Consider the following 72,089-nt stretch of genomic DNA (forward strand, 5'->3'; position numbering starts at 1 on the left):
ATACTTTTAAAACATAGAATTAATAAAATTTTAAAAATTTTGTTTCTTTTTAAGACGAGGTCGTTTCGGGACGATGCCCTAGTCCGTCCCTCGACAAAATTTTAAAATTTTGTCATTTTCAAGCGATTGTTTTAAAAGCTTAGATTTTTGGATTTTTTCAATGTTTTTGGCATACTTTAAATCAATAAGATTAAAAATAATGATAATAAAAGTTCTCGTCCCTCCCTCGGGTAAAGCAATTTCGGTTCAAAGACCTAGTCTTCAACTTACGACGAATTTTAAAAATCATATTTTTAACTTAATGAGATAAAGTAAATTTTTGTTTTTAAATTCACACAACTTAAATATAAAATTCAAAATTAAAAATTAAAAATTCACACCAAACTTAAAATTTGAAATGCATAAAATTAAAATTTCATATTTTTTAAAAATTAAAAATTCACACCAAACTTAATTTAAAAATTTATAAATCATATCAAACTTATATTAATTTTTTCAAATATTTACAATTTTAAATATATTGTTTTTATAAAGTTTACAATATTAATTTAAGGTTTAAATATTAATTTTAAAAACGTGGTAAAAATAAAATTGAAAATCTTTTTGTCTTTTTATCCCACTTTAATCAATCAAATATTATCAAAAATATGCGCCCCTCTTTTCGGTAAAGTAATTTCGGTTCCAAGACCTAATTTAACTCATGACGAATTTTTGAAATATTTTGGGTTGATTGTTTAAAGATATTTATACCTTAAGAATAAACGTTAAATTTCGCAGTGATGTAATAAATTTTTGAACGATATCAATAATTTCGGTCGCCAAACCTAATTTTATTCAATACCAATTTAATACTTTTTAGCGAACAAATTAGCGTTTATTATCAAAAGGTTAAAAATAAAAATAAAAACTAAAAACTGTACAGACATACCTGTGAAATAGATTTCTTAGTTATATGATCTATTATATTCATAAGATAGTCGGTTTAATTGGTTTTCCATGGCTGCATAGGCGTAACCTCGAGCATTCATTGTCTTTTCTTCTAAACATATGAACGGTCCGTCTCTGCATAAAGTAACAAATTCGGTATTTGAATAGGTTTGATTATTTGAACATTTACCTCCATGTGACCATTTTCCGCATTTGTGACATCGTTCTAGGTGTCGTGCTCTTCTTTTCGCTGCGGATTTTGATTTTTCTTTACCAAATTGTAACTTATTATCTTCGCATCTGGATCCTTTTCTAACTCCGTCCATTCTTTCTCTGATTACTGATACTATTTCACTCGGTAGTATGTCATTATTTCTTTTAGTGATCAAAGCGTGTAGCATTAGACCATGGTTTAATTCACAGGCAGTCTTCATTTCGTAAAAACCTAAAAAAAATAAAAATTCAGAATGGGGGGAGAAGACTAGTTCTTTAGGGTCTGCTAGGGAAAGACCATACGTGTTCCATTTTCGAGAACTACACGAAAACAGACAATCTAACTCTAACAGAAATACATATTATCCTTTAAAGACTTGATTCTCCCCACACTTAGTTAGCTGTGGTGTCGAAATTGTGAGTAACTTCGTTTTCGACTTCCATCGGACCATGTATGTAATGTTTAACTCTGTGACCATTAACTTTAAATTCAATTCCATTTGAATTTATTAATTCTATCGTTCCGTATGGGAAAACTCTTTTGACTATGAATGGTCCAGACCATCTTGATTTCAATTTTCCAGGAAATAGTTTGAATCGTGAATTGAAAAGAAGAACTCTGTCTCCTTCTTTAAATTCTTTTGAACTTCTGATTCTTTTATCATGCCATTTCTTCGTTCTTTCTTTATAGATTAACGAATTTTCGTATGCTTCATGTCTTAATTCTTCTAATTCGTTTAGTTGACTTAATCGTAGACGTCCGGCTTCATGTAAATCAAGATTACATGTCTTCAAAGCCCAAAATGCTTTGTGTTCAATTTCTACTGGAAGATGACATGCTTTTCCATACACAAGTCTAAAAGGTGTGGTTCCAATTGGAGTTTTGTAGGCTGTTCTAAAAGCCTAGAGTGCATCCTCCAATTTAATGGACCATTCCTTTGGATTTGATCCTACGGTTTTCTCTAGAATACGTTTTAAAGCTCGGTTGGTATTTTCAACTTGTCCACTTGTTTGTGGATGATATGCGGTGGAGATTTTATGAGTTACTCCATATCTTTTAAGAACTTTCTCAAGTTGATTATTACAGAAATGAGTACCCCGATCACTTATTAAAGCTTTCGGTGTTCCAAACCTTGCAAAAAGACGTTTTAAAAAGTTGACTACAACTCGTGCATCGTTAGTTGGGAGAGCTTGTGCTTCCGCCCATTTAGATACATAATCAATGGCTACGAGTATATATAGATTATTATGAGATTTTGGAAATGGACCCATAAAGTCAATACCCCAAATGTCAAATACTTCACATACTTGGATGACATTTTGTGGCATTTCATCACGTTGACTTATTTTTCCGGCCCTTTGACAAGCATCACAGGATTTGCAAAGAAGGTGTGCGTCTTTGTAAATTGTAGGCCAATAGAATCCAGCTTCATAAACTTTTCTTGCTGTTAGTTGAGGCCCATAATGCCCTCCTGTTGGTCCTGTGTGACAATGGTTTAAAATTTTACTAGCTTCATCTCCAAATACACATCGGCGTATTATTCCATCGGGACAACTTTTAAACAGATGTGGATCTTCCCAGAAATAGTGTTTTATATCACTGAAGAATTTCTTTCGTCTTTGGTACGATAATCCTTTTTCAAGGAATCCACAAACTAAGTAGTTTGCATAGTCTGCAAACCATGGGATTTCTTTATAATCTATCTTCAATAGATATTCATCAGGAAAGTTGTCTTGTATGGCTGATTCATTCAGAACTTCTAATTCGGGATTTTCAAGACGAGAAAGATGATCAGCGGCGAGATTTTCTGCTCCTTTTTTATCTCGGATTTCAATATCAAACTCTTGTAAGAGTAAGATCCAACGGATTAATCTTGGTTTAGCATCTTGTTTTGAAAATAGGTATTTAAGAGCAGAATGGTCGGTATAGACCACCGTTTTTGCTAGAACGAGATATGATCGAAATTTGTCAAAAGCAAAGACAATAGCAAGGAGTTCTTTTTCAGTAGTTGTATAGTTCGTTTGTGCTCCTTGTAATGTCTTACTAGCATAATATATAGGTTGAAATCGTTTTTCAATCCTTTGTCCTAAAACGGCTCCCATTGCAAAATCACTTGCATCGCACATTAGTTCAAATGGTAGATTCCAATTTGGTGTTATCATGATCGGTGCATTAGTGAGTTTTTCTTTAAGAATATTAAAAGATTTGATACACTCATCTGAAAAGATGAATGGCGCATCCTTTTCTAGGAGTTTATTCATAGGAGTGGCAATTTTAGAAAAATCTTTTATAAAACGTCGGTAAAAACCGGCATGCCCTAGAAAACTCCTAACTCCTCTAACATTGGTGGGATGTGGAAGTTTAGCAATTACATCTACTTTAGCTCTGTCCACTTCAATTCCTTCTTTTGAAATTTTATGTCCCAGAACGATGCCTTCTTTAACCATGAAATGGCATTTCTCCCAATTAAGTACTAGATTTGATTTTTCGCATCTAATTAGCATTCGTTCCAGATTAACTAGACATGATTTAAATGTATCACCGAAGACTGAAAAGTCATCCATGAATACTTCCATGCATTCTTCTATCATGTCGTGAAAAATCGCCATCATACACCTTTGAAAGGTTGCAGGGGCGTTACAAAGTCCAAATGGCATGCGTTTGTAAGCAAAAGTACCATAAGGGCACGTGAATGTGGTTTTCTCTTGGTCCTCGGGTGCTATTGGAATTTGAAAATATCCGGAAAATCCATCTAGAAAACAATAGTAACTATTTCCGGCTAATCTTTCCAACATTTGATCAATGAAAGGTAAGGGAAAGTGATCTTTTCTGGTGGCTTCATTTAATTTTCTATAATCAATACATACACGCCATCCTGTTACAGTCCTAGTAGGAATAAGCTCATTTTTCTCATTTGTGATGACAGTCATGCCACCCTTCTTAGGTACGCATTGAACTGGGCTTACCCATGGACTATCAGAAATTGGATATATCAAACCTGCATCTAGCAGTTTAATAATCTCTTTCTTAACTACATCTTGCATATTAGGATTTAGTCTTCGTTGGCGTTGCACATACGTTTTATGACCTTCTTCCATAAGGATTTTATGTGTGCAATACGAAGGACTTATTCCTTTAATATCATGAATCTTCCATGCAATGGCTGGTTTATGAGCTTTCAACACAGAAATGAGTTGTGATTTCTCATTTTCAGTAAGAGAAGACGATATTATTACAGGTAATTCAGATTCACCATGTAAATAAGCGTATTCCAAATGGTTTGGAAGTGGCTTTAACTCTAATTTCGGAGGTTCTTCTATCGATGATTTATATCGATATCTGTCTTCTTCTTTTAGCATTTGAATTTCTTCTGTTGTTGGTTCATATCCATTAGCTATAAGTGTAGCTAACATTTCAGCTTCATCAATTGGTTCATTTCCTTCTCCTAAAGAACATTCTCCTGTTCCTTGTAATTCTGGAAATTCTTCTAATAATTCTGCATGTGCATCTATAGTTTGAATATAATAACATGTATCATCTGCAGATTGTGGTTGTTGCATTGCTCTATCAACTGAAAAGGTAACACTCTCATCCTCTATACTTAGGGTCAGTTTCTTACCGAACACGTCTATCATTGCTTTAGCCGTGTTTAAGAATGGTCTTCCTAATATGAGAGGAACTTGAGAATCTTCTTCCATGTCTAAAACAACAAAATCTACTGGAAATACTAAAGTACCAACTTTAACTAGCATGTTCTCCATTATCCCTCTAGGATATTTTATTGATCTATCGGCTAGTTGTATGCTTATTCTGGTTGGTTTTAATTCTCCAAGGTCTAGTTTAGCGTATAGTGAATACGGCATTAGATTTATACTAGCACCTAAGTCTGCCAATGCTTCTATTGAACTAAGACTACCCAGAAAACATGGAATTGTGAAACTTCCTGGATCAGATAGTTTTTCTGGTATCTTATTCAACAGCACTGCTGAACAATTGGCATTCATAGTAACAGCCGAGAGTTCTTCCATTTTCTTTCTATTCGTGATTAGATCTTTCAAGAATTTAGCATATCTTGGCATTCCTGAAATCACATCAATGAAAGGAAGATTTACATTTATCTGTTTAAACATATCCAAGAATTTGGATTGCTCGGCTTCAAGTTTTTCTTTCTTCATTTTACTCGGGTAAGGAAGTGGTGGTTGATATGGTTTAACATAAGGTTTATCCTTAACTGTGTTATCTTCATTAACCTTTTCAACTACCGGTTCTTTTTCCTTATCCTGATCAGGTTGTGGTTCTTGTGGAGTAGGAATAGTTTCATCAGAAGTTACAGGTATTTCAGGTGGTTTAAGTGTTGTACCACTTCTTGTGGTAATAGCTTTAGCTGTTTCATTCCGGGGGTTAGCATTTGTATCACTAGGTAAACTTCCCGGTTTTCTTTCACCTATTAACCTTGCTAGGTTACTCACTTCTTGTTCCAGATTTTGAATAGAAGCTTGTTGATTTCTAAATGCTTGAGCATTTTGTTCATTGGTTTGTTTTTGAGATGTGAAAAACTGCGTTTGAGTTTCAACTAGCTTCGTCATCATATCTTCTAAATTTGGCTTTTTATCATCGGTTTGTTGTGGTGGTTTGTTTTGAAAATTCGGTCTTTGCTGATTATAAGTATTATTGGATACTTGTTGATTGCTAGGACCTTGTTGGTTGTTGTATGGAATATTTCGGTTATAATTCTGGTTTTGATTGTAAATCGGTCTTGGCGGTTGATAATTATTCTGATAATTATTTCCAGGCCTTTGGTTTATGTATGAAATATTCTCTCTTTGTTCCATTGTTAATTCAATACTGAGACAATCTTTTGTCAAATGTGGTCCTCCACACTGCTCACAACTAATTCGTATTGAGTGAATATCCTTAGTCATCTTTTCCATTCGTCTCTCGAAAGCATCTATCTTTGCCGAAATAGAATCTAAGTCATGGCTAGAATCGGCTCTAGCTGCTTTAGATGATCTAATGATATGTTTTTCTTGGTGCCACTCATGTGAATGGGAAGCAGTATTATCAATAATTTTGTAAGCATCAGTTTCGGTTTTCTTCATAATAGAACCACCAGCTGCTATATCTATGTCTTTTCTTGTAGTGATGTCGCATCCTCGGTAGAATATTTGTACTATTTGACAGGTGTCTAAACCATGTTGCGGACATCCTCTTAACAACTTTCCATATCTTGTCCACGCCTCATATAGAGTTTCATTTGGCTTCTGTGTGAACGTAACAATTTCTGCTTGAAGTCTTACGGCTTTAGATGCAGGAAAAAATTGTTTAAGAAATTTGTCAACTAAAACGTCCCATGTATCAATCGCCCCTTCAGGTAACGATTCCAACCAATCTTTGGCTTCTCCCTTTAAAGTCCAGGGAAATAACATGAGATATATTTGTTCATCCTCCACTTCTCGGATTTTAAATAGTGTGCAGATCCTATTAAAGGTACGTAGATGTTCATTTGGATCTTCCTTCGGCGCACCACTAAATTGGCATTGATTAGTCACCATGTGTAGAATTTGTCCTTTGATTTCATAATCTGGCGCATTAATGTCTGGATGAGTAATTGCGTGACCTTGGCCAGTGCGTTTAGCTCTCATTCGGTCTTCCATACTTAAAGGTTCCAGATTCTCCATAATTGAATTTGTTGACTCGGTATCACTAGATGGTTCTGATTTAATAGTTCGTTCCTCAACAATCTCTGTTTGAATGATTGGTGGTTCCGGAGGAAAGTTTAATGGTTCAGGATCTACGAACCGTCCCTGAATATTTTCTGGATTCTCAATTGTGAGGTTGGTTTCAAAAAATGGATTATCGGAAATTTGAACTGAAGTACTTGGTCGACTGGATGACGAATCTAAAGAAAAATCAACGGCGGTTATATTTGTTAAACGATGTCTTGATCGAGTTACAGGTGGTGAACGTACAAAAGGTGATGAACGTCTTGCTCGGTGCATTCACTGAATATCCTATTAGTTTTTTAAAAAAGGAAAGAAAAATTATAATAAGTTATCCAATCAATAGACTTTTCTGATTTTGCCCACGTTTCGAATAGCCAAAAGATGCAGCAGAGGGGCAGGATTCGTTTGGTCTCAATATAATTGAGGACTGTTTGGCTCCAATAACCCGGTCCACGTACAAATCCAACTATTACTACGAACCAGAAAATTTTGATGTCTATTAATTTAACCACTTAAAATAAATTTTCGTAATTTTAAGAAATTTAGATAAGAAGTAGAAAAAATTCTAAGTCCTAAAAACTAGAATGGCGAGAAATAAGAAAGAAAAAGAGTTCGTCGAAAAAGGTTGAAAAAGAAAAAATGGTTGAAAAATAAAAGGTGACGGAAAAATAAAAGAAACTTAAAAATACTTAAAAATACTTAACTAACCTAACCTTATTACTACAACTAACTTAAAATTATAATCGCAAATTGAAATTACTAATTGGAATGATAATTGATACATAGTAAACGGTCTAAAAATATTAAAGCTTACAGGAAAAACTAAATCCCAAATGGAAATAACTTAAAAAGAAACTAAAACTTAAAAAGGCGTCGCAAAATTCTAAAGCACCTAAATCTTAGTCTAAAGAAAAAGCACTTAAGGAATTCTACGGCAAAGCCTAAAAATATAGGAGTAAAAATAACTATAGCAAAAACTAAGTTTAAAATTAAATTTGAGCTAAAAATATAAATATTACGCTACAACGATTAAAAAGGGACAAAATATTAAAAGAAATAAAAAGTGATAAAAAAAAATACAATTTTTATTAAAATATTATTTTTATATTAATTATATTAAAGTATTAAGTTTTAAATATAATAAAAGTAATTAAAAGTAGTTAAAATTAATTAAACTAAAAACTTAATTAATAATAATCAAATTAGGGTTTAATTATAATAATAATATATTATACTCCGTAATAAATGCGTTTTTAGGGTTTGGTTGTGGCCCTGTCAGACCCCTCATGCGAGTCGCATGATTTAAGAGGGTGGGTCATGCGAGTCGCATGACTGAACTGGACCGGTTCAATTGACAGGTTCAATTTGACAGGTCACGTAATATTTAATATTTATTTTCTTTTTTTTTCTGTTTTATATTTAAAATATAAATATATATATAATTAAAATAAAACTTAATTTTAAAAACTAAAAATAAACTTAAAATACTTTATAATTTTGTAAAAATAAAAGAAAAACTTAAAAAAAATATATTTAAAATACTTTTTTTTTTTTTCGATTTTAAAAGCTTTTCTTTTTTTTTTATATATTTTTTTTATTTTTTTAAAAATATAAATTTTACCAAAACTAATTATAACTTAAAAATTAAAAATATGGCGTTTCGTTTCGGCGTTCCCCGGCAGCGGCGCCAAAAATACTTGATGTCAAAGCAGAGGGGTATAAAATACTATTAAATTTTAGCAGAAAATACTATTAAATACGATACAATTTTACACAAGATATTTATTTATTTATAGAATGGATATACTTAAACCTTGCTACAACACTTATAGGCAGTGTACCTAATCGTACAGTAGTGTAGTTTTTAGTAAGTCCGGTTCGTTCCACAGGGAAATCTTTAAACAAAGCTCAACGCTATATTAGTTTATTTTTATAAAAATACAAATATATATATAGGTAATATTATTATTATAAAGGGGGGTTTTTACCGTTTAATGACCGGCTTGTCGATTTTAAAACTTTAGTCGCAGTTAAAACCTAATGTAAAATATAAAACAAATACAAGACTTAAATTAAAGCGTAAAGTAAATAACGATAATGAAATTGCGAATAATAAAAATGCGATAAAATAAAATTGCGATAATTAAAAGTACGATAATTAAAAGTGCGATAAAATAAAATAAATAAAAGTGCGATAATTAGAAGTGCAATTAAATATAAAATAAAGGAAATTAAATATGATATAAAAGAATTATGCTTATTTAAACTTCCGTAATCATGATGTTTGACGTGTTGATTTTAGTTTTATGCCCATGGGTTAATTGTCCTTTGTCCTGGATTATTCAATATGTCCGTCTGGTTTTTGTCCATAACAGTCCATCAGTCATAAATATAAATTGCAAGTGTCCTTGTCAAATTATTATTATACCCGAAGTTAAATATTCCAACTAATTGGGGATTCGAATTGTAACAAGGTTTTAATACTTTGTTTAATGAATACACCAGGTTATCGACTGCGTGTAAACCAAGGTTTTACTACTTTGTTAACAATTACACCAATTACCCTTGAATGTAATTTCACCCCTGTTTTAATTATTCTAGTGGCTATTAATCCATTCCCGTGTCCGGTTAAATGAACGATTATTCGTACATATAAATACCCCGCCCATCGTGTCCGATTGAGTGTATATGGTAGTTTATAGGGACGCCCAATTGTAAATCTTTATATTAACATTAACAAACTTTCATTTAGTTAAACAAATATAAAGCCCATCAATAGCCCATAGTCTAGTTTCCACAAGTGTCGTTCTTTTGTCCAAACCCCAATTATGGTACAAAGCCCAATTACCCAATTTTAGTAATTAGCCCAACATCATGATTACTTCGTTTTAAATAAGCATAATAATAACTTAGCTACGAGACATTAATGTAAAAAGGTTGAACATAACTTACAATGATTAAAAATAGCGTAGCGTTACACGGACAGAATTTCGACTTACACCCTTACAACATTCGCTAACATACCCTTATTATTAGAATTATAATTAAAATTAAAATATAAATTATAAATATAAATATATTTACGTATGAAGAGGAAGAAAAAAAAGATGATTAAAACTCGGCACAAAACTGGCTTTATATAGGACCTGACCAGCAATCTCACTCCATGCGACTCGCATGGATTTGTGCTTCTGGCCATGCGAGTCGCATGGCCACCCTGGATCCAGCCAAATGGATTTGTTTTCTTCTTGCCGACGTAATATAATAATAATAATATATATAATATATAATTATATATAATTATATATATATTATATTATATTCTTGTGCATAGTAGACTAGATATTTTTGGTCCGTTGCGTCGGGCGTTTCTTCTTGGCTCAGGTCCCGGTTCCGGATTTTCGGACGTCTTCGCGTATTATTTTATATCGCGTACTTTGCGTCTTGTAACTTGTACTCTTGTCATTTTGAGACGTTCCTCATCAATATTTTGAACCTTTTTAGTTGTATCTTGTACTTTTTAGCTCTTTGGACCTTTTTGTCTTCAATTTGTCGAATCTGCCTTTTGTCTTCACTTTTTAATATTTAAACGAATATTGCTTGTAAATCGAACAATTGCAACTAAAAGCTTGTCTTTCTTGAGGAATAATGCTATGAAATATATGTTCGTTTTTAGCATTATCATCCCACTTGCTCTAGATAGGTATTCCACCATGATAACACAGAACCTGTGAAGGTATGCGTAGCGTACTTCACTTTGTCCTCTTCAGTACACTTACTTATGGCAAACACCGATTCGACCTTCTCGGTCCACCGTTTCAATCCGATCGGTCCTTCGGTTCCATCAAATTCCAAAGGTTTGCAGGCAGTGAATTCTTTGTAGGTGCATCCTACACGATTTTATGTACTGCTAGATCCAAGGTTATTGTTGGTATGTAGCGCAGCCTGTACTGCGGCTATGTTTGAAGCTAGAAAAGTACGGAATTCCTCTTCATTCATATTCACGGTGTGTCGAGTAGTCGGTGCCATTTGTTTCAAAATAGTCAAATGGAACAAGTTAATCATACAGAATATTAAGAGTAGTTAATAGTATTTCGTAGCATAATATGAACTCATTTATAAAAGCTTTTTCTTCATATTAGCGTTTTATAAGTTTAAATTCGGGTAGTACCTACCCGTTAAGTTCATACTTAGTAGCTAATATACAATTCAACTACTACAATTCTATATGAAAAACTGATTATAATAAAATTTCGCGTTCAAACTTTTATACAATATTTTACAAACTTACAATACCTCTTATTTTACATAAAGCATGAAATATAGCACACAATAACTTTGATACAAGATAGTTGTGAAGATAATTCTAGCTAGTACACAAGTCGTTCAGCAAAGGCAATAAAGACACGTAATTCATACGTCCAGAAACAAGTCATGCATTCTGGTTTTACTGGGATTACTTCCCATCCTTGGTCTTGTGGAACATAACCGTTATGGCCGTTGATAAGACAGCGTGTTGTAACGTCGTCAAAGGGACGAGGGTTACGTAATGTCCAACAGTCCCGTAACAATCTAAAAACCTCATTTCTTACCCCAATTACCGACTCCGTCACTTGTGGAAACGTTTTGTTTAATAGTTGTAGCCCGATGTTCTTGTTCTCACTTTGGTGAGAAGCGAACATTACTAATCCGTAAGCATAACATGCTTCTTTATGTTGCATGTTAGCCGCTTTTTCTAAATCACGAAGTCCAATATTCGGATATATTGAGTCAAAATAATTTCTTAACCCGTTGCGTAAAATAGCATTTGGGTTCCCCGCAATATATGCGTCAAAGTAAACACATCGTAACTTATGGGTTTCCCAATGTGATATCCCCCATCTTTCAAACGAAAGTCTCTTATAAACCAAGACATTCTTGGAACGTTCTTCGAATGTCTTACAAACTGATCTCGCCTTAAATAGTTGTGCCGAGGAATTCTGGCCGACTCTAGACAAGATTTCATCAATCATGTCTCCGGGTAGGTCTCTTAAAATATTGGGTTGTCTATCCATTTTGTGTTTTTAAACTGTAAAATAGACAAGAGTTAGATTCATAAAAAAAAATACTTATTAATACAAGCAATTTTTACATATATCATAAAGCCTAAGCACACTATATTACATATATTACACCACACGAATACAACTATCTTATTCCGACTCGCTCGTTTCTTCTTCTTCGGTTTTGGTTCGTTTTGCCAGGTTTCTAGGGATATATGATGTTCCCCTAATACGAGCCGTAATTTTCCACATTGGTTTAGAAAAACCTGGTGGTTTAGAGGTTCCCGGGTCATTGTTACAACTTAAGGACTTCGGGGGTTGACGATACATATAAAGTTCATCGGGGTTGGAATTAGATTTCTCTATTTTTATGCCCTTTCCCTTATTATTTTCTTTTGCCTTTTTAAATTCAGTTGGGGTAATTTCTATAACATCATCGGAATTCTCGTCGAAATCCGATTCATCGGAGAATTGGTAATCCTCCCAATATTTTGCTTCCTTGGCGGAAACACCATTGACCATAATTAACCTTGGTCGGTTGGTTGAGGATTTTCTTTTACTTAACCGTTTTATTATTTCCCCCACCAGTTCTATTTCTTCATCCGGTTCCTCCTCTTCCGGTTCTGATTCTTCTTCCGGTTCCGACTCTTCTTCCGGTTCCTCTTCGGGAACTTGTGAATCAGTCCACGAATCATTCCAATTTACATTTGACTCTTCATTATTATTAGGTGAGTCAATGGGACTTGTTCTAGAGGTAGACATCTATCACATAATATCAAACGCGTTAAGAGATTAATATATCACATAATATTTACATGTTAAAAATATATAGTTTCCAACAAAATTTGTTAAGCAATCATTTTTCAAGTAAACACGGTCGAAGTCCAGACTCACTAATGCATCCTAACAAACTCGATAAGACACACTAATGCAAAATTCTGGTTCTCTAAGACCAACGCTCGGATACCAACTGAAATGTCCCGTTCTTATTGATTAAAAACGTTCCATATTAATTGATTTCGTTGCGAGGTTTTGACCTCTATATGAGACGTTTTTCAAAGACTGCATTCATTTTTAAAACAAACCATAACCTTTATTTCATCAATAAAGGTTTAAAAAGCTTTACGTAGATTATCAAATAATGATAATCTAAAATATCCTGTTTACACACAACCATTACATAATGGTTTACAATACAAATATATTACAACAAAATAAGTTTCTTGAATGCAGTTTTTACACAATATCATACAAGCATGGACTCCAAATCTCGTCCTTATTTAAGTATGCGACAGCGGAAGCTCTTAATAATCACCTGAGAATAAACATGCTTAAAACGTCAACAAAAATGTTGGTGAGTTATAGGTTTAACCTATATATATCAAATCGTAACAATAGACCACAAGATTTCATATTTCAATACACATCCCATACATAGAGATAAAAATCATTCATATGGTGAACACCTGGTAACCGACATTAACAAGATGCATATATAAGAATATCCCCATCATTCCGGGACACCCTTCGGATATGATATAAATTTCGAAGTACTAAAGCATCCGGTACTTTGGATGGGGTTTGTTAAGCCCAATAGATCTATCTTTAGGATTCGCGTCAATTAGGGTGTCTGTTCCCTAATTCTTAGATTACCAGACTTAATAAAAAGGGGCATATTCGATTTTGATAATTCAACCATAGAATGTAGTTTCACGTACTTGTGTCTATTTTGTAAATCATTTATAAAACCTGCATGTATTCTCATCCCAAAAATATTAGATTTTAAAAGTGGGACTATAACTCACTTTCACAGATTTTTACTTCGTCGGGAAGTAAGACTTGGCCACTGGTTGATTCACGAACCTATAACAATATATACATATATATCAAAGTATGTTTAAAATATATTTACAACACTTTTAATATATTTTGATGTTTTAAGTTTATTAAGTTAGCTGTCCTCGTTAGTAACCTACAACTAGTTGTCCACAGTTAGATGTACAGAAATAAATCGATAAATATTATCTTGAATCAATCCACGACCCAGTGTATACGTATCTCAGTATTGATCACAACTCAAACTATATATATTTTGGAATCAACCTCAACCCTGTATAGCTAACTCCAACATTCACATATAGAGTGTCTATGGTTGTTCCGAAATATATATATAGATGTGTCGACATGATAGGTCGAAACATTGTATATGTGTCTATGGTATCTCAAGATTACATAATATACAATACAAGTTGATTAAGTTATGGTTGGAATAGATTTGTTACCAATTTTCACGTAGCTAAAATGAGAAAAATTATCCAATCTTGTTTTACCCATAACATCTTCATTTTAAATCCGTTTTGAGTGAATTAAATTGCTATGGTTTCATATTGAACTCTATTTTATGAATCTTAACAGAAAAGTATAGGTTTATATTCGGAAAAATAAGTTACAAGTCGTTTTTGTAAAGGTAGTCATTTCAGTCGAAAGAACGACGTCTAGATGACCATTTTAGAAAACATACTTCCACTTTGAGTTTAACCATAATTTTTGGATATAGTTTCATGTTCATAATAAAAATCATCTTCTCAGAATAACAACTTTTAAATCAAAGTTTATCATAGTTTTTAATTAACTAACCCAAAACAGCCCGCGGTGTTACTACGACGGCGTAAATCCGGTTTTACGGTGTTTTTCGTGTTTCCAGGTTTTAAATCATTAAGTTAGCATATCATATAGATATAGAACATGTGTTTAGTGATTTTAAAAGTCAAGTTAGAAGGATTAACTTTTGTTTGCGAACAAGTTTAGAATTAACTAAACTATGTCTAGTGATTACAAGTTTAAACCTTCGAATAAGATAGCTTTATATGTATGAATCGAATGATGTTATGAACATCATTACTACCTTAAGTTCCTTGGATAAACCTACTGGAAAAGAGAAAAATGGATCTAGCTTCAACGGATCCTTGGATGGCTCGAAGTTCTTGAAGCAGAATCATGACACGAAAATAAGTTCAAGTAAGATCATCACTTGAAATAAGATTGTTATAGTTATAGAAATTGAACCAAAGTTTGAATATGATTATTACCTTGTATTAGAATGATAACCTACTGTAAGAAACAAAGATTTCTTGAGGTTGGATGATGTAGTGACCCGAACTTTTCCATGTTTATATATATTAATTGAGATTGATATTTACATGATTAAACGTTTCCAACATGTTAAGCAATCAAACTTGTTAAGACTTGATTAATTGAAATAGGTTTCATATAGACAATTGACTACCCAAGTTGACCGGTGATTCACGAACGTTAAAACTTGTAAAAACTATATGATGACATATATATGGTTATATATATAGTTAACATGATATTATGATAAGTAAACATATCATTAAGTATATTAACAATGAACTACATATGTAAAAACAAGACTACTAACTTAATGATTTTTAAACGAGACATATATGTAACGATTATCGTTGTAACGACATTTAAATGTATATATATCATATTAAGATATATTAATATATCATAATATCATGATAATATAATAATTTAACATCTCATTAGATATAATAAACAATGGGTTAACAACATTAATTGAGATCGTTAACTTAAAGGTTTCAAAACAACACTTACATGTAACGACTAACGATGACTTAACGACTCCGTTAAAATGTATATACATGTAGTGTATTTAGATGTATTAAAATACTTTTGGAAGACTTCAAGACATATATCGAAACACTCATACTTAACGAAAATGGTTACAGTTACTTTCCCATTCTTTTCTTTCATCAAGAATTCTAGTCGTATTCTTACCCGTATTATACACAGCTTCAAAACGTACTTACTATGGGTATATACCAATAGGAACTAGCATGGGATTCCACTCTTGATTATGTCATGTATGACTAATCAATTTTAACTTCTACCATGAGCTAGTCAACTAACTAGAGCTCCTTTTAACCCCACTCACCACTCACCAATTAACACTCATCATTCACTCCATTTCACTTCCAAATCTCTTTCTAATTCTCTCTCAACACACCCACACTATTATGAACGTATTTTTCCAGTAGTTAATCATCATCTTCATCAAAAATCACTTCAAGAATCAAGCTATAATCATCATAGGAAGAACACTTCAAGAATACTTCAAAAATCCCTTCAAGTTTACTAATTTACTTCCAAGCTTTCTAATCCATTCCAAGTAATCATCTAAGATCAAGAAACCTTTGTTATATACAGTAGGTTATCTTTCTTATTCAAGGTAATATTCATATTCAAACTTTGATTCAATTTCTATAACTATAAACTATCTTAATTCGAGCAAAAATCTTACTTGAACTTGTTTTTGTGTCATGATCCTACTTCAAGAACTTTCAAGCCATCCAAGATCCTTTGAAGCTAGATCATTTCTTGTCACTTCCAGTAGGTTTACCTACTAAACTTGAGGTAGTAATGATGTTCATAACATCATTCGATTCATATATATAAAACTATCTTATTCGAAGGTTTAAACTCGTAATCACTAGAACATAGTTTAGTTAATTCTAAACTTGTTCGCAAACAAAAGTTAATCCTTCTAACTTGACTTTTAAAATTAACTAAACACATGTTCTATATCTATATGATATGCTAACTTAATGATTTAAAACCTGGAAACACGAAAAACACCGTAAAACCGGATTTACGCCGTCGTAGTAACACCGCGGGCTGTTTTGGGTTAGTTAATTAAAAACTATGATAAACTTTGATTTAAAAGTTGTTATTCTGAGAAAATGATTTTTATTATGAACATGAAACTATATCCAAAAATTATGGTTAAACTCAAAGTGGAAGTATGTTTTCTAAAATGGTCATCTAGACGTCGTTCTTTCGACTGAAATGACTACCTTTACAAAAACGACTTGTAACTTATTTTTCCGACTATAAACCTATACTTTTTCTGTGTAGATTCATAAAATAAAGTTCAATATGAAACCATAGCAATTTGATTCATTCAAAACGGATTTAAAATGAAGAAGTTATGGGTAAAACAAGATTGGATAATTTTTATCATTTTAGCTACGTGAAAATTGGTAACAAATCTATTCCAACCATAACTTAATCAACTTGTATTGTATATTATGTAATCTTGAGATACCATAGACACGTATACAATGTTTCGACCTATCATGTTGACACATCTATATATATTTCGGAACAACCATAGACACTCTATATGTGAATGTTGGAGTTAGCTATACAGGGTTGAGGTTGATTCCAAAATATATATAGTTTGAGTTGTGATCAATACTGAGATACGTATACACTGGGTCGTGGATTGATTCAAGATAATATTTATTGATTTATTTCTGTACATCTAACTGTGGACAACTAGTTGTAGGTTACTAACGAGGACAGCTGACTTAATAAACTTAAAACATCAAAATATATTAAAAGTGTTGTAAATATATTTTGAACATACTTTAATATATATGTATATATTGTTATAGGTTCGTGAATCAACAGTGGCCAAGTCTTACTTCTCGACGAAGTAAAAATCTGTGAAAGTGAGTTATAGTCCCACTTTTAAAATCTAATATTTTTGGGATGAGAATACATGCAGGTTTTATAAATGATTTACAAAATAGACACAAGTACGTGAAACTACATTCTATGGTTGAATTATCGAAATCGAATATGCCCCTTTTTATTAAGTCTGGTAATCTAAGAATTAGGGAACAGACACCCTAATTGACGCGAATCCTAAAGATAGATCTATTGGGCCTAACAAACCCCATCCAAAGTACCGGATGCTTTAGTACTTCGAAATTATATCATATCCGAAGGGTGTCCCGGAATGATGGGGATATTCTTATATATGCATCTTGTTATTGTCGGTTACCAGGTGTTCACCATATGAATGATTTTTATCTCTATGTATGGGATGTGTATTGAAATATGAAATCTTGTGGTCTATTATTATGATTTGGTATATATAGGTTAAACCTATAACTCACCAACATTTTTGTTGACGTTTTAAGCATGTTTATTCTCAGGTGATTATTAAGAGCTTCCGCTGTCGCATACTTAAATAAGGACGAGATTTGGAGTCCATGCTTGTATGATATTGTGTAAAAACTGCATTCAAGAAACTTATTTTGTTGTAACATATTTGTATTGTAAACCATTATGTAATGGTCGTGTGTAAACAGGATATTTTAGATTATCATTATTTGATAATCTACGTAAAGCTTTTTAAACCTTTATTGATGAAATAAAGGTTATGGTTTGTTTTAAAATGAATGCAGTCTTTGAAAAACGTCTCATATAGAGGTCAAAACCTCGCAACGAAATCAATTAATATGGAACGTTTTTAATCAATAAGAACGGGACATTTCAGTTGGTATCCGAGCGTTGGTCTTAGAGAACCAGAAAATTTGCATTAGTGTGTCTTATCGAGTTTGTTAGGATGCATTAGTGATTCTGGACTTCGACCGTGTTTTCTTTAAAAATGATTGCTTAACATTTTTGTTGGAAACTATATATTTTTAACATATGAATATTATGTGATATATTAATCTCTTAACGTGTTTGATATTATGTGATAGATGTCTACCTCTAGAACAAGTCCCATTGACTCACCTAATAATAATGAAGAGTCAAATGTAAATTGGAATGATTCGTGGACTGATTCACAAGTTCCCGAAGAGGAACCGGAAGAAGAGTCGGAACCGGAAGAAGAATCAGAACCGGAAGAAGAATCGGAACCGGAAGAAGAATCGGAACCGGTGGGGGAAATAATAAAACGGTTAAGTAAAAGAGAATCCTCAACCAACCGACCAAGGTTAATTATGGTCAATGGTGTTTCCGCCAAGGAAGCAAAATATTGGGAGGATTACCAATTCTCCGATGAATCGGATTCCGACGAGAATTCCGATGATGTTATAGAAATTACCCCAACTGAATTTAAAAAGGCAAAAGAAAATAATAAGGGAAAGGGCATAAAAATAGAGAAATCTAATTCCAACCCCGATGAACTTTATATGTATCGTCAACCCCCGAAGTCCTTAAGTTGTAACAATGACCCGGGAACCTCTAAACCACCAGGTTTTTCTAAACCAATGTGGAAAATTACGGCTCGTATTAGGGGAACATCATATATCCCTAGAAACTTGGCAAAACGAACCAAAACCGAAGAAGAAGAAACGAGCGAGTCGGAATAAGATAGTTGTATTCGTGTGGTGTAATATATGTAATATAGTGTTCTTATGCTTTATGATATATGTAAAAATTGCTTGTATTAATAAGTATTTTTTTTTTATGAATCTAACTCTTGTCTATTTTACAGTTTAAAAACACAAAATGGATAGACAACCCAATATTTTAAGAGACCTACCCGGAGACATGATTGATGAAATCTTGTCTAGAGTCGGCCAGAATTCTTCGGCACAACTATTTAAGGCGAGATCAGTTTGTAAGACATTCGAAGAACGTTCCAAGAATGTCTTGGTTTATAAGAGACTTTCGTTTGAAAGATGGGGGATATCACATTGGGAAACCCATAAGTTACGATGTGTTTACTTTGACGCATATATTGCGGGGAACCCAAATGCTATTTTACGCAACGGGTTAAGAAATTATTTTGACTCAATATATCCGAATATTGGACTTCGTGATTTAGAAAAAGCGGCTAACATGCAACATAAAGAAGCATGTTATGCTTACGGATTAGTAATGTTCGCTTCTCACCAAAGTGAGAACAAGAACATCGGGCTACAACTATTAAACAAAACGTTTCCACAAGTGACGGAGTCGGTAATTGGGGTAAGAAATGAGGTTTTTAGATTATTACGGGACTGTTGGACATTACGTAACCCTCGTCCCTTTGATGACGTTACAACACGCTGTCTTATCAACGGCCATAACGGTTATGTTGCACAAGACCAAGGATGGGAAGTAGTCCTAGTAAAACCAGAATGCATGACTTGTTTCTGGACGTATGAATTACGTGTCTTTATTGCCTTTGCTGAACGACTTGTGTACTAGCTAGAATTGTCTTCACAACTATCTTGTATCAAAGTTATTGTGTGCTATATTTCATGCTTTATGTAAAATAAGCGGTATTGTAAGTTTGTAAAATATTGTATAAAAGTTTGAACGCGAAATATTATTATAATCAGTTTTTCATATAGAATTGTAGTAGTTGAATTGTATATTAGCTACTAAGTATGAACTTAACGGGTAGGTACTACCCGAATTTAAACTTATAAAACGCTAATATGAAGAAAAAGCTTTTATAAATGAGTTCATATTATGCTACGAAATACTATTAACTACTCTTAATATTCTGTATGATTAACTTGTTCCATTTGACTATTTTGAAGGAAATGGCACCGACTACTCGACACACCGTGAATATGAATGAAGAGGAATTCCGTACTTTTCTAGCTTCAAACATAGCCGCAGTACAGGCTGCGCTATATACCAACAATAACCTTGGATCTGGCAGTACAGGAAATCGTGTAGGATGCACCTACAAAGAATTCACTGCCTGCAAACCTTTGGAATTTGATGGAACCGAAGGACCGATCGGATTGAAACGGTGGACCGAGAAGGTTGAATCGGTGTTTGCCATAAGTAAGTGTACTGAAGAGGACAAAGTGAAGTACGCTACGCATACCTTCACAGGTTCTGCGTTAACATGGTGGAATACCTATCTAGAGCAAGTGGGACAAGATGATGCGTACGCACTACCGTGGTCAGCATTCAAGCACTTGATGAATGAGAAGTACCGTCCCAGAACCGAGGTCAATAAGCTCAAGACAGAACTTAGAGGGTTACGAACCCAAGGCTTTGATATTACCACGTACGAAAGACGATTCACAGAATTGTGCCTATTGTGTCCGGGAGCGTTCGAAGATGAGGAAGAGAAGATCGACGCGTTTGTGAAAGGATTACCGGAAAGAATCCAAGAAGATATAAGTTCACACGAGCCCGCCTCCATACAACAGGCATGTAGAATGGCTCACAAACTAGTGAACCAGATTGAAGAAAGAATTAAAGAACAGACTGCTGAAGAGGCCAATGTGAAGCAAGTCAAAAGAAAGTGGGAGGAAAACGGTGATAAGAATCGCCAATACAGCAACAACAGCAATTACAACAATAATCGCAACAATTATCCCAACAATCGCAACTACAACAAACGGCCCAACAACAACAACAACAACAACAGCAACTACAACAATCATCCTAACAACAATAATAACCGCAACAACAACAACAATCAGAAGCAGCTATGCCAAAGGTGTGAAAAGAATCACTCGGGGTTCTGCACCAAATTTTGCAACAAGTGTAAAAGAAATGGTCATAGCGCGGCGAAGTGTGAGGTCTACGGACCAGGGGTTAATAGAACGAAAGGAACAAACGGTGTCGGAACGAGTAATGGCGGAGCAAGTAGTGTCGGAGCAAGTTATGCCAATGTAGTTTGTTATAAATGTGGAAAACCGGGCCACATTATTAGAAATTGCCCGAACCAGGAGAACACGAATGGACAAGGTCGTGGAAGAGTTTTCAATATTAATGCGGCAGAGGCACAGGAAGACCCGGAGCTTGTTACGGGTACGTTTCTTATTGACAATAAATCTGCTTACGTTTTATTTGATTCGGGTGCGGATAGAAGCTATATGAGTAGAGATTTTTGTGCTAAATTAAGTTGTCCATTGACGCCTTTGGATAGTAAATTTTTACTCGAATTAGCAAATGGTAAATTAATTTCAGCAGATAATATATGTCGGAATCGAGAAATTAAACTGGTTAGCGAAACATTTAAGATTGATTTGATACCAGTAGAGTTAGGGAGTTTTGATGTGATAATCGGTATGGACTGGTTGAAAGAAGTGAAAGCAGAGATCGTCTGTTACAAAAATGCAATTCGCATTATACGAGAAAAAGGAAAACCCTTAATGGTGTACGGAGAAAAGGGCAACACGAAGCTACATCTTATTAGTAATTTGAAGGCACAAAAACTAATAAGAAAAGGTTGCTATGCTGTTCTAGCACACGTCGAGAAAGTACAAACTGAAGAAAAGAGCATCAATGATGTTCCCATTGCAAAAGAATTTCCCGATGTATTTCCGAAAGAATTACCGGGATTACCCCCACATCGATCCGTTGAATTTCAAATAGATCTTGTACCAGGAGCTGCACCAATAGCTCGTGCTCCTTACAGACTTGCACCCAGCGAGATGAAAGAACTGCAAAGCCAATTACAAGAACTTTTAGAGCGTGGTTTCATTCGACCAAGCACATCACCGTGGGGAGCTCCTGTTTTGTTTGTCAAGAAGAAAGATGGTACATTCAGGTTGTGTATCGACTACCGAGAGTTGAACAAACTTACCATCAAGAACCGCTACCCACTACCGAGAATCGACGACTTATTTGATCAACTACAAGGCTCGTCTGTTTATTCAAAGATTGACTTACGTTCCGGGTATCATCAAATGCGGGTGAAAGAAGATGATATTCCAAAGACTGCTTTCAGAACACGTTACGGTCATTACGAGTTTATGGTCATGCCGTTTGGTTTAACTAATGCACCAGCTGTGTTCATGGACCTTATGAACCGAGTGTGTGGACCATACCTTGACAAGTTTGTCATCGTTTTCATTGATGACATACTTATTTACTCAAAGAATGACCAAGAACACGGTGAACATTTGAGAAAGGTGTTAGAAGTATTGAGGAAGGAAGAATTGTACGCTAAGTTTTCAAAGTGTGCATTTTGGTTGGAAGAAGTTCAATTCCTCGGTCACATAGTGAACAAAGAAGGTATTAAGGTGGATCCAGCAAAGATAGAAACTGTTGAAAAGTGGGAAACACCGAAAACTCCGAAACACGTACGCCAGTTTTTAGGACTAGCTGGTTACTACAGAAGGTTCATCCAAGACTTTTCCAGAATAGCAAAACCCCTGACTGCATTAACGCATAAAGGGAAGAAATTTGAATGGAATGATGAACAAGAGAAAGCGTTTCAGTTATTGAAGAAAAAGCTAACTACGGCACCTATATTGTCATTGCCTGAAGGGAATGATGATTTTGTGATTTATTGTGACGCATCAAAGCAAGGTCTCGGTTGTGTATTAATGCAACGAACGAAGGTGATTGCTTATGCGTCTAGACAATTGAAGATTCACGAACAAAATTATACGACGCATGATTTGGAATTAGGTGCGGTTGTTTTTGCATTAAAGACTTGGAGGCACTACTTATATGGGGTCAAAAGTATTATATATACCGACCACAAAAGTCTTCAACACATATTTAATCAGAAACAACTGAATATGAGGCAGCGTAGGTGGATTGAATTATTGAATGATTACGACTTTGAGATTCGTTACCACCCGGGAAAGGCAAATGTGGTAGCCGATGCCTTGAGCAGGAAGGACAGAGAACCCATTCGAGTAAAATCTATGAATATAATGATTCATAATAACCTTACTACTCAAATAAAGGAGGCGCAACAAGGAGTTTTAAAAGAAGGAAATTTAAAGGATGAAATACCCAAAGGATCGGAGAAGCATCTTAATATTCGGGAAGACGGAACCCGGTATAGGGCTGAAAGGATTTGGGTACCAAAATTTGGAGATATGAGAGAAATGGTACTTAGAGAAGCTCATAAAACCAGATACTCAATACATCCTGGAACGGGGAAGATGTACAAGGATCTCAAGAAACATTTTTGGTGGCCGGGTATGAAAGCCGATGTTGCTAAATATGTAGGAGAATGTTTGACGTGTTCTAAGGTCAAAGCTGAGCATCAGAAACCATCAGGTCTACTTCAACAACCCGAAATCCCGGAATGGAAATGGGAAAACATTACCATGGATTTCATCACTAAATTGCCAAGGACTGCAAGTGGTTTTGATACTATTTGGGTAATAGTTGATCGTCTCACCAAATCAGCACACTTCCTGCCAATAAGAGAAGATGACAAGATGGAGAAGTTAGCACGACTGTATTTGAAGGAAGTCGTCTCCAGACATGGAATACCAATCTCTATTATCTCTGATAGGGATGGCAGATTCATTTCAAGATTCTGGCAGACATTACAGCAAGCATTAGGAACTCGTCTAGACATGAGTACTGCCTATCATCCACAAACCGATGGGCAGAGCGAAAGGACGATACAAACGCTTGAAGACATGCTACGAGCATGTGTTATTGATTTCGGAAACAGTTGGGATCGACATCTACCGTTAGCAGAATTTTCCTACAACAACAGCTACCATTCAAGCATTGAGATGGCGCCGTTTGAAGCACTTTATGGTAGAAAGTGCAGGTCTCCGATTTGTTGGAGTGAAGTGGGGGATAGACAGATTACGGGTCCGGAGATTATACAAGAAACTACCGAGAAGATCATCCAAATTCAACAACGGTTGAAAACTGCCCAAAGTCGACAAAAGAGCTACGCTGACATTAAAAGAAAAGATATAGAATTTGAAATTGGAGAGATGGTCATGCTTAAAGTTGCACCTTGGAAAGGCGTTGTTCGATTTGGTAAACGAGGGAAATTAAATCCAAGGTATATTGGACCATTCAAGATTATTGATCGTGTCGGACCAGTAGCTTACCGACTAGAGTTACCTCAACAACTCGCGGCTGTACATAACACTTTCCACGTCTCGAATTTGAAGAAATGTTTTGCTAAAGAAGATCTCACTATTCCGTTAGATGAAATCCAAATCAACGAAAAACTTCAATTCATCGAAGAACCCGTCGAAATAATGGATCGTGAGGTTAAAAGACTTAAGCAAAACAAGATACCAATTGTTAAGGTTCGATGGAATGCTCGTAGAGGACCCGAGTTCACCTGGGAGCGTGAAGATCAGATGAAGAAGAAATACCCGCATCTATTTCCAGAAGATTCGTCAACACCTTCAACAGCTTAAAATTTCGGGACGAAATTTATTTAACGGGTAGGTACTGTAGTGACCCGAACTTTTCCATGTTTATATATATTAATTGAGATTGATATTTACATGATTAAACGTTTCCAACATGTTAAGCAATCAAACTTGTTAAGACTTGATTAATTGAAATAGGTTTCATATAGACAATTGACTACCCAAGTTGACCGGTGATTCACGAACGTTAAAACTTGTAAAAACTATATGATGACATATATATGGTTATATATATAGTTAACATGATATTATGATAAGTAAACATATCATTAAGTATATTAACAATGAACTACATATGTAAAAACAAGACTACTAACTTAATGATTTTTAAACGAGACATATATGTAACGATTATCGTTGTAACGACATTTAAATGTATATATATCATATTAAGATATATTAATATATCATAATATCATGATAATATAATAATTTAACATCTCATTAGATATAATAAACAATGGGTTAACAACATTAATTGAGATCGTTAACTTAAAGGTTTCAAAACAACACTTACATGTAACGACTAACGATGACTTAACGACTCCGTTAAAATGTATATACATGTAGTGTATTTAGATGTATTAAAATACTTTTGGAAGACTTCAAGACATATATCGAAACACTCATACTTAACGAAAATGGTTACAGTTACTTTCCCATTCTTTTCTTTCATCAAGAATTCTAGTCGTATTCTTACCCGTATTATACACAGCTTCAAAACGTACTTACTATGGGTATATACCAATAGGAACTAGCATGGGATTCCACTCTTGATTATGTCATGTATGACTAATCAATTTTAACTTCTACCATGAGCTAGTCAACTAACTAGAGCTCCTTTTAACCCCACTCACCACTCACCAATTAACACTCATCATTCACTCCATTTCACTTCCAAATCTCTTTCTAATTCTCTCTCAACACACCCACACTATTATGAACGTATTTTTCCAGTAGTTAATCATCATCTTCATCAAAAATCACTTCAAGAATCAAGCTATAATCATCATAGGAAGAACACTTCAAGAATACTTCAAAAATCCCTTCAAGTTTACTAATTTACTTCCAAGCTTTCTAATCCATTCCAAGTAATCATCTAAGATCAAGAAACCTTTGTTATATACAGTAGGTTATCTTTCTTATTCAAGGTAATATTCATATTCAAACTTTGATTCAATTTCTATAACTATAAACTATCTTAATTCGAGCAAAAATCTTACTTGAACTTGTTTTTGTGTCATGATCCTACTTCAAGAACTTTCAAGCCATCCAAGATCCTTTGAAGCTAGATCATTTCTTGTCACTTCCAGTAGGTTTACCTACTAAACTTGAGGTAGTAATGATGTTCATAACATCATTCGATTCATATATATAAAACTATCTTATTCGAAGGTTTAAACTCGTAATCACTAGAACATAGTTTAGTTAATTCTAAACTTGTTCGCAAACAAAAGTTAATCCTTCTAACTTGACTTTTAAAATTAACTAAACACATGTTCTATATCTATATGATATGCTAACTTAATGATTTAAAACCTGGAAACACGAAAAACACCGTAAAACCGGATTTACGCCGTCGTAGTAACACCGCGGGCTGTTTTGGGTTAGTTAATTAAAAACTATGATAAACTTTGATTTAAAAGTTGTTATTCTGAGAAAATGATTTTTATTATGAACATGAAACTATATCCAAAAATTATGGTTAAACTCAAAGTGGAAGTATGTTTTCTAAAATGGTCATCTAGACGTCGTTCTTTCGACTGAAATGACTACCTTTACAAAAACGACTTGTAACTTATTTTTCCGACTATAAACCTATACTTTTTCTGTGTAGATTCATAAAATAAAGTTCAATATGAAACCATAGCAATTTGATTCATTCAAAACGGATTTAAAATGAAGAAGTTATGGGTAAAACAAGATTGGATAATTTTTATCATTTTAGCTACGTGAAAATTGGTAACAAATCTATTCCAACCATAACTTAATCAACTTGTATTGTATATTATGTAATCTTGAGATACCATAGACACGTATACAATGTTTCGACCTATCATGTTGACACATCTATATATATTTCGGAACAACCATAGACACTCTATATGTGAATGTTGGAGTTAGCTATACAGGGTTGAGGTTGATTCCAAAATATATATAGTTTGAGTTGTGATCAATACTGAGATACGTATACACTGGGTCGTGGATTGATTCAAGATAATATTTATTGATTTATTTCTGTACATCTAACTGTGGACAACTAGTTGTAGGTTACTAACGAGGACAGCTGACTTAATAAACTTAAAACATCAAAATATATTAAAAGTGTTGTAAATATATTTTGAACATACTTTAATATATATGTATATATTGTTATAGGTTCGTGAATCAACAGTGGCCAAGTCTTACTTCTCGACGAAGTAAAAATCTGTGAAAGTGAGTTATAGTCCCACTTTTAAAATCTAATATTTTTGGGATGAGAATACATGCAGGTTTTATAAATGATTTACAAAATAGACACAAGTACGTGAAACTACATTCTATGGTTGAATTATCGAAATCGAATATGCCCCTTTTTATTAAGTCTGGTAATCTAAGAATTAGGGAACAGACACCCTAATTGACGCGAATCCTAAAGATAGATCTATTGGGCCTAACAAACCCCATCCAAAGTACCGGATGCTTTAGTACTTCGAAATTATATCATATCCGAAGGGTGTCCCGGAATGATGGGGATATTCTTATATATGCATCTTGTTATTGTCGGTTACCAGGTGTTCACCATATGAATGATTTTTATCTCTATGTATGGGATGTGTATTGAAATATGAAATCTTGTGGTCTATTATTATGATTTGGTATATATAGGTTAAACCTATAACTCACCAACATTTTTGTTGACGTTTTAAGCATGTTTATTCTCAGGTGATTATTAAGAGCTTCCGCTGTCGCATACTTAAATAAGGACGAGATTTGGAGTCCATGCTTGTATGATATTGTGTAAAAACTGCATTCAAGAAACTTATTTTGTTGTAACATATTTGTATTGTAAACCATTATGTAATGGTCGTGTGTAAACAGGATATTTTAGATTATCATTATTTGATAATCTACGTAAAGCTTTTTAAACCTTTATTGATGAAATAAAGGTTATGGTTTGTTTTAAAATGAATGCAGTCTTTGAAAAACGTCTCATATAGAGGTCAAAACCTCGCAACGAAATCAATTAATATGGAACGTTTTTAATCAATAAGAACGGGACATTTCAGATGATCACCTTACAAGATTGGAAGTGAGCTAGCAAACTTGAAAGTATTCTTGATTTTATGTAACTAGAACTTGTAAAATATATGAAGAACACTTAGAACTTGAAGATAGAACTTGAGAGAGATCAATTAGATGAAGAAAATTGAAGAATGAAAGTGTTTGTAGGTGTTTTTGGTCGTTGGTGTATGGATTAGATATAAAGGATATGTAATTTTGTTTTCATGTAAATAAGTCATGAATGATTACTCATATTTTTGTAATTTTATGAGATATTTCATGCTAGTTGCCAAATGATGGTTCCCACATGTGTTAGGTGACTCACATGGGCTGCTAAGAGCTGATCATTGGAGTGTATATACCAATAGTACATACATCTAAAAGCTGTGTATTGTACGAGTACGAATACTGGTGCATACGAGTAGAATTGTTGATGAAACTGAACGAGGATGTAATTGTAAGCATTTTTGTTAAGTAGAAGTATTTTGATAAGTGTCTTGAAGTCTTTCAAAAGTGTATGAATACATATTAAAAAACTACATGTATATACATTTTAACTGAGTCGTTAAGTTATCGTTAGTCGTTACATGTAAATGTTGTTTTGAAACCTTTAGGTTAACGATCTTGTTGAATGTTGTTAACCCATTGTTTATTATAACAAATGAGATGTTAAATTGTTATATTATCATGATATATAATATATCTTAGTATGATGTATATACAGTTAAATGTCGTTACAACGATAATCGTTACATATATGTCTCGTTTCGAAATCATTAAGTTAGTAGTCTTATTTTTACATATGTATTTCATTGTTAATACACTTAATAATATATTTACTTATCATTTAACATAATTAACCAAGTGTATCAATATCTTAATATGATTCATATGTACCTAGTAAGACGTTGTTATAACGATAATCGTTATATATATCGTTTTCGAGTTTCTTAAATTAATAGTCTCATTTTTATGTATATAACTCATTGTTAAAATACCTAATGAGATACATACTTATAATAAAAACATGTTAACTATATATATAACCATATATATGTCATCGTATAGTTTTTACAAGTTTTAACGTTCGTGAATCACCGGTCAACTTGGGTGGTCAATTGTCTATATGAAACATATTTCAATTAATCAAGTCTTAACAAGTTTGATTGCTTAACATGTTGGAAACATTTAATCATGTAAATATCAATATAAATTAATATATATAAACATGGAAAAGTTCGGGTCACTACACTGGTAACCGACATTAACAAGATACATATATAAGAATATCCCCATCATTCCGGGACACCCTTCGGATATGATATAAATTTCGAATTACTAAAGCATCCGGTACTTTGGATGGGGTTTGTTAGGCCCAATAGATCTATCTTTAGGATTCGCGTCAATTAGGGTGTCTGTTCCCTAATTCTTAGATTACCAGACTTAATAAAAAGGGGCATATTCGATGTCGACAATTCAACCATAGAATGTAGTTTCACATACTTGTGTCTATTTTGTAAATCTTTTATAAAACCTGCATGTATTCTCATCCCAAAATATTAGATTTTAAAAGTGGGACTATAACTCACTTTCACAGATTTTTACTTTGTCGGGAAGTAAGACTTGGCCACTGGTTGATTCACGAACCTATAACAATATATACATATATATCAAAGTATGTTCAAAATATATTTACAACACTTTTAATATATTTTGATGTTTTAAGTTTATTAAGTCAGCTGTCCTCGTTAGTAACCTACAACTAGTTGTCCACAGTTAGATGTACAGAAATAAATTGATAAATATTATCTTGAATCAATCCACGACCCAGTGTATACGTATCTCAGTATTGATCACAACTCAAACTATATATATTTTGGAATCAACCTCAACCCTGTATAGCTAACTCCAACATTCACATATAGAGTGTCTATGGTTGTTCCAAAATATATATAGATGTGTCGACATGATAGGTCGAAACATTGTATACGTGTCTATGGTATCTCAAGATTACATAATATACAATACAAGTTGATTAAGTTATGGGTGGAATAGATTTGTTACCAATTTTCACGTAGCTAAAATGAAAAAAATTATCCAATCTTGTTTTACCCATAACTTCTTCATTTTAAATCCGTTTTGAGTGAATAAAATTGCTATGGTTTCATATTGAACTCTATTTTATGAATCTAAACAGAAAAAGTATAGGTTTATAGTCAGAAAAATAAGTTACAAGTCGTTTTTGTAAAGGTAGTCATTTCAGTCGAAAGAACGACGTCTAGATGACCATTTTAGAAAACATACTTCCACTTTGAGTTTAACCATAATTTTTGGATATAGTTTCATGTTCATAATAAAAATCATTTTCTCAGAATAACAACTTTTAAATCAAAGTTATCATAGTTTTTAATTAACTAACCCAAAACAGCCCGCAGTGTTACTACGACGGCGTAAATCCGGTTTTACGGTGTTTTTCGTGTCTCCAGGTTTTAAATCATTAAGTTAGCATATCATATAGATATAGAACATGTGTTTAGTTTATTTTAAAAGTCAAGTTAGAAGGATTAACTTTTGTTTGCGAACAAGTTTAGAATTAACTAAACTATGTTCTAGTGATTACAAGTTTAAACCTTCGAATAAGATAGCTTTATATGTATGAATCGAATGATGTTATGAACATCATTACTACCTTAAGTTCCTTGGATAAACCTACTGGAAAAGAGAAAAATGGTTCTAGCTTCAACGGATCCTTGGATGGCTCGAAGTTCTTGAAGCAGAATCATGACACGAAAACAAGTTCAAGTAAGATCATCACTTGAAATAAGATTGTTATAGTTATAGAAATTGAACCAAAGTTTGAATATGATTATTACCTTGTATTAGAATGATAACCTACGGTAAGAAACAAAGATTTCTTTAGGTTGGATGATCACCTTACAAGATTGGAAGTGAGCTAGCAAACTTGAAAGTATTCTTGATTTTATGTAACTAGAACTTATAGAATTTATGAAGAACACTTAGAACTTGAAGATAGAACTTGAGAGAGATCAATTAGATGAAGAAAATTGAAGAATGAAAGTGTTTGTAGGTGTTTTTGGTCGTTGGTATATGGATTAGATATAAAGGATATGTAATTTTGTTTTCATGTAAATAAGTCATGAATGATTACTCATATTTTTGTAATTTTATGAGATATTTCATGCTAGTTGCCAAATGATGGTTCCCACATGTGTTAGGTGACTCACATGGGCTGCTAAGAGCTGATCATTGGAGTGTATATACCAATAGTACATACATCTAAAAGCTGTGTATTGTACGAGTACGAATACGGGTGCATACGAGTAGAATTGTTGATGAAACTGAACGAGGATGTAATTGTAAGCATTTTTGTTAAGTAGAAGTATTTTGATAAGTGTATTGAAGTCTTTAAAAAGTGTATAAATACATATTAAAACACTACATGTATATACATTTTAACTGAGTCGTTAAGTCATCGTTAGTCGTTACATGTAAGTGTTGTTTTGAAACCTTTAGGTTAACGATCTTGTTAAATGTTGTTAACCCAATGTTTATAATATCAAATGAGATTTTAAATTATTATATTATCATGATATTATCATGTATGAATATCTCTTAATATGATATATATACATTAAATGTCTTTACAACGATAATCGTTACATATATGTCTCGTTTAAAAATCATTAAGTTAGTAGTCTTGTTTTTACATATGTAGTTCATTGTTAATATACTTAATGATATGTTTACTTATCATAGTATCATGTTAACTATATATATATATATATATCCATATATATGTCATCATATAGTTTTTACAAGTTTTAACGTTCGTGAATCACCGGTCAACTTGAGTGGTCAATTGTCTATATGAAACATATTTCAATTAATCAAGTCTTAACAAGTTTGATTGCTTAACATGTTGGAAACATTTAATCATGTAAATATCAATCTCAATTAATATATATAAACATGGAAAAGTTCGGGTCACTACAGTACCTACCCGTTAAATAAATTTCGTCCCGAAATTTTAAGCTGTTGAAGGTGTTGACGAATCTTCTGGAAATAGATGCGGGTATTTCTTCTTCATCTGATCTTCATGCTCCCAGGTGAACTCGGGTCCTCTACGAGCATTCCATCGAACCTTAACAATTGGTATCTTGTTTTGCTTAAGTCTTTGAACCTCACGATCCAATATTTCGACGGGTTCTTCGATGAATTGGAGTTTTTCGTTGATTTGAATTTCATCTAACGGAATAGTGAGATCTTCTTTAGCAAAACATTTCTTCAAATTCGAGACTTGGAAAGTGTTATGTACAGCCGCGAGTTGTTGAGGTAACTCAAGTCGGTAAGCTACTGGTCCGACACGATCAATAATCTTGAATGGTCCAATATACCTTGGATTTAATTTCCCTCGTTTACCAAATCGAACAACACCTTTCCAAGGTGCAACTTTAAGCATGACCATCTCTCCAATTTCAAATTCTATATCTTTTCTTTTAATGTCAGCGTAGCTCTTTTGTCGACTTTGAGCGGTTTTCAACCGTTGTTGAATTTGGATGATCTTCTCGGTAGTTTCTTGTATAATCTCCGGACCCGTAATCTGTCTATCCCCAACTTCACTCCAACAAATCGGAGACCTACACTTTCTACCATAAAGTGCTTCAAACGGCGCCATCTCAATGCTTGAATGGTAGCTGTTGTTGTAGGAAAATTCTGCTAACGGTAGATGTCGATCCCAACTGTTTCCGAAATCAATAACACATGCTCGTTGCATGTCTTCAAGCGTTTGTATCGTCCTTTCGCTTTGCCCATCAGTTTGTGGATGATAGGCAGTACTCATGTCTAGACGAGTTCCTAATGCTTGCTGTAATGTCTGCCAGAATCTTGAAATAAATCTGCCATCCCTATCAGAGATAATAGAGATTGGTATTCCATGTCTGGAGAGGACTTCCTTCAAATACAGTCGTGCTAACTTCTCCATCTTGTCATCTTCTCTTATTGGCAGGAAGTGTGCTGATTTGGTGAGACGATCAACTATTACCCAAATAGTATCAAAACCACTTGCAGTCCTTGGCAATTTAGTGATGAAATCCATGGTAATGTTTTCCCATTTCCATTCCGGGATTTCGGGTTGTTGAAGTAGACCTGATGGTTTCTTATGCTCAGCTTTGACCTTAGAACACGTCAAACATTCTCCTACGTATTTAGCAACATCGGCTTTCATACCCGGCCACCAAAAATGTTTCTTGAGATCCTTGTACATCTTCCCCGTTCCAGGATGTATTGAGTATCTGGTTTTATGAGCTTCTCTAAGTACCATTTCTCTCATATCTCCAAATTTTGGTACCCAAATCCTTTCAGCCCTATACCGGGTTCCGTCTTCCCGAATATTAAGATGCTTCTCCGATCCTTTGGGTATTTCATCCTTTAAATTTCCCTCTTTTAAAACTCCTTGTTGCGCCTCCTTTATTTGAGTAGTAAGGTTATTATGAATCATTATATTCATAGATTTTACTCTAATGGGTTCTCTGTCCTTGCTGCTCAAGGCATCGGCTACCACATTTGCCTTCCCCGGGTGGTAACGAATCTCAAAGTCGTAATCATTCAACAATTCAATCCACCTACGCTGCCTCATATTCAGTTGTTTCTGATTAAATATGTGTTGAAGACTTTTGTGGTCGGTATATATAATACTTTTGACCCCATATAAGTAGTGCCTCCAAGTCTTTAATGCAAAAACAACCGCACCTAATTCCAAATCATGCGTCGTATAATTTTGCTCGTGAATCTTCAATTGTCTAGACGCATAAGCAATCACCTTCGTTCGTTGCATTAATACACAACCGAGACCTTGCTTTGATGCGTCACAATAAATCACAAAATCATCATTCCCTTCAGGCAATGACAATATAGGTGCCGTAGTTAGCTTTTTCTTCAATAACTGAAACGCTTTCTCTTGTTCATCATTCCATTCAAATTTCTTCCCTTTATGCGTTAATGCAGTCAAGGGTTTTGCTATTCTAGAAAAGTCTTAGATGAACCTTCTGTAGTAACCAGCTAGTCCTAAAAACTGGCGTATGTGTTTCGGAGTTTTCGGGGTTTCCCACTTTTCAACAGTTTCTATCTTTGCCGGATCCACCTTAATACCTTCTTTGTTCACTATGTGACCGAGGAATTGAACTTCTTCCAACCAAAATGCACACTTTGAAAACTTAGCGTACAATTCTTCCTTCCTCAATACTTCTAACACCTTTCTCAAATGTTCACCGTGTTCTTGGTCATTCTTTGAGTAAATAAGTATGTCATCAATGAAAACAATGACAAACTTGTCAAGGTATGGTCCACACACTCGGTTCATAAGGTCTATGAACACAGCTGGTGCATTAGTTAAACCAAACGGCATGACCATAAACTCGTAATGACCGTAACGCGTTCTGAAAGCAGTCTTTGGAATATCATCTTCTTTCACCCGCATTTGATGATACCCGAAACGTAAGTCAATCTTTGAATAAACAGACGAGCCTTGTAGTTGATCAAATAAGTCGTCGATTCTCGGTAGTGGGTAGCGGTTCTTGATGGTAAGTTTGTTCAACTCTCGGTAGTCGATACACAACCTGAATGTACCATCTTTCTTCTTGACAAACAAAACAGGAGCTCCCCACGGTGATGTGCTTGGTCGAATGAAACCACGCTCTAAAAGTTCTTGTAATTGGCTTTGCAGTTCTTTCATCTCGCTGGGTGCGAGTCTGTAAGGAGCACGAGCTATTGGTGCAGCTCCTGGTACAAGATCTATTTGAAATTCAACGGATCGATGTGGGGGTAATCCCGGTAATTCTTTCAGAAATACATCGAGAAATTCTTTTGCAATGGGAACATCATTGATACTCTTTTCTTCAGTTTGTACTTTCTCGACGTGTGCTAGAACAGCATAGCAACCTTTTCTTATTAGTTTTTGTGCCTTCAAATTACTAATAAGATGTAGCTTCGTATTGCCCTTTTCTCCGTACACCATTAAGGGTTTTCCTTTTCCTCGTATAATGCGAATTGCATTTTTGTAACAAACGATCTCTGCTTTCACTTCTTTCAACCAGTACATACCGATTATCACATCAAAACTCCCTAACTCTACTGGTATCAAATCAATCTTAAATGTTTCGCTAACCAGTTTAATTTCTCGATTCCGACATATATTATCTGCTGAAATTAATTTACCATTTGCTAATTCGAGTAAAAATTTACTATCCAAAGGCGTCAATGGACAACTTAATTTAGTACAAAAATCTCTACTCATATAGCTTCTATCCGCACCCGAATCAAATAAAATGTAAGCAGATTTATTGTCAATAAGAAACGTACCCGTAACAAGCTCCGGGTCTTCCTGTGCCTCTGCCGCATTAATATTGAAAACTCTTCCGCGGCCTTGTCCATTCGTGTTCTCCTGGTTCGGGCAATTTCTAATAATGTGGCCCGGTTTTCCACATTTATAACAAACTACATTGGCATAACTTGCTCCGACACTACTTGCTCCGCCATTACTCGTTCCGACACCATTTGTTCCTTTCGTTCTATTAACCCCTGGTCCGTAGACCTCACACTTCGCCGCGCTATGACCATTTCTTTTACACTTGTTGCAAAATTTGGTGCAGAACCCCGAGTGATACTTTTCACACCTTTGGCATAGCTGCTTCTGATTGTTGTTGTTGTTGCGGTTGTTATTGTTGTTGGGATGATTGTTGTAGTTGATGTTGTTGTTGTTGTTGTTGTTGTTGGGCCATTTGTTGTAGTTGCGATTGATGTTGCGATTGTTGGGATAATTGTTGCGATTATTGTTGTAATTGCTGTTGTTGTTGTATTGGTGATTCTTATCACCGTTTTCTTCCCACTTTCTTTTGACTTGCTTCACATTGGCCTCTTCAGCAGTCTGTTCTTTAATTCTTTCTTCAATCTGGTTCACTAGTTTGTGAGCCATTCTACATGCCTGTTGTATGGAGGCGGGCTCGTGTGAACTTATATCTTCTTGGATTCTTTCCGGTAATCCTTTCACAAACGCGTCGATCTTCTCTTCCTCATCTTCGAACGCTCCCGGACACAATAGGCATAATTCTGTGAATCGTCTTTCGTACGTGGTAATATCAAATCCTTGGGTTCGTAACCCTCTAAGTTCTGTCTTGAGCTTATTGACCTCGGTTCTGGGACGGTACTTCTCGTTCATTTAGTGCTTGAATGCTGACCACGGTAGTGCGTAAGCATCATCTTGTCCCACTTGCTCTAGATAGGTATTCCACCATGTTAACGCAGAACCTGTGAAGGTATGCGTAGCGTACTTCACTTTGTCCTCTTCAGTACACTTACTTATGGCAAACACCGATTCGACCTTCTCGGTCCACCGTTTCAATCCGATCGGTCCTTCGGTTCCATCAAATTCCAAAGGTTTGCAGGCAGTGAATTCTTTGTAGGTGCATCCTACACGATTTCCTGTACTGCTAGATCCAAGGTTATTGTTGGTATGTAGCGCAGCCTGTACTGCGGCTATGTTTGAAGCTAGAAAAGTACGGAATTCCTCTTCATTCATATTCACGGTGTGTCGAGTAGTCGGTGCCATTTCCTTCAAAATAGTCAAATGGAACAAGTTAATCATACAGAATATTAAGAGTAGTTAATAGTATTTCGTAGCATAATATGAACTCATATATAAAAGCTTTTTCTTCATATTAGCGTTTTATAAGTTTAAATTCGGGTAGTACCTACCCGTTAAGTTCATACTTAGTAGCTAATATACAATTCAACTACTACAATTCTATATGAAAAACTGATTATAATAATATTTCGCGTTCAAACTTTTACACAATATTTTACAAACTTACAATACCGCTTATTTTACATATAGCATGAAATATAGCACACAATAAATTTGATACAAGATGGTTGTGAAGATAATTCTAGCTAGTACACAAGTCGTTCAGCAAAGGCAATAAAGACACGTAATTCATACGTCCAGAAACAAGTCATGCATTCTGGTTTTATTAGGATTACTTCCCATCCTTGGTCTTGTGGAACATAACCGTTATGGCCGTTGATAAGACAGCGTGTTGTAACGTCGTCAAAGGGACGAGGGTTACGTAATGTCCAACAGTCCCGTAACAATCTAAAAACCTCATTTCTTACCCCAATTACCGACTCCGTCACTTGTGGAAACGTTTTGTTTAATAGTTGTAGCCCGATGTTCTTGTTCTCACTTTGGTGAGAAGCGAACATTACTAATCCGTAAGCATAACATGCTTCTTTATGTTGCATGTTAGCCGCTTTTTCTAAATCACGAAGTCCAATATTCGGATATATTGAGTCAAAATAATTTCTTAACCCATTGCGTAAAATAGCATTTGGGTTCCCCGCAATATATGCGTCAAAGTAAACACATCGTAACTTATGGATTTCCCAATGTGATATCCCCCATCTTTCAAACGAAAGCCTTTTATAAACCAAGGCATTCTTGGAACGTTCTTCGAATGTCTTACAAACTGATCTCGCCTTAAATAGTTGTGCCGAAGAATTCTGACCGACTCTAGACAAGATTTCATCAATCATGTCTCCGGGTAGGTCTCTTAAAATATTGGGTTGTCTATCCATTTTGTGTTTTTATACTGTAAAATAGACAAGAGTTAGATTCATAAAAAAAATACTTATTAATACAAGCAATTTTTATATATATCATAAAGCATAAGCACACTATATTACATATATTACACCACACGAATACAACTATCTTATTCCGACTCGCTTGTTTCTTCTTCTTCGGTTTTGGTTCGTTTTGCCAAGTTTCTAGGGATATATGATGTTCCCCTAATACGAGCCGTCGTTTTCCACATTGGTTTAGAAAAACCTGGTGGTTTAGAGGTTCCCGGGTCATTGTTACAACTTAAGGACTTCGGGGGTTGACGATACATATAAAGTTCATCGGGGTTGGAATTAGATTTCTCTATTTTTATGCCCTTTCCCTTATTATTTTCTTTTGCCTTTTTAAATTCAGTTGGGGTAATTTCTATAACATCATCGGAATTCTCGTCGGAATCCGATTCATCGGAGAATTGGTAATCCTCCCAATATTTTGCTTCCTTGGCGGAAACACCATTGACCATAATTAACCTTGGTCGGTTGGTTGAGGATTTTCTTTTACTTAACCGTTTTATTATTTCCCCCACCGGTCCTATTTCTTCATCCGGTTCCGATTCTTCTTCCGGTTCCGACTCTTCTTCCGGTTCCTCTTCGGGAACTTGTGAATCAGTCCACGAATCATTCCAATTTACATTTGACTCTTCATTATTATTAGGTGAGTCAATGGGACTTGTTCTAGAGGTAGACATCTATCACATAATATCAAACGCGTTAAGAGATTAATATATCACATAATATTCACATGTTAAAAATATATAGTTTCCAACAAAATTTGTTAAGCAATCATTTTTCAAGTAATCATGGTCGAAGTCCAGACTCACTAATGCATCCTAACAAACTCGATAAGACACACTAATGCAAAATTCTGGTTCTCTAGGACCAACGCTCGGATACCAACTGAAATGTCCCGTTCTTATTGATTAAAAATGTTCCATATTAATTGATTTCGTTGCGAGGTTTTGACCTCTATATGAGACGTTTTTCAAAGACTGCATTCATTTTAAAACAAACCATAACCTTTATTTCATCAATAAAGGTTTAAAAAGCTTTACGTAGATTATCAAATAATGATAATCTAAAATATCCAGTTTACACACGACCATTACATAATGGTTTACAATACAAATATGTTACAACAAAATAAGTTTCTTGAATGCAGTTTTTACACAATATCATACAAGCATGGACTCCAAATCTCATCCTTATTTAAGTATGCGACAGCGGAAGCTCTTAATAATCACCTGAGAATAAACATGCTTAAAACGTCAACAAAAAATGTTGGTGAGTTATAGGTTTAACCTATATATATCAAATCATAATACTAGACCACAAGATTTCATATTTCAATACACATCCCATACATAGAGATAAAAATCATTCATATGGTGAACATCTGGTAACTGACATTAACAAAATGCATATATAAGAATATCCCCATCATTCCGGGACACCCTTCGGATATGATATAAATTTCGAATTACTAAAGCATCCAGTACTTTGGATGGGATTTGTTAGGCCTAATAGATCTATCTTTAGGATTCACGTCAATTAGGGTGTCTGTTCCCTAATTCTTAGATTACCAGACTTAATAAAAAGGGGCATATTCGATGTCGACAATTCAACCATAGAATGTAGTTTCACGTACTTGTGTCTATTTTGTAAATCTTTTATAAAACCTGCATGTATTCTCATCCCAAAATATTAGATTTTAAAAGTGGGACTATAACTCCCTTTCACAGATTTTTACTTCGTCGGGAAGTAAGACTTGGCCACTGGTTGATTCACGAACCTATAACAATATATACATATATATCAAAATATGTTCAAAATATATTTACAACACTTTTAATATATTTTGATGTTTTAAGTTTATTAAGTCAGCTGTCCTCGTTAGTAACCTACAACTAGTTGTCCACAGTTAGATGTACAGAAATAAATCGATAAATATTATCTTGAATCAATCCACGACCCAGTGTATACGTATCTCAGTATTGATCACAACTCAAACTATATATATTTTGGAATCAACCTCAACCCTGTATAGCTAACTCCAACATTCACATATAGAGTGTCTATGGTTGTTCCAAAATATATATAGATGTGTCAACATGATAGGTCGAAACATTGTATACGTGTCTATGGTATCTCAAGATTACATAATATACAATACAAGTTGATTAAGTTATGGTTGGAATAGATTTGTTACCAATTTTCACGTAGCTAAAATGAGAAAAATTATCCAATCTTGTTTTACCCATAACTTCTTCATTTTAAATCCGTTTTGAGTGAATCAAATTGCTATGGTTTCATATTGAACTCTATTTTATGAATCTAAACAGAAAAAGTATAGGTTTATAGTCAGAAAAATAAGTTACAAGTCGTTTTTGTAAAGGTAGTCATTTCAGTCGAAAGAACGACGTCTAGATGACCATTTTAGAAAACATACTTCCACTTTGAGTTTAACCATAATTTTTGGATATAGTTTCATGTTCATAATAAAAATCATTTTCTCAGAATAACAACTTTTAAATCAAATTTTATCATAGTTTTTAATTAACTAACCCAAAAAAGCCCGCGGTGTTACTACGACGGCGTAAATCCGGTTTTACGGTGTTTTTCGTGTCTCCAGGTTTTAAATCATTAAGTTAGCATATCATATAGATATAGAACATGTTTTTAGTTGATTTTAAAAGTCAAGTTAGAAGGATTAACTTTTGTTTGCGAACAAGTTTAGAATTAACTAAACTATGTTCTAGTGATTACAAGTTTAAACCTTCGAATAAGATAGCTTTATATGTATGAATCGAATGATGTTATGAACATCATTACTACCTTAAGTTCCTTGGATAAACCTACTGGAAAAGAGAAAAATGGATCTAGCTTCAACGGATCCTTGGATGGCTCGAAGTTCTTGAAGCAGAATCATGACACGAAAACAAGTTCAAGTAAGATCATCACTTGAAATAAGATTGTTATAGTTATAGAAATTGAACCAAAGTTTGAATATGATTATTACCTTATATTAGAATTATAACCTACTGTAAGAAACAAAGATTTCTTGAGGTTGGATGATCACCTTACAAGATTGGAAGTGAGATAGCAAACTTGAAAGTATTCTTGATTTTATGTAACTAGAACTTGTAGAATTTATGAAGAACACTTAGAACTTGAAGATAGAACTTGAGAGAGATCAATTAGATGAAGAAAATTGAAGAATGAAAGTGTTTGTAGGTGTTTTTGGTCGTTGGTGTATGGATTAGATATAAAGGATATGTAATTTTGTTTTCATGTAAATAAGTCATGAATGATTACTCATATTTTTGTAATTTTATGAGATATTTCATGCTAGTTGCCAAATGATGGTTTCCACATGTGTTAGGTGACTCACATGGGCTGCTAAGAGCTGATAATTGGAGTGTATATACCAATAGTACATACATCTAAAAGCTGTGTATTGTACGAGTACGAATACGGGTGCATACGAGTAGAATTGTTGATGAAACTGAACGAGGATGTAATTGTAAGCATTTTTGTTAAGTAGAAGTATTTTGATAAGTGTATTGAAGTCTTTAAAAAGTTTATAAATACATATTAAAACACTACATGTATATACATTTTAACTGAGTCGTTAAGTCATCGTTAGTCGTTACATGTAAGTGTTGTTTTGAAACCTTTAGGTTAACGATCTTGTTAAATGTTGTTAACCCAATGTTTATAATATCAAATGAGATTTTAAATTATTATATTATCATGATATTATCATGTATGAATATCTCTTAATATGATATATATACATTAAATGTCTTTACAACGATAATCGTTACATATATGTCTCGTTTAAAAATCATTAAGTTAGTAGTCTTGTTTTTACATATGTAATTCATTGTTAATATACTTAATGATATGTTTACTTATCATAGTATCATGTTAACTATATATATATATCCATATATATGTCATCATATAGTTTTTACAAGTTTTAACGTTCGTGAATCACCGGTCAACTTGAGTGGTCAATTGTCTATATGAAACATATTTCAATTAATCAAGTCTTAACAAGTTTGATTGCTTAACATGTTGGAAACATTTAATCATGTAAATATCAATCTCAATTAATATATATAAACATGGAAAAGTTCGGGTCACTACAAAACCTGCATCAAGCAGTTTAATAATTTCTTTCATAACAACATCTTGCATATTAGAATTTAGTCTTCGTTGGCGTTGCACATACGTTTTATGACCTTCTTCCATAAGGATTTTATGTGTGCAATACGAAGGACTTATTCCTTTAATGTCATGAATTTTCCATGCAATAGCTGGTTTATGAGCTTTTAGCACAGAAATGAGCTGAGATTTTTCATTTTCAGTAAGAGAAGACGATATTATTACAGGTAATTCAGATTCACCATGTAAATAAGCATATTCCAAATGGTTTGGAAGTGGCTTTAACTCTAATGTCGGTGGTTCTTCTATCAATGATTTATATCGATATCTGTCTTCTTCTTTTAGCATTTGAATTTCTTCTGTTGTTGGTTCATATCCATTAGCCATAAGTGTAGCTAACTTTTTAGTTTCATCAATTGGTTCAGTTCCTTCTCCTAAAGAACATTCTCCTGTTCCTTGTAATTCTGGAAATTCTTCTAACAATTCTGCATGTGATTCTATAGTTTGAATATAATAACATGTATCATCTGCAGATTGCGGTTGTTGCATTGCTCTATCAACTGAAAAGGTAACACTTTCGTCCTCTATACTTAAGGTCAGTTTCTTACCAAACACATCTATTATTGCTTTAGCCGTGTTTAAGAATGGTCTTCCTAATATGAGAGGAACTTGAGAATCTTCTTCCATGTCCAGAACAACAAAATCTACTGAAAATACTAAAGTACCAACTTTAACTAGCATGTTCTCCATTATCCCTCTAGGATATTTTACTGATCTATCGGCTAGTTGTATGCTTATTCGTGTTGGTTTCAATTCTCCAAGGTCTAGTTTAGTGTATAGTGAATACGGCATTAGATTTATACTAGCACCTAAGTCTGCCAATGCTTCTATTGAACTAAGACTACCCAGAAAACATGGAATTGTGAAACTTCCTGGTTCAGATAATTTTTCTGGTATCTTATTCAACAGCACTGCAGAACAATTAGCATTCATAGTAACAGCAGAGAGTTCTTCCATTTTCTTTCTATTTTTGATTAGATCTTTCAGAAATTTAGCATATCTAGGCATTCCTGAAATCACATCAATGAAAGGAAGATTTACATTTATTTGTTTAAACATATCCAAGAATTTGGATTGCTCGGCTTCAAGTCTCTCTTTTCTCATTTTACTCGGGTAAGGAAGTGGTGGTTGGTATGGTTTAACATAAGGTTTAGCCTTAACTGTGTTATCTTCATTAACCTTTTCAACTACCGGTTCTTTTTTCTTATCTTGATCAGATTGTGGTTCTTGTGGAGTAGGAATAGCTTCATCAGAAATTACAGGTATTTCAGGTGGTTTAAGTGTAATATCACTTCTTATGGTAATAGCTTTAGCTGTTTCATTCCGGGGGTTAGCATTTGTATCACTAGGTAGACTTTCCGGTTTTCTTTCACCTATTAACCTTGCTAGGTTACTTACTTCTTGTTCCAGATTTTGAATAGAAGCTTGTTGATTTCTAAATGCTTGAGCATTTTGTTCATTGGTTTGTTTCTGAGATGTGAAAAACTGTGTTTGAGATTCAACTAGCTTCGTCATCATATCTTCTAAATTCGGCTTTTTATCATCGGTTTGTGGTGGTTTGTTTTGAAAATTAGGTCTTTGTTGGTTGTAAGTATTATTGGATACTTGTTGATTACTAGGACCTTGTTGATTGTTGTATGGAACAATTCGGTTATAATTCTGGTTTTGATTGTAGATCGGTCTTGGCGGTTGATAATTATTCTGATAATTATTTCCAGGCCTTTGGTTTAGATATGAAACATTCTCCCTTTGTTCCATTGTTAGTTCAATACTAAGACAATCTTTTGTCAAATGTGGTCCTCCACACTGCTCACAACTAATTCGTATTGAGTAAATATCCTTAGTCATCTTTTCCATTCGTCTCTCGACAGCATCTATCTTTGCGGAAATGGAATCTAAGTCATGGCTAGAATCGGCTCTAGATGCTTTAGACGATCTAACGATATCTTTTTCTTGATGCCAATCATGTGAGTGGGAAGCAGTGTTATCAATAATTTTGTAGGCGTCAGTTGCTGTTTTCTTCATAATGGAACCACCAGCTGCTATATCGATGTCTTTTCTTGTAGTGATGTCGCATCCTTGGTAGAATATTTGTACTATTTGACAGGTGTCTAAACCATATTGCGGACATCCTCTCAACAACTTTCCAAATCTTGTCCATGCCTCGTATAGAGTTTCATTTGGCTTCTGTGTGAACGTAACAATTTCTCCTTGAAGTCTTACGGCTTTAGATGCCGGAAAGAATTGTTTAAGAAATTTTTCAACTAAAACGTCCCATGTATCAATCGCCCCTTAGGTAACGATTCCAACCAATTTTTGGCTTCTCCCTTTAAAGTCCAGGGAAATAATATGAGATATATCTGTTCATCCTTCACTTCTCGGATTTTAAATAGAGTGCAGATCCTATTAAAGGTACGAAGATGTTCATTTGGATCTTCCTTCGGCGCATCACTAAATTGGCATTGATTAGTTACCATGTGTAGAATTTGTCCTTTGATTTCATAATCTGGCGCATTTATGTTAGGTTGAGTAATTGCGTGACCTTGGCCAGTGCGTTTAGCTCTCAGTCGGTCTTCCATACTTAGAGGTTCCAGATTCTCCATGATTGAATTTGTTGAATCTGAATCACTAGAGGATTCAGATTTAATGGTTCATTTCTCAACAATCTCTGTTTGAATGATTGGTGGTTCCGGAGGAAAGATTAGTGGTTCAGGATCTACGAATTGTCCATGAATATTCTCCGGATTCTCAATTGTGAGGTCGGGTTCAAAAAATGGATTATCGTAAATTTTAATTGGAGTACTTGGTCGACTGGATGACGATTCTAAAGAAAAATCAACGGCAACGATGTTTTCTAGATGTCTTGATCGAGTTACAGGTGGTGAACGTACAAAAGGTGGTGAACGTTTTGCTCGGTGCATTCACTGAATATCCTATTAGTTTTTGAAAAGAAAGAAAAATTATATAAGTTATCAAATTAATAGACTTTTCTAATTTTGCCCACGTTTCGAATAGCCGAAAGATGCAGCAGAGGGGCAGGATTCGTTTGGTCTCAATATAATTGAGTACTGTTTGGCTCCAATAACCCGGTCCACGTACAAATCCAACTATTACTACGAACCAGAAAATTTTGATGTCTATCAATTTAACCACTTAAAATAAATTTTCGTAATTTAAAGAAATTTAGAGAAGAAGTAGAAAATTCTATGTCCTAAAAACTAGAATGGCGAGAAATAAGAAAGAAAAAGAGCGCGTCGAAAAACGTCGAAAAATAAAAGATTGAAAAATAATAGGCGTCGAAAAATAAAAATAAGAAAGTAGCGCGTCGGAACTTAAAAATGAACTAAAAACTAAGAATTAAAAGTTACTTCTAAAAATATTAAAGCTTAAAAGAAAAACTATATCCCTAATGGCAATAACTTAAAAAGGTACTAAATTTAATAAAACAGCGTCGTAAAATTCTAAAGCATCTAAATCTTAGTCTAAAGAAAAAGCACTTAAGGGATTTTACGGCAAAGCCTAAAAATCTAGAAATAAAAATACTATGGCAAAAACTATAACTTAAAACTAAATACGAGCGAAAAATACAAATATTACGCTAAAACAATTAAAAGGGTACAAAATATAAAAATATACTTAAAGTTGCAAAAAGTACAATTTTTATAAAAATATTATTTTTATATTATTTATTTTATAAAACTATTAATTTTGTAATTTATTAAAACTAATTAAACTAAATATATAAATTAATTAATAAAAAATTAAACTAAATATTAATATAAAAAAACAACCCTAATTAGGGTTTAGATAATAATAATAATATATACTCCGTAATTAATGCAGAATAGGGTTTCCTGTTGGCGTGTCAGACACACTCATGCGATCGCATGAGAAATTGCCTTCGGGCTCATGCGATCGCATGAGCCAGGGTTTTGGGCCAGGTTACGGGCTGCTACAGTACGGGCCTCGAGTTTTAATATACTTTTTTTTTATATAAAATTAGCGTTGCGCTTCCGGCGTTTAAGCAAGAATGTTCCCCGGCAGCGACGCCAAAAATACTTGATGTTATGCGAGGCGTATATGAAATAGCTTATATTTTACTAGGAAATACTATTAAATATGAGACAATTTTACACAAGATATTTATTTATTTATAGAATGGATATACCTAAACCTTGCTACAACACTTATAGGCAGTGTACCTAATCGTACAGTAGTGTAGTTTTTAGTAAGTCCGGTTCGTTCCATGGGGAAATCTTTTAAACAAAGCTTAACGCTAAATTAGTTTATCTTATAAAAATACAAATATATATAAGTAGTATTATTATTATAAAAAGGGGGTTTTTACCGTTTAATGACCGGTTTGTCGATTTTTAAAATTTTAGTCGCAGTTAAAACCTAATGTAAAATATTAATAATAAATACAACTTAATTTTAAACGTAAAGTAAATAACGATAATGAAATTGCGATAAATAAAAGTGCGATAAAATAAAATTGCGATAATTAAAAAGTACGATAATTAAAAGTGCAATTAAATACAATGATAATAAATAAAAGAGCGATAATTAGAAGTGCAATTAAATATGAAAATAAAGGAATTATGCTTATTTAAACTTCTGTAATCATGATGTTTGACGTGTTGATTTTAGTTTATTCCCATGGGTTAATTGTTCTTTGTCCTGGATTATTCAATATGTCCGTCTGGTTTTTGTCCATAACAGTCCATCAGTCATAAATATAAAGTGCGAGTGTCCTCGTCAAATTATCCTTATACCCGAAGTCAAATATTCCAACTAATTGGGGACTTAAACTGTAACAAGATTTTAATACTTTGTTTAATAATTACACCAGGATATCGACTGCGTGTAACCCAAGGTTTTAATACTTTGTTATCAATTATGTCAAGTGTCCTTGTACATAATTTCACCCCTGTTTTAATAATTCCATAGACTATTAATCTATTCCCGTATCCGGTTAAATGAACGATTATTCGTACATATAAATATCCCGCTCATCGTGTCCGATCGAGTGTATATGGTTATTTATAGGTACATCCAATTGTAAACTACTATATTAAAATTAACAAACTATCATTTAGTTAAACAAATATAAAGCCCATTAATAGCCCATAGTCTAATTTTCACAAATGTCGTTCTTTTGTCCAAACCCCAATTATGGTACAAAGCCCAATTACCCAATTTTAGTAATTAGCCCAACATCATGATTACTTTGTTTTAAATAAGCATAATAATAACTTAGCTACGAGACATTAAATTAAAAAGGTTGAACATAACTTACAATGATTAAAAATAGCGTAGCGTTACACGGACAGAATTTCGACTTACACCCTTACAACATTCGCTAACATACCCTTATTATTAGAATTTAAAATTAAAATTAAAATTATAATATATATATATATATATATATATATATATATATATATATATATATATATATATATATATTACGTATATTAGAAAAGAAAAAGAAGTGTTTGATGTTCACCAAACTGCGAATTTTATAGGCATGTGGGCTGGAAAAGGGGCTCATGCGATCGCATGAGTTTTGCTCCTCCAGGCCATGCGATCGCATGGCCAGCTGGGGAGGCTCACATGTTGTTGTTTTCTTCTGCCGACGGTTTTTATAATATAATATAATATATATATTAATTTTAAGAATTAATTATATATTATATTATATTCATGTGCATAGTTGACTTGTAATTTTTAGTCCGTTGCGTCGAGCGTTGAGAGTTGACTCTGGTCCCGGTTCCGGATTTTCGAACGTCCTTGCGTATAATTTAATATCTTGTATTTTGCGTTTCGAATCTTGTACTCTTGTAATTTTGAGACGTTTCTCATCAATAATTGGAACCTCTTTGATTGTACTTTGTACTTTTGAGCTTTTTGGTCATTTGCGTCTTCAATTTGCCGAATCTATCTTTTGTCTTCACCTTTTATTATTTAAACGAATATCACTTGTAAATAGAACAATTGCAACTAAAAGCTTATCTTTCTTGAGGGATAATGCTATGAAATATATGTTCGTTTTTAGCATTATCAGCAAACAACATGATATCCTAGTCTAAATTGAGTGTTTTTAAATTATATTTCCAGTGGTATAAGTCTCACATGGCAATTCGTTGTCTATCAATACCCGATTTCTGATCAAGCAACAAAAACACAACGATAATTCAAATTGACATAACTTAATCATACGAAAACGAAATCAAGCGAATCCAAAGCCTAAACTCAATAGTTTTTCGCAAGGAATCTGATTATAACATAATAATTAACATTTGAAAAACATAATTTTTCTGATCAAGCAATAACAAATTCGTTTTTAAACCCTAGCGCATCAAACAATCAAAATAACGATAACGATTAACACGTACGCGTTATAGACTTGAGCAATTGACAACATAACTATGAAACTCTAGTAAAAATCAGATTTTAAGAATTAGGATTTATGCAATTATACCTTAGATCGCTAAAAGAATTATACCAACGCGTAGAGGAGATCGAGAATTGCAACTTTCGTGTTCAAGGTTTAATCAAAAATTGAGTTTGAGTGTGTGTGTGTATGTGTGTGAGTATGGCGACGGCAGCAGAGGGAGGGAAGAGGGAGCAGATGTCGACTGGAAAAAAAATAATGTGGAAGGGTTTGTGTAGTTAGGGTACTACTAAGTATTTATATCAAGCCCTAACACTCCTAATTTACACTTAAATCCCTCAAGTTGCAAAATTAAACATAAAAGGGGGTGGGAGAGGAGCAATCGGCCGAATGGCCCATGGGGTAAATTTCCGGGCTCGTGTTTTGTAATTCCGTATATTCGTGGCTCGTTTCAAGTGCCGTTTAGTCGTACCGAGGGCCCGGAATGCTAAACCGATCGTTAAACGCAACCAATCGCTTAATTTATTATAAGCCCAATAAATTAAATATTTTAAAAAGTTAATAATTAATTAAATTAATTATTAAAATAAAACCGAGCGTTTCGTTGCTCAAAAAGCAGTTATCAAAATCGTATCGCTTTTATCGTATTTCATTATCCGAAATATTTATTTGAATTAATATCAACCCATATTAACTATTGTAACCCTCCAAAGATCAAGTACGCATTTATTACACATAAGCACATAAACGTCAAGTAATCGCCTTTAAATAAACTAACGGAAGGTTAACGAAAGTAACGGAAAAAGCAGGGTTGTTACATTACCCACCTGTTATTGAAAATTTCGTCCCAAAATTTTAGTGAACATCCGCTAAAGTAGTTTCCTCGGGAAACAATTGCGGATACTTCAGCCTCATCTGGTCTTCACGCTCCCACGTGAACTCTGGTCCTCTTCTCGCGTTCTGAAATGTCCCGTTCTTATTGATTCAAAACGTTCCATATTAATTGATTTCGTTGCGAGGTTTTGACCTCTATATGAGACGTTTTTCAAAGACTGCATTCATTTTTAAAACAAACCATAACCTTTATTTCATAAATAAAGGTTTAAAAAGCTTTACGTAGATTATCAAATAATGATAATCTAAAATATCCTGTTTACACACGACCATTACATAATGGTTTACAATACAAATATGTTACATCAAAATCAGTTTCTTGAATGCAGTTTTTACACAATATCATACAAACATGGACTCCAAATCTTGTCCTTATTTTAGTATGCAACAGCGAAAACTCTTAATATTCACCTGAGAATAAACATGCTTTAAACGTCAACAAAAATGTTGGTGAGTTATAGGTTTAACCTATATATATCAAATCGTAACAATAGACCACAAGATTTCATATTTCAATACACATCCCATACATAGAGATAAAAATCATTCATATGGTGAACACCTGGTAACCGACATTAACAAGATGCATATGTAAGAATATCCCCATCATTCCGGGACACCCTTCGGATATGATATAAATTTCGAAGTACTAAAGCATCCGGTACTTTGGATGGGGTTTGTTAGGCCCAATAGATCTATCTTTAGGATTCGCGTCAATTAGAGTGTCTGTTCCCTAATTCTTAGATTACCAGACTTAATAAAAAGGGGCATATTCGATTTCGATAATTCAACCATAGAATGTAGTTTCACGTACTTGTGTCTATTTTGTAAATCATTTATAAAACCTGCATGTATTCTCATCCCAAAAATATTAGATTTTAAAAGTGGGACTATAACTCACTTTCACAGATTTTTACTTCGTCGGGAAGTAAGACTTGGCCACTGGTTGATTCACGAACCTATAACAATATATACATATATATCAAAGTATGTTCAAAATATATTTACAACACTTTTAATATATTTTGATGTTTTAAGTTTATTAAGTCAGCTGTCCTCGTTAGTAACCTACAACTAGTTGTCCACAGTTAGATGTACAGAAATAAATCGATAAATATTATCTTGAATCAATCCACGACCCAGTGTATACGTATCTCAGTATTGATCACAACTCAAACTATATATATTTTGGAATCAACCTCAACCCTGTATAGCTAACTCCAACATTCACATATAGAGTGTCTATGGTTGTTCCGAAATATATATAGATGTGTCGACATGATAGGTCGAAACATTGTATACGTGTCTATGGTATCTCAAGATTACATAATATACAATACAAGTTGATTAAGTTATGGTTGGAATAGATTTGTTACCAATTTTCACGTAGCTAAAATGAGAAAAATTATCCAATCTTGTTTTACCCATAACTTCTTCATTTTAAATCCGTTTTGAGTGAATCAAATTGCTATGGTTTCATATTGAACTCTATTTTATGAATCTAAACAGAAAAGTATAGGTTTATAGTCGGAAAAATAAGTTACAAGTCGTTTTTGTAAAGGTAGTCATTTCAGTCGAAAGAACGACGTCTAGATGACCATTTTAGAAAACATACTTCCACTTTGAGTTTAATCATAAGTTTTGGATATAGTTTCATGTTCATAATAAAAATCATTTTCTCAGAATAACAACTTTAAAATCAAAGTTTATCATAGTTTTTAATTAACTAACCCAAAACAGCCCGCGGTGTTACTACGACGGCGTAAATCCGGTTTTACGGTGTTTTTCGTGTTTCCAGGTTTTAAATCATTAAGTTAGCATATCATATAGATATAGAACATGTGTTTAGTTGATTTTAAAAGTCAAGTTAGAAGGATTAACTTTTGTTTGCGAACAAGTTTAGAATTAACTAAACTATGTTCTAGTGATTACAAGTTTAAACCTTCGAATAAGATAGCTTTATATGTATGAATCGAATGATGTTATGAACATCATTACTACCTTAAGTTCCTTGGATAAACCTACTGGAAAAGAGAAAAATGGATCTAGCTTCAATGGATCCTTGGATGGCTCGAAGTTCTTGAAGCAGAATCATGACACGAAAACAAGTTCAAGTAAGATCATCACTTGAAATAAGATTGTTATAGTTATAGAAATTGAACCAAAGTTTGAATATGATTATTACCTTGTATTAGAATGATAACCTACTGTAAGAAACAAATATTTCTTGAGGTTGGATGATCACCTTACAAGATTGGAAGTGAGCTAGCAAACTTGAAAGTATTCTTGATTTTATGAAACTAGAACTTTTGGAATTTATGAAGAACACTTAGAACTTGAAGATAGAAATTGAGAGAGATCAATTAGATGAAGAAAATTGAAGAATGAAAGTGTTTGTAGGTGTTTTTGGTTGTTGGTGTATGGATTAGATATAAAGGATATGTAATTTTGTTTTCATGTAAATAAGTCATGAATGATTACTCATATTTTTGTAATTTTATGAGATATTTCATGCTAGTTGCCAAATGATGGTTCCCACATGTGTTAGGTGACTCACATGGGCTGCTAAGAGCTGATCATTGGAGTGTATATACCAATAGTACATACATCTAAAAGCTGTGTATTGTGCGAGTACGAATACGGGTGCATACGAGTAGAATTGTTGATGAAACTGAACGAGGATGTAATTGTAAGCATTTTTGTTAAGTAGAAGTATTTTGATAAGTGTATTGAAGTCTTTAAAAAGTGTATAAATACATATTAAAACACTACATGTATATACATTTTAACTGAGTCGTTAAGTCATCGTTAGTCGTTACATGTAAGTGTTGTTTTGAAACCTTTAGGTTAACGATCTTGTTAAATGTTGTTAACCTAATGTTTATAATATCAAATGAGATTTTAAATTATTATATTATCATGATATTATCATTTATGAATATCTCTTAATATGATATATATACATTAAATGTCTTTACAACGATAATCGTTACATATATGTCTCGTTTAAAAATCATTAAGTTAGTAGTCTTGTTTTTACATATGTAGTTCATTGTTAATATACTTAATGATATTTTTACTTATCATAGTATCATGTTAACTATATATATATCCATTATATGTCATGATATAGTTTTTACAAGTTTTAACGTTCGTGAATCACCAGTCAACTTGGGTGGTCAATTGTCTATATGAAACATATTTCAATTAATCAAGTCTTAACAAGTTTGATTGCTTAACATGTTGGAAACATTTAATCATGTAAATATCAATCTCAATTAATATATATAAACATGGAAAAGTTCGGGTCACTACAGTACCTACCCGTTAAATAAATTTCGTCCCGAAATTTTAAGCTGTTGAAGGTGTTGACGAATCTTCTGGAAATAGATGCGGGTATTTCTTCTTCATCTGATCTTCACGCTCCCAGGTGAACTTGGGTCCTCTACGAGCATTCCATCGAACCTTAACAATTGGTATCTTGTTTTGCTTAAGTCTTTTAACCTCACGATCCATTATTTCGACGGGTTCTTCGATGAATTGAAGTTTTTCGTTGATTTGGATTTCATCTAACGGAATAGTGAGATCTTCTTTAGCAAAACATTTCTTTAAATTCGAGACGTGGAAAGTGTTATGTACAGCCGCGAGTTGTTGAGGTAACTCTAGTCGGTAAGCTACTGGTCCGACACGATCAATAATCTTGAATGGTCCAATATACCTTGGATTTAATTTCCCTCGTTTACCAAATCGAACAACGCCTTTCCAAGGTGCAACTTTAAGCATGACCATCTCTCCAATTTCAAATTCTATATCTTTTCTTTTAATGTCAGCGTAGCTCTTTTGTCGACTTTGGGCGGTTTTCAACCGTTGTTGAATTTGGATGATCTTCTCGGTAGTTTCTTGTATAATCTCCGGACCCGTAATCTATCTATCCCCCACTTCACTCCAACAAATCGGAGACCTGTACTTTCTACCATAAAGTGCTTCAAACGGCGCCATCTTAATGCTTGAATGGTAGCTGTTGTTGTAGGAAAATTCTGCTAACGGTAGATGTCGATCCCAACTGTTTCCGAAATCAATAACACATGCTCGTAGCATGTCTTCAAGCGTTTGTATCGTCCTTTCGCTCTGCCCATCAGTTTGTGGATGATAGGCAGTACTCATGTCTAGACGAGTTCCTAATGCTTGCTGTAATGTCTGCCAGAATCTTGAAATAAATCTGCCATCCCTATCAGAGATAATAGAGATTGGTATTCCATGTCTGGAGATGACTTCCTTCAAATACAGTCGTGCTAACTTCTCCATCTTGTCATCTTCTCTTATTGGCAAGAAGTGTGCTGATTTGGTGAGACGGTCAACTATTACCCAAATAGTATCAAAACCACTTGCAGTCCTTGGCAATTTAGTGATGAAATCCATGGTAATATTTTCCCAATTCCATTCCGGGATTTCGGGTTGTTGAAGTAGACCTGATGGTTTCTGATGCTCAGCTTTGACATTAGAACACGTCAAACATTCTCCTACGTATTTAGCAACATCGGCTTTCATACCCGGCCACCAAAAATGTTTCTTGAGATCCTTGTACATCTTCCCCGTTCCAGGATGTATTGAGTATCTGGTTTTATGAGCTTCTCTAAGTACCATTTCTCTCATATCTCCAAATTTTGGTACCCAAATCCTTTCAGCCCTATACCGGGTTCCGTCTTCCCGAATATTAAGATGCTTCTCCGATCCTTTGGGTATTTCATCCTTTAAATTTCCCTCTTTTAAAACTCCTTGTTGCGCCTCCTTTATTTGAGTAGTAATGTTATTATGAATCATTATATTCATAGATTTTACTCGAATGGGTTCTCTGTCCTTCCTGCTCAAGGCATCGGCTACCACATTTGCCTTCCCCGGGTGGTAACGAATCTCAAAGTCGTAATCATTCAATAATTCAATCCACCTACGCTGCCTCATATTCAGTTGTTTCTGATTAAATATGTGTTGAAGACTTTTGTGGTCGGTATATATAATACTTTTGACCCCATATAAGTAGTGCCTCCAAGTCTTTAATGCAAAAACAACCGCGCCTAATTCCAAATCATGCGTCGTATAATTTTGTTCGTGAATCTTCAATTGTCTAGACGCATAAGCAATCACCTTCGTTCGTTGCATTAATACACAACCAAGACCTTGCTTTGATGCATCACAATAAATCACAAAATCATCATTCCCTTCAGGCAATGACAATATAGGTTCCGTAGTTAGCTTTTTCTTCAATAACTGAAACGCTTTCTCTTGTTCATCATTCCATTCAAATTTCTTCCCTTTATGCGTTAATGCAGTCAAGGGTTTTGCTATTCTGGAAAAGTCTTGGATGAACCTTCTGTAGTAACCAGCTAGTCCTAAAAACTGGCGTATGTGTTTCGGAGTTTTCGGGGTTTCCCACTTTTCAACAGTTTCTATCTTTACCGGATCCACCTTAATACCCTCTTTGTTCACTATGTGACCGAGGAATTGAACTTCTTCCAACCAAAATGCACACTTTGAAAACTTAGCGTACAATTCTTCCTTCCTCAATACTTCTAACACCTTTCTCAAATGTTCACCGTGTTCTTGGTCATTCTTTGAGTAAATAAGTATGTCATCAATGAAAACAATGACAAACTTGTCAAGGTATGGTCCACACACTCGGTTCATAAGGTCCATGAACACAGCTGGTGCATTAGTTAAACCAAACGGCATAACCATAAACTCGTAATGACCGTAACGTGTTCTGAAAGCAGTCTTTGGAATATCATCTTCTTTCACCCGCATTTGATGATACCCGGAACGTAAGTCAATCTTTGAATAAATAGACGAGCCTTGTAGTTGATCAAATAAGTCATCGATTCTCGGTAGTGGGTAGCGGTTCTTGATGGTAAGTTTGTTCAACTCTCGGTAGTCGATACACAACCTGAATGTACCATCTTTCTTCTTGACAAACAAAACAGGAGCTCCCCACGGTGATGTGCTTGGTCGAATGAAACCACGCTCTAAAAGTTCTTGTAATTGGCTTTGTAGTTCTTTCATCTCGCTGGGTGCGAGTCTGTAAGGAGCACGAGCTATTGGTGCAGCTCCTGGTACAAGATCTATTTGAAATTCAACGGATCGATGTGGGGGTAATCCCGGTAATTCTTTCGGAAATACATCAGGAAATTTTTTTGCGACGGGAACATCATTGATGCTCTTTTCTTCAGTTTGTACTTTCTCGACGTGTGCTAGAACAGCATAGCAACCTTTTCTTATTAGTTTTTGTGCCTTCAAATTACTAATAAGATGTAGCTTCGTGTTGCCCTTTTCTCCGTACACCATTAAGAGTTTTCCTTTTTCTCGTATAATGCGAATTGCATTTTTGTAACAAACGATCTCCGCTTTCACTTCTTTCAACCAGTCCATACCGATTATCACATCAAAACTCCCTAACTCTACTGGTATCAAATCAATCTTAAATGTTTCGCTAACCAGTTTAATTTCTCGATTCCGACATATATTATCTGCTGAAATTAATTTACCATTTGCTAATTCGAGTAAAAATTTACTATCCAAAGGCGTCAATGGACAACTTAATTTAGCACAAAAATCTCTACTCATATAGCTTCTATCCGCACCCGAATCAAATAAAACGTAAGCAGGTTTATTGTCAATAAGAAACGTACCCGTAACAAGCTCTGGGTCTTCCTGTGCCTCTGCCGCATTAATATTGAAAACTCTTCCACGGCCTTGTCCATTCGTGTTCTCCTGGTTCGGGCAATTTCTAATAATGTGGCCTGGTTTTCCACATTTATAACAAACTACATTGGCATAACTTGCTCCGACACTACTTGCTCCGCCATTACTCGTTCCGACACCATTTGTTCCTTTCGTTCTATTAACCCCTGGTCCGTAGACCTCACACTTCGCCGCGCTATGACCATTTCTTTTACACTTGTTGCAAAATTTGGTGCAGAACCCCGAGTGATTCTTTTCACACCTTTGGCATAGCTGCTTCTGATTGTTGTTGTTGTTGCGGTTATTATTGTTGTTGGGATGATTGTTGTAGTTGCTGTTGTTGTTGTTGTTGTTGTTGGGCCGTTTGTTGTAGTTGCGATTGATGTTGCGATTGTTGGGATAATTGTTGCGATTATTGTTGTAATTGCTGTTGTTGTTGTATTGGTGATTCTTATCACCGTTTTCCTCCCACTTTCTTTTGACTTGCTTCACATTGGCCTCTTCAGCAGTCTGTTCTTTAATTCTTTCTTCAATTTGGTTCACGAGTTTGTGAGCCATTCTACATGCCTGTTGTATGGAGGCGGGCTCGTGTGAACTTATATCTTCTTGGATTCTTTCCGGTAATCCTTTCACAAACGCGTCGATCTTCTCTTCCTCATCTTCGAATGCTCCCGGACACAATAGGCACAATTCTGTGAATCGTCTTTCGTACGTGGTAATATCAAATCCTTGGGTTTGTAACCCTCTAAGTTCTGTCTTGAGCTTATTGACCTCGGTTCTGGGACGGTACTTCTCGTTCATCAAGTGCTTGAATGCTGACCACGGTAGTGCGTACGCATCGTCTTGTCCCACTTGCTCTAGATAGGTATTCCACCATGTTAACGCAGAACCTGTGAAGGTATGCGTAGCGTACTTTACTTTGTCCTCTTCAGTACACTTACTTATGGCAAACACCGATTCGACCTTCTCGGTCCACCGTTTCAATCCGATCGGTCCTTCGGTTCCATCAAATTCCAAAGGTTTGCAGGCAGTGAATTCTTTGTAGGTGCATCCTACACGATTTCCTGTACTGCTAGATCCAAGGTTATTGTTGGTATGTAGCGCAGCCTGTACTGCGGCTATGTTTGAAGCTAGAAAAGTACGGAATTCCTCTTCATTCATATTCACGGTGTGTCGAGTAGTCGGTGCCATTTCCTTCAAAATAGTTAAATGGAACAAGTTAATCATACAGAATATTAAGAGTAGTTAATAGTATTTCGTAGCATAATATGAACTCATTTATAAAAGCTTTTTCTTCATATTAGCGTTTTATAAGTTTAAATTCGGGTAGTACCTACCCGTTAAGTTCATACTTAGTAGCTAATATACAATTCAACTACTACAATTCTATATGAAAAACTGATTATAATAATATTTCGCGTTCAAACTTTTATACAATATTTTACAAACTTACAATACCGCTTATTTTACATAAAGCATGAAATATAGCACACAATAACTTTGATACAAGATAGTTGTGAAGACAATTCTAGCTAGTACACAAGTCGTTCAGCAAAGGCAATAAAGACACGTAATTCATACGTCCAGAAACAAGTCATGCATTCTGGTTTTACTAGGACTACTTCCCATCCTTGGTCTTGTGCAACATAACCGTTATGGCCGTTGATAAGACAGCGTGTTGTAACGTCGTCAAAGGGACGAGGGTTACGTAATGTCCAACAGTCCCGTAATAATCTAAAAACCTCATTTCTTACCCCAATTACCGACTCCGTCACTTGTGGAAACGTTTTGTTTAATAGTTGTAGCCCGATGTTCTTGTTCTCACTTTGGTGAGAAGCGAACATTACTAATCCGTAAGCATAACATGCTTCTTTATGTTGCATGTTAGCCGCTTTTTCTAAATCACGAAGTCCAATATTCGGATATATTGAGTTAAAATAATTTCTTAACCCGTTGCGTAAAATAGCATTTGGGTTCCCCGCAATATATGCGTCAAAGTAAACACATCGTAACTTATGGGTTTCCCAATGTGATATCCCCCATCTTTCAAACGAAAGTCTCTTATAAACCAAGACATTCTTGGAACGTTCTTCGAATGTCTTACAAACTGATCTCGCCTTAAATAGTTGTGCCGAAGAATTCTGGCCGACTCTAGACAAGATTTCATCAATCATGTCTCCGGGTAGGTCTCTTAAAATATTGGGTTGTCTATCCATTTTGTGTTTTTAAACTGTAAAATAGACAAGAGTTAGATTCATAAAAAAAAAATACTTATTAATACAAGCAATTTTTACATATATCATAAAGCATAAGAACACTATATTACATATATTACACCACACGAATACAACTATCTTATTCCGACTCGCTCGTTTCTTCTTCTTCGGTTTTGGTTCGTTTTGCCAAGTTTCTAGGGATATATGATGTTCCCCTAATACGAGCCGTCGTTGTCCACATTGGTTTAGAAAAACCTGGTGGTTTAGAGGTTCCCGGGTCATTGTTACAACTTAAGGACTTCGGGCGTTGACGATACATATAAAGTTCATCGGGGTTGGAATTAGATTTCTCTATTTTTATGCCCTTTCCCTTATTATTTTCTTTTGCCTTTTTAAATTCAGTTGGGGTAATTTCTATAACATCATCGGAATTCTCGTCGGAATCCGATTCATCGGAGAATTGGTAATCCTCCCAATATTTTGCTTCCTTGGCGGAAACACCATTGACCATAATTAACCTTGGTCGGTTGGTTGAGGATTTTATTTTACTTAACCGTTTTATTATTTCCCCCACCGGTTCTATTTCTTCATCCGGTTCCGATTCTTCTTCCGGTTCCGTTTCTTCTTCCGGTTCCGACTCTTCTTCCGGTTCCTCTTCTGGAACTTGTGAATCAGTCCACGAATCATTCCAATTTACATTTGACTCTTCATTATTATTAGGTGAGTCAATGGGACTTGTTCTAGAGGTAGACATCTATCACATAATATCAAACGCGTTAAAAGATTAATATATCACATAATATTCACATGTTAAAAATATATAGTTTCCAACAAAATTTGTTAAGCAATCATTTTTCAAGTAAACACGGTCGAAGTCCAGACTCACTAATGCATCCTAACAAACTCGATAAGACACACTAATACAAAATTCTGGTTCTCTAAGACCAACGCTCTGATACCAACTGAAATGTCCCGTTCTTATTGATTAAAAACGTTCCATATTAATTGATTTCGTTGCGAGGTTTTGACCTCTATATGAGACGTTTTTCAAAGACTGCATTCATTTTTAAAACAAACCATAACTTTTATTTCATAAATAAAGGTTTAAAAAGCTTTACGTAGATTATCAAATAATGATAATCTAAAATATCCTGTTTACACACGACCATTACATAATGGTTTACAATACAAATATGTTACATCGAAATCAGTTTCTTGAATGCAGTTTTTACACAATATCATACAAAAATGGACTCCAAATCTTGTCCTTATTTTAGTATGCAACAGCGGAAACTCTTAATATTCACCTGAGAATAAACATGCTTTAAACGTCAACAAAAATGTTGGTGAGTTATAGGTTTAACCTATATATATCAAATCGTAACAATAGACCACAAGATTTCATATTTCAATACACATCCCATACATAGAGATAAAAATCATTCATATGGTGAACACCTGGTAACCGACATTAACAAGATGCATATATAAGAATATCCCCATCATTCCGGGACACCCTTCGAATATGATATAAATTTCGAAGTACTAAAGCATCCGGTACTTTGGATGGGGTTTGTTAGGCCCAATAGATCTATCTTTAGGATTCGCGTCAATTAGGGTGTCTGTTCCCTAATTCTTAGATTACCAGACTTAATAAAAAGGGGCATATTCGATTTCGATAATTCAACCATAGAATGTAGTTTCACGTACTTGTGTCTATTTTGTAAATCATTTATAAAACCTGCATGTATTCTCATCCCAAAAATATTAGATTTTAAAAGTGGGACTATAACTCACTTTCACAGATTTTTACTTCGTCGGGAAGTAAGACTTGGCCACTGGTTGATTCACGAACCTATAACAATATATACATATATATCAAAGTATGTTCAAAATATATTTACAACACTTTTAATATATTTTGATGTTTTAAGTTTATTAAGTCAGCTGTCCTCGTTAGTAACCTACAACTAGTTGTCCACAGTTAGATGTACAGAAATAAATCGATAAATATTATCTTGAATCAATCCACGACCCAGTGTATACGTATCTCAGTATTGATCACAACTCAAACTATATATATTTTGGAATCAACCTCAACCCTGTATAGCTAACTCCAACATTCACATATAGAGTGTCTATGGTTGTTCCGAAATATATATAGATGTGTCGACATGATAGGTCGAAACATTGTATACGTGTCTATGGTATCTCAAGATTACATAATATACAATACAAGTTGATTAAGTTATGGTTGGAATAGATTTGTTACCAATTTTCACGTAGCTAAAATGAGAAAAATTATCCAATCTTGTTTTACCCATAACTTCTTCATTTTAAATCCGTTTTGAGTGAATCAAATTGCTATGGTTTCATATTGAACTCTATTTTATGAATCTAAACAGAAAAGTATAGGTTTATAGTCGGAAAAATAAGTTACAAGTCGTTTTTGTAAAGGTAGTCATTTCAGTCGAAAGAACGACGTCTAGATGACCATTTTAGAAAACATACTTCCACTTTGAGTTTAATCATAATTTTTGGATATAGTTTCATGTTCATAATAAAAATCATTTTCTCAGAATAACAACTTTAAAATCAAAGTTTATCATAGTTTTTAATTAACTAACCCAAAACAGCCCGCGGTGTTACTACGACGGCGTAAATCCGGTTTTACGGTGTTTTTCGTGTTTCCAGGTTTTAAATCATTAAGTTAGCATATCATATAGATATAGAACATGTGTTTAGTTGATTTTAAAAGTCAAGTTAGAAGGATTAACTTTTGTTTGCGAACAAGTTTAGAATTAACTAAACTATGTTCTAGTGATTACAAGTTTAAACCTTCGAATAAGATAGCTTTATATGTATGAATCGAATGATGTTATGAACATCATTACTACCTTAAGTTCCTTGGATAAACCTACTGGAAAAGAGAAAAATAGATCTAGCTTCAATGGATCCTTGGATGGCTCGAAGTTCTTGAAGCAGAATCATGACACGAAAACAAGTTCAAGTAAGATCATCACTTGAAATAAGATTGTTATAGTTATAGAAATTGAACCAAAGTTTGAATATGATTATTACCTTATATTAGAATGATAACCTACTGTAAGAAACAAAGATTTCTTGAGGTTGGATGATCACCTTACAAGATTGGAAGTGAGCTAGCAAACTTGAAAGTATTCTTGATTTTATGAAACTAGAACTTTTGGAATTTATGAAGAACACTTAGAACTTGAAGATAGAACTTGAGAGAGATCAATTAGATGAAGAAAATTGAAGAATGAAAGTGTTTGTAGGTGTTTTTGGTCGTTGGTGTATGGATTAGATATAAAGGATATGTAATTTTGTTTTCATGTAAATAAGTCATGAATGATTACTCATATTTTTGTAATTTTATGAGATATTTCATGCTAGTTGCCAAATGATGGTTCCCACATGTGTTAGGTGACTCACATGGGCTGCTAAGAGCTGATCATTGGAGTGTATATACCAATAGTACATACATCTAAAAGCTGTGTATTGTGCGAGTACGAATACGGGTGCATACGAGTAGAATTGTTGATGAAACTGAACGAGGATGTAATTGTAAGCATTTTTGTTAAGTAGAAGTATTTTGATAAGTGTATTGAAGTCTTTAAAAAGTGTATAAATACATATTAAAACACTACATGTATATACATTTTAACTGAGTCGTTAAGTCATCGTTAGTCGTTACATGTAAGTGTTGTTTTGAAACCTTTAGGTTAACGATCTTATTAAATGTTGTTAACCTAATGTTTATAATATCAAATGAGATTTTAAATTATTATATTATCATGATATTATCATGTATGAATATCTCTTAATATGATATATATACATTAAATGTCTTTACAACGATAATCGTTACATATATGTCTCGTTTAAAAATCATTAAGTTAGTAGTCTTGTTTTTACATATGTAGTTCATTGTTAATATACTTAATGATATTTTTACTTATCATAGTATCATGTTAACTATATATATATCCATTATATGTCATGATATAGTTTTTACAAGTTTTAACGTTCGTGAATCACCGGTCAACTTGGGTGGTCAATTGTCTATATGAAACATATTTCAATTAATCAAGTCTTAACAAGTTTGATTGCTTAACATGTTGGAAACATTTAATCATGTAAATATCAATCTCAATTAATATATATAAACATGGAAAAGTTCGGGTCACTACACGTTCCATCGAACTTTAATGATAGGAATTCTACTTTGCTACAACTGTTTGACCTCACAGCCCAAGATTTCAACAGGTTCCTCAATGAAATGAAGTTTGTCGTCGATACGTAGTTCCTCTAAAGGAATAATCAATTTATCATCGGCTAGGCACTTCTTTAGATTGGATACATGGAAAACGTCATGAATACCACTAAGTGCTTGTGGCAGTTCCAATCTGTAAGCTACCGGTCCAACTCTTTTAGTTATCTCAAATGGTCCAACATATCTAGGACACAGTTTACCTTGTTTTCCAAATCGTACAACACCCTTCCAAGGTGATACCTTAAGCATAACCTTGTCACCAACTTGGAACTCTATGTCCTTCCGTCTAACATCGACGTAACTCTTTTGACGACTTCGAGCCATTCTCAGTCGTTCCTGAATCTGTAGGACTATCTCAGTTGTTTCCTGAATAATCTCAGGACCTGTCAATTGACTATCTCCCAATTCGCTCCAACATACGATAGATCTACACTTCCTTCCATACAACGCTTTGAAAGGTGCAGCTTTAATGCTCGCATAGTAGCTGTTATTGTATGAGAACTCAACTAGTTTTAAATACTTATCCCATCCGTTTCCGAAATCGATGACACACGCTCTCAACATGTCCTCAAAAGTCTGAATAGTTCGCTCGCTCTGGCCATCCGTTTTGGGGTGATATGCTGTACTCATATCTAAATGAGTCCCCATTGCTTTCTGTAATGATTGCAAAACCTGGAAGTAAATCTGCTGTCGCGGTCGGATATAATGGATATAGGCACTCCATGCCTAGAGACGACTTCCTTAATGTAGATCTGAGCCAACTTCTCCATTTTATCAGTTTCCCTTATCGGTAAGAAGTGTGCGGACTTAGTGAGATGATCCACGATAACCCAAATAGTATCGTGACCTCCCGCCGTTCTCGGCAGTTTTGTGATGAAGTCCATGGAAATACCTTCCCACTTCCACTGGGGAATCTCTGGTTGAGTCAATAATCCTGATGGCTTCTAATGTTCAGCCTTGACTTTAGCGCAATTCAAGCACTTCCCGACATAGGTAGCAATGTCAGCTTTCAAATTTGGCCACCAATAAAACGCCGTCAAATCTTGGTACATTTTATCTGATCCCAGATGAATTGAGTATCTCGACTTGTGTGCTTCCTCCAACACTAGTTCTCTTAATCCACCAAACTTTGGTACCCAAATTCGGTTAGCAAAGTACCGTGTTCCGCTCTTTGATGTCAAATTTCTTATCCATTCCTCTGAGAAATTCAACATCGACATTTTCTTGTTTCATGGCTTCTTGTTGTGCTTCGCGGATTTGTGATGTGAGATTTGTACGGACAACTATGTTAAGCGCTTTAACCCTAAGAGGTTTCTCTCGCTCCTTTCTGCTTAAAGCATCCACCACAACATTCGCCTTGCCCGGATAGTATTGAAGTTCGCAGTTATAATCGTTAAGTAGTTCCATCCAACATCGTTGTCTCATGTTGAGCTGTATCTGATCGAATATGTGCTGTAAACTCTTATGGTGAGTGAAGATAGTGAACTTGGTTCCAAACAGGTAGTGTCTCCACATTTTAAGTGCAAGACAACAGCTCCCAACTCAAGGTCATGCGTAGTGTAGTTCTGCTCGTGAATCTTTATCTGACGCGATCCATAAGCAATAACCTTGTTTCGTTTCATAAGCACGCAACCCATTCCTTGACATGAGGCATCACAATAAACAACAAAATCTTCACTTCCCTCGGGTAGAGACAATACTGATGCAGTTGTTAACTTCTCCTTCAACAACTGAAATGCAGTCTCTTGCAGTTCTGACCACTCAAACTTCTTGCCCTTATGAGTCAACGCGGTCAATAGTCGGGCGATCTTAGAGAATCCTTCAATGAATCTCCTGTAGTAACTAGCCAGACCCAAAAATTGCCGAATCTGCGTTGGCGTCTTTGGAGTCTCCCAATTCTTAACCGGTTCAATCTTTGTTGGGTCGACCTGCATTCCATTGGCCCCTACAACAGGGCCAAGAAATTGTACCTCTCATAACTAAAAGTCACACTTAGAGAATTTTGCATACAACTGCCCTTTTCTAAGCATGGCCAATATCGAACGTAGATGCTGTTCGTGCTTTTCCTTGTTCTTGGAGTACACCAATATATCATTAATAACACAATGACGAATTTATCTAGGTATGGCTTATACACACGGTTCATGAGGTCTATGAACACTGCTGGTGCATTCGTCAAACCAAACGACATCACTGTAAACTCATAGTGTCCATAACGTGTTCTAAACGCCGTCTTCGGGACATCAGCTTCCTTAACTCTCAATTGGTGATTACCCGAATTTCAAATCAATCTTCGAATGACAACTAGATCCTTGTAGTTGATTAAATAAGTCATCAATCCTCGGTAGCGGATAACGATTCTTGATTGTCAACTTGTTCAATTCTCTGTAGTCGATACACAATCTCATCGACCCATCCTTCTTCTTAACAAACAAGACTGGAGTTCCAACTTGGGAATTCGTGGTTATGTGACACACCTTCTAGTACATGTCACAATTTAGGGCATTACAACCCTCATGTTCTTCACTATGGAAAGCCCTTGTAGTTCTAAAGGTGCAAATGCGTATATTGTATGCGTAACGGGTGCAGCTGCTGGCACCAAATCAATCCGAAATAAAACTTCACGGTGGGGTGGACGTGTAACCTCAGGACAATCTCTAATAGTTGGGAAATATTCGGGTCCCTTAAATGTCGGCTCATCTTTACTCACATGTGCCAGAATTGCGAGACATTCTCATCTCCTGTACTTCTGGACCTTCGAGTAATTAGTGTAACATGACGGTGTACTGATCTCTTCTTCGTACACTATTATCGTCGGTGAAAGAAATTCGAATAGTCTTCTGGTCGTAGCTGCCTCGGTTGTATCGTCAGATAACCAGTTTTTTTCAACCACTAAGTTAAAACTTCCCAGTTTAATAGTTTTATAGAGTACACGTTGTCTAAGGAAGGTACGGATTTATAAATGTCGTGACCAATTTCTCTAGCGTAAAAGCTTCTCTCAGCACCGGTGTTGACAGCATATATAAACATCATGGTTGATGAGCGAGAACGTGATGATTTTCATGGAAAACGAAAATGAACAAGGTGTAATGGCAACTCAAACAAAATCTGATATTTAATCGAAAAGGGTTGGTACAAACTCCCAGATGGGTGTGTCTTGCAGGAACAGATGAAGTGTAGCTCGCGTCGATGTGTTCAAAGTTGGTTGGTAATGTTTGTGGGTATAATGAAAATGATTGTCGCTTAAGAATGGTATGTTAGAACAAAATGATGAGGGATATGGTAACGGGTAGTATTACTAGTAGCAATGAGTGGTGGCGTTAGCGATAAGTAGTGATGGGTTGTGATAAGCAGTGTTGATAGTAGTGTCGTATAAGTTGTTAGATAGCATGCTCACATCATAAGTATATGCACATGTACTCTAATGCACCCAATAAGGCATAATGGTCTTCAGTCGGTAGGCTCGTGTTGGAAAACAAAATCATGGACGGCGAATGGCTGAATGATAGCTAAGTTGGTAATCGAGTGGACAATATCTACTACGTATTGTGCGGGCGGTTATCAGGAATTCCTCCTCTAAAGACGTATCAGAAATGAGTTGTGATGCACATTAGCGAGTAGTAAAACGCGGAGGTGTTGGTAGTGTCGAGTATTACTTAGTAGTGGTAAGCAGTAATGAGTGATATTGAGTAGTAGCAAGTAGCAAGGGGTAGTAGTAAGTAGTATTTAGTAATGACAAGCAGTGAAAAGCAGTGATCAGTAGTGACGTTGAGTAGTAGTTATCAGTGATAAACAGTACTGAGTAGTGGTATGAGATGACGAGTGTGTTCAAGTAGTGTCTTAGTAGTGACAAGTAGTGATTGGTGGTGACATACAGTGTCGAGCAGTGATGAGTTGGTTCAAGATCACAAGTTACTTACAAGCTATATTAACAATTAATTTGCACATGGTAAGTTTCTTTTCACATTCGGGGTTATACGATTTGTGTTCTAAACGTTGTCTATCCAGGTAACCTACTTGAATCGGCCCCAATTCCTTATTTCGCGATGTCGGAAATTCTATATAAGTTACCGTAATGTAATCCCAGTCATTACATTACGCTATCTCACATTTCCATTCGACATCACTCCATAAGTTCAAGATGGCGTAGTCAACTTAATTCAGTTGAATATGGCTTCGGGTGTACGTATGTGTTTCGTGATATAGTATATTTAGTCCAAGTCCATGTTGCATGGTATAAGGCGTATATGTATGTGGTGTAATGTGTAGCCCTACATGTAGCATTGTAAAGCAAATAGTGCATGTATGGTGTATAAAAGTCGTCCAAGACACACGGCTATAGACTAGACTTCACTAATGCGCCCTACGGTTAGACACACTAATGTATCCTAGTTCCCTATAGCCACAGCTCTGATACCAAATGTAACACCCCGTCAAAAATCCCTTTAACGGAACGTTAACTCTGGTCCCAGTGCTTGGCTTGACTTCTACATAACTGCAATATTCTACAGCGGAAGCAAGTAATACCTGAGAATAAATCACGCAAAATGGATCAACAATAATGTTGAGTGAATCTACAGGTTTTAGTTAAACAATACAGTATGTTTAAGAAATAATATATTTCTGAAAAAAACTTTTAATAGTGGAAGACCACCAAAGTTTTATATCAAAAGTTTGAATACAGCAATGTCAAGTGTTAACTGTTCGTAATCAGTGATATCAAGTTCCAAATGTGTGACACCAAAATAGTTTCGTTTCATATACTTGTAGACATTACCATGTCTAGTTTTAAATGTATGTAAACCACAGTTTCAAGTAACGTATCATAGTATCTGAAAAACAGTTATCAAAAAAATAGTTTAGTTTCATTGACCACGAGATTCTATCGTTTGCATAAACCGAGCACCTGAATACTAGCAATGACCCGAGTATAGAAGCCACTATACCTGTCTTACCTCATAAAATGTTATACACTTGTTCAAATGTATTTAATGTTCAAAGTAAATTCACTATAGTTTTTATAGCGGGTGAGGTTGTCAACCTAATGGATCCGTCTATCTAAATTGTGCTTACACCGATGGTATTAAAAGTATTCAAGCTAGAGGCTTTTTGAACAAACTCATTATGCATATGTGTAGTACTCATGTCAATACAAAGTATTTGAAAATGTAAATATAACAGCGTGTATTCTCATCCCTGAAAACATGTAAAAAGCGGGACTGTAGACTCACCTTTGAAATAAGCTCGGATTGAAAAGTGAACAATTAACTTGTACGGTTTATAGCCGAGTAATGCAACCTAAGTATACGTATGTAGGTTGGTCAATATATGTATCTTATGTAAGTGTGATTTCATAGTGTACGTTGTCTTATTGCTCGACTCGACGCGTTTCAAAGTAAAAGTCAACTATATCATGCAAGTCAAACAAAGTCAACCGAAGTCAAACCGAAAGTCAAACTTGGTCAATGTGGTCAACTAAAGTCAACATCAGTAGGTTCATGCCAAATATTTGTCAACATGTCAAACCTAAGTCAAACAATACATTTTAGGTCATGAATGATCATTTTCACAATTTCAGTTTATCGTCATGCACAAAGTTCATAAACACGTAGCATACTTAGCACATTATCTCATAGTACAAAATTCAGGTAAATATGACAAACTCCAGATCATAAATATACTTAAAATCGATTCCAAAAAGTCCATATAGGGACTCATACGACAATTAAAAGTCAGGAATCAGAAGGGATATATTTGGGGTTTGCCAAGTCAGTTTCTGACTGCACACTGATTTCATTTTGGCTATAACCGGAGTTAGGAACATGCAATTGATACAAGACCAGTGTCCATAGTTCAAGGACAAATTAAAGTAACACATATCAAAAATCTAGCAACTTTTGTTTAGCCAATTTGTACAGTTTATTCGTTCAAGTTGAACATTCAGTTTTCAGCTCAAATCAGAATTCACATAAAGTATGGCCCTATTGTGACCAATGCATAAGGTTTCAGAGATTAACATAAACTAACAATAAGTCAAATATCATGTTAAGTTTCATTTTCCAGAAGCATACATGCTCAATCAATAAACACAATCCACAGAGTACAAAACCGTGAGCAATTTATAGATTCGATTCTCATTTAGTTAGTCACATTCGCACACGATTATCCGAAGATTTAAATACAATTAGCCTATGATATCCACATGAAAGATGAATTAATTTTTGTCTAATTTTCAAATATGCAAATCTTTAATCACAGAAGTTAACATATTTTATCATACAAGGTTATTTTCATGCAAGTGCTGTATAAACTACTTTTACACTAATTCAAGCATATCTCGAGCTATATAAGCAAACGACATGATATCCTAGTCTAAATTGAGTGTTTTTAAATTAGATTTCCATTGGTATAAGTCTCACATTCCAATTCATTGTATATCAATACCAGATTTCTGATCAAGCAACAAAAACACAACGATAATTCAAATTGACATAACTTAATCATACGGAAACGAAATCAAGCGAATCCAAAGCCTAAACTCAATAGTTTTTCGCAAGGAATCTGATTATAACATAATAATTAACATTTTAAAAACATAATTTTTCTGATCAAGCAATAACAAATTCGTTTTTAAACCCTAGCGCATCAAACAATCAAAATAACGATAACGATTAACACGTACGCGTATAGACTTGAGCAATTGACAATATAACTATGAAACTCTAGTAAAAATCAGATTTTAAGAATTATGGTTTATGCAATTATACCTTAGATCGCTAAAAGAATTATACCAACGCGTAGAGGAGATCGAGAATTGCAACTTTCGTGTTCAAGGTTTAATCAAAAATTGAGTTTGAGTGTGTGTGTGTGTGTGTGTGTGTGTGTGTGTGTGTGTGTGTGTGCGAGTATGGCGACGGCAGTAGAGGGAGGGAAGAGGGAGCAGATGTCGACTGGAAAAAAAAATAATGGGGAAGGGTTTGTGTAGTTAGGGTACTACTAAGTATTTATATCAAGCCCTAACACTCCTAATTTACACTTAAATCCCTCAAGTTGCAAAATTAAACATAAAAGGGGGTGGGAGAGGGGCAATCGGCCGAATGGCCCATGGGGTAAATTCCCGGGCTCGTGTGTGACAACCCGGAAATTTCCAACCAAATTTAAACTTTATCTTTATATTATTCTGACACGATAAGCAAAGTTTATTAAGTTGAATCTCAAGAATTTTAAACTGTGTCCATACATTCATTTAAACCTCGACCAAGTTCCAACGATTAACGAACCATTAAATCGAACGAACATGATTATATATGTATATGTGTATATATTATAACTTGAAAACATTAACAAAGTATTAGGCGTATAATACTTTATATAAACGTATTTGTTTCAAAATATATTCTAATAGTTATCAACGGAATTAGAAGATAATATCAAATGACTGATTTATCAGATACATTGTGATATGATTACGGGTCTATGTTATGAGGTCCACTGTGATTTAAGAAATCTATTCTTTTTGACAACATTCGGAAAATGGTAAAGTGATTTATAAGTAAGAACGTGGAGTGTAAATAACTTAGATGTTGGATATCGACAAGTTAAGTAACTCGACATTTTTCATTAAGATGATTTCATACGTTTATTTAACCTTTGGACTTTATCCCATGCTTCACCAACAGACTGTAATTTAAAAACTTGAAACCTATTATGAATATATATGATTCTACTTTTCTAAAACGTTTTATGATATAACGATTTCCATTATTTTAACCTTTAACCAAAATAATTCTTAAATATATTTAGTTTTGGAAAACCAAATTATCATATTTATTTGATTTAGTTTCAAACGTACAAAAACGTTTTCAGTTTAAAAAGAACTTTATTATTAAAACGTATATAACTTTTATAAATATCTAGAACCACTTTTGACAACTCATTACTTAACCAGTATGATAAAGATAACGATATTTATATTTATATTTTATTTTATTAAGTATATATAACGATTTAAATTAATATTATATATATTTATACGCGTATTATACGTACATAGTTTTATACTTTTACCATACTTAAACTTTACCTTTACTTTATTTTTACTTTACTTTAACTTTAATAATTCACTTTAATAATTCATACTTTAATAATTCACTTTAATAATTCATACTTTAATAATTCACTTTAATAATTCATACTTTAATAATTCACTTTAATAATTCAAAAATCTATTATAAATAGAATTCAATAGGTTTCATTATTTCATAAAAACTTGAAAATATTTTCTCTAAACTCTCTCAATTGATTTACATATATATATTTACTCCATATTATTTCAAGATATTATTAGTATACATAAAATATTACGACGAAGTGTTGTCCGAGTGATTTCAAAATTGTTTTTCGAGCGGGATAGAGCTAAGGAAATTATGGGTTATAGCTATGGAGGTTATGGGTATGGTTCGGGAGTATTGCTCGTAAGTCAAACTAGTGTTTATCATCTCCGTTGTGTCTACGTACTTTTCCTGCAATATTGAATCTCAATATTGATACGTGAGTACTCATAATTTAATTTTTATATATTAATAGTGTATCCCTGACTAGTGCTCGAGAATATAGGATTATGCATGCTTGTACTTTTGATATTGCCATTAGATAGGATATGTTGAATCATGAATTAGTTACGTATACGGTTGAGATAAGGTATAAGATATGCATGTCGTTGGAAAGCTAGCGAAAAATTATGAACTTTTCATTTAGATATCGAATGGTTTCGATGAACGGATTTGAAGTTATAGTCAATTGAATTTTTGTATTATTATTAAAAATGATTATTATTATCGTCGTTATTATCGCCGTTCTAGTTTTATATTATTATTACTATTATCATTATCAATAAAAGGAATTATCATTAAAAATTGTTATTTTTATTATTATTACTATCGTTATTATCGTTAAAGTTATAATTAGTATTATTATTATTATTATTATTATTATTATCTAATTATCTAATTATTATTATTATTATTATTATTATTATTATTATTATCATTATTAATATATATATCATTATTTAAAAATGGTTATTGTTATTGTTATTATTATTATTATTAATTATTATCATTAAAATAGTTATTAGTATTATCGTTAATAATATCATAGTAATTATCATTATTAGTATTATTGTAATTAAAACTAATATTAGTAACACCTAATTATTTTGATTACTATTATTATCATTATTATGAACACGATATAAAAGACGATTAAAAGCTATTAAACGAAACGATTAGGAAATAATGAGTATGAGTATCATGATGAAATTAAAATATTATAAGATATTGATTTAGAAAAAATTATCGTTCTTATTATTTTTATCATTACTATTATTATTAAAAGTATCGTTAGTATTAAAAACTATCATTTTAACAAAAATTATCATTTTAATAGAAATGTCATTGTTATTATAAAATGTGATTATTATTATCATTTTAAATAGAATTATTATTTTAA

Source organism: Rutidosis leptorrhynchoides, chromosome 10 (genome assembly GCF_046630445.1).
Source record: "Rutidosis leptorrhynchoides isolate AG116_Rl617_1_P2 chromosome 10, CSIRO_AGI_Rlap_v1, whole genome shotgun sequence".
Classification (NCBI taxonomy): Eukaryota; Viridiplantae; Streptophyta; class Magnoliopsida; order Asterales; family Asteraceae; genus Rutidosis; species Rutidosis leptorrhynchoides.